At 34.0% G+C, this 72,089-nt stretch overlaps 3 protein-coding genes across 3 annotated transcripts; 2 read left to right on the top strand and 1 right to left on the bottom strand.

The window, feature by feature from the left end:
- Window positions 1-28,541: 28,541 nt before the first annotated feature.
- Window positions 28,542-31,488, top strand: LOC122595817 (scarecrow-like protein 13). Its single transcript, XM_043768266.1, has 2 exons — window positions 28,542-28,711; window positions 29,583-31,488. The coding sequence occupies exon 2, from the start codon at window positions 29,712-29,714 to the stop codon at window positions 31,353-31,355; it is 1,644 nt and encodes a 547-aa protein (XP_043624201.1). The 5' UTR covers window positions 28,542-28,711; window positions 29,583-29,711; the 3' UTR covers window positions 31,356-31,488.
- Window positions 31,489-60,227: 28,739 nt separating this feature from the next.
- LOC122596976 (F-box/LRR-repeat protein 25-like) lies at window positions 60,228-61,362 on the top strand. The gene is made up of 2 exons (XM_043769618.1): window positions 60,228-61,148; window positions 61,231-61,362. Exons 1-2 carry the CDS (start codon window positions 60,228-60,230, stop codon window positions 61,360-61,362), a joined length of 1,053 nt encoding a protein of 350 aa, XP_043625553.1.
- Window positions 61,363-62,973: 1,611 nt separating this feature from the next.
- On the bottom strand, window positions 62,974-65,695 carry LOC122596975 (protein FAR1-RELATED SEQUENCE 5-like). The gene is made up of 6 exons (XM_043769617.1): window positions 65,272-65,695; window positions 65,024-65,189; window positions 64,368-64,626; window positions 64,223-64,278; window positions 63,679-64,099; window positions 62,974-63,597 (listed from the first exon to the last, which is right to left on the bottom strand). Exons 1-6 carry the CDS (start codon window positions 65,693-65,695, stop codon window positions 62,974-62,976), a joined length of 1,950 nt encoding a protein of 649 aa, XP_043625552.1.
- Between the last annotated feature and the right edge of the window lie 6,394 nt (window positions 65,696-72,089).

Here is a 72,089-nt window from a genome sequence, read left to right as displayed (position 1 = left end):
ACCTAGTGTTGTTTGGTAATCGAAAGACTCGACTCCTAAGCCTATTTGACTGAGGAGACAGCAGAGTCTAAAGGAGTTTTCTCTCAACCTACCAAGGAAGAGAAATTGAAAGGTGTCGTCCTAGATTCGTCCACTTCTTATGGTCAGAAAGACAGTATTACTCACTCTACACTTCGTAGAGTAGTAGGGTCTACACTGAGTTAGAATTTCCGTTATCATCTATTGACCCTAAGAGGATTGATAAAGTCTGGGATGTTTGCTATTAAGGATATGAAGCGATAAGTCAGTTGCGTCAAACTCCTTTACCTAAGCAGTCTAGGGATAACCAATCTGAAGATGAATTAGTTGTTATGTCGAAGTAACTAAGGTTTTGAAGCATATCTTGATGCCTGCACGTAAGAAATCCCCAAGTAAGTCTAGGATATCACCGACCAAACGAGACCATGAGAATTCTAGACCAACAAGTAAGTCGTGGACAATAGTGCATCTGTAAGTACCAATAATAAGGTAGATACAAGAAAAAGACTAAGGTCCTCTCTTGTTTTGCTTGTCATGAAAAAGGTCATGTTTACAGTGTATGTCTTAATCGACCTCGAGAGATCGTTCTCCTTCAAAGGTTTCCACCTCGGAAGGAAAAGGGGTTGGGTAGTGATAAACGTTTTATGAGACTAAATTCAATCTTCTACAAAACCGTTTACTATACCTCAACGACGTGAATCTCTACCAAAGGTTCATCCCCTAAGGACAAAGATTCACTACCCCCAGTGGGAGTTTGAGTCGGTCACAAAACACCTCCAGTCGTAATTCATTTTATGACCGAATTCACTCAAGTGTTAGACCTTCTTTTGGCCCTCATTCCCAAGACCTTCTCCGACGAAAGGTCAGAAGTCTTCTCCAGTGAGAAGACAAGTTGAGAATCAAGTCACACCCACAGCTTCTAGCAATGGATATTGGACTGAACTGATTCTCAAGGATGAGAAGGGATGACCCAACCTATGAAGGTTTGGGTCCCCAATTAAAACTAATATTTCTCATTTTATGTGCAGGAGTTCCTAGGAAACCAATTCATTGTGGTACCTTGAAAGTGGATGCTCCCGCACATGACAGGGGACAGAAGCTCTTGTGCAATTATACTGGTATAAATGGGTCGTATGTTAGTTTTGCAGGATCCAAGGGCGGTAACATCACCGGTCAAGGAGATGTCGTCAATGGACAACTAACTCTAGAAAGAGTTACTATGTGGAACAACTTACTCACAATCTAATGAGTGTCTCACAGATCTATGATAAGGCAACAATGTTCATTTCACAGAAAAGGAGGCATACATCTTGAAGCCGGTTTTTGTTATTCCAGAAGAATGGATTATGCTCAAAGCTCCTAGGAGAGAGACATCTATGGCTTACTTTTAGGTGTTGATAATCCAAAGGAGCCCTTTGTTTGTTGAGCAAGGCAAATGAGTCTGAATCTCTCCTATGGCATCGTAGAATGGGATATATCAACTTTCGGAAGATGAATGAACTTATTAGTCTTGGGTTAGTTGACGGTGTGCCAGTTAAGAAGTTTGGGATGGAAGATAAGTGTGTACCATGTTTGAAAGGAAAGCAACATAAGCATTCGCATAAATCCAAAGTACTCAACTCTATTTCCAAACCATTCGAATTACTTCATATGGATCTTTTGGTCCTGTGAACAAAGAAGCATTGGAGGTGTCTTACTATTTGGTGATCACTGATGATTACTCGAGGTACTCATGGGTATTCTTTCTGAAGACCAAGGATGAGACCGCCGAACGATTTATGGATTTTATCAAGCAAGTTGAAAATGTCCATGGAGTCAAAGTTAAGAGAATCAGGAGTGACAATGGTACTGAGTTCAAGAATAATACTATTACTGTATTTTGCTTGACCAAAGGAATTCAACATCAGTACAGTGCACCATATGAGCCACAACAGAATGGCGTGGCTGACGGAAGAACAGGACATTGATTGAGACAGCCAGACGATGCTTGCTGATTCAGGCTTCCTATCACTTTCTGGGAGAGGCAGTGAATACAGCTGTCACATTCTGAATCGGGTTTTGACAGTTCAACGGTTTAAGAAAACTAGTTATGAACTGTTGCACAACAAAAAGCCCAATTTGCAGAATGTTGAGCCTTTCGGTGTTCCTTGCACTTTTCTTAAAACTCTTCCTCAAGGGAAATTTGAACCTAAATCTGAGGAGGGTTTTTTCTGGGTTATGTTCCAAGTACACCATTAGGCATGTGTACAATCAGAAGACTGGCAAAGTAGATCTTGGTACAAATGTCATAATTGTCATCAGAAACCTGTTGTACACATTGGTTCTGCTAATAATTTTGATTATGATGTGTCTTCACTTCTATTCGTGGTCCTGTTTCTTTTGCAGGTGTTCCAACTGTGGAGGATGTCGTTACTCTCCATGATCCTCTGGATGGTGGACCGTTTCTAGTTCTTCTTCTGTTTCCTCACCAATAGTTGAGCCTACTTCTGAATCTGGAGATCTAGTGGGACAAAAGTAGTAGATTCTACCTTAGAGTCTGCTCCTATAGTTCCTACTGATCCTTTGCATGTACCTCTACCTGATTCTCCTTTCTATGATACTGATGACACGGAAGGTGAAAATCAGGAGGAGCCTCAACTCCAGATTATAAACTCCAGAGCAACATTGTAGACGAATTTGGGAGATGATCTTTCAGTCGATAAGGTCCCTCAAACTAGGGTCAACAAGGATAATCCAGTCGAGCAAATCATTGGTGATGTTTCTGCCTCTGTTCACACGAGGAATCAATCTAAGAAACCGTCGTGTATGTTTGCTGAAGTTAAGGATACTAGGGCAATTACTGGTACTTGTATTATTGCTTTATCTCTCAGGTTGAGCCTAAAAATGTTGGTATGGCTCTTAAGGACCGTCATGGTTGAGGTGATGCAAGAAGAATTGACTCAGTTTCGAAGCTTGAGGTATGGAAGTTAGTTGACTTACCTCCGGGTGAATCTCCTTTAACAACGCGTTGGGTTTTCGTTGTAAACGAGATAACAGAGGTGTAGTCACTCGAAATAAGGCTCGATTGGTGGTTAGAGGATTTGAGCAACAAGAAGGCTTTGATTACGATGAGACATTTGCACCTGTAGCTAGACTTGAAGCTATTCGATTATTTCTGGCATATGCTAGTTATAAAGTATTAAGGTGTATCAGCTTGATGAAAGAGTGCCTTCTTGTATGGAGACATTAAAGAAGAAGTGTATGTAGAACAACCTGTCGGGTTTGAGGATCCAGACTTTCCTAATAGAGTATATCGTCTCGATAAGCTTTATATGGTTTACATCAGGCTCCTCGATCGTGGTATGAAAATTGTCAACTCATTTGAAGGAAAGTGGTTTTACCAGAGGTTCTATAGACAGCACGTTGTTTATTAAATGGAAAGGGAAGGACTACTTGCTTGTCCAGGTTTTGTCCATGACATCATTTTTGTTCATCTGATGACAAATGTGCAAGGATTTGAACAGAGAATGAAGGCTAGTTTGAGATGAGTGCTATGGGGGAATTAACCTTCTTCCTTGGACTACAGGTGGATCAACTAAGGATGGCTTCTTTATACATCAGACCAAGTATGTCAAAGATCTTCTTACTAGGTTTTGAATGTCTGATGCTAAGGATGCTGTTACTCCCATTAAGACTAATCATGGGTTGTGTCCTGATAAGCCTAATGATCCATCTGTCGATGCCACTCAATATCGAGCTATCATTGGATCCTTGATGTACCTGATAGCCTCACGTCCAGATATTACCTTTGCTGTTTCTATGTGTGCTAGATATCAGGCTAATCCGAAAGAGTCTCATTTGAAAGCTGCAAAAAGAATCCTTCGTTATGTGAAAGCCAAGCCTCGTCTAGGTCTTTGGTATCCCATGTATGGTTCTTTTGACTTCGTAGCTTATACTGATTCGGATTATGGTGGTGACAACTAGGATAGGAATCAACGTCAGGTGGATGTCAGCTTTTAGGGAGAAATTATATCGTGGCAGTGCAAAAGCAGACATCTGTTGCACAGTCATCCTGTGAAGCAGAGTACATTGCTGCTGGATATTGCTATTCTCAGGTGCTTTGGATACCGCAACAACTGCACGATTATGGTATGAATATCTCCAATACTCCTATCTGTATTGATAATAAGTCTGCCATAGATATTACCAAGAATCCGAAAACTTTAAAGTCACCAAGCACATAGATATAAAGTATCATATCATACGTGACTGTTTTGAGAAAAAGCTTATTCATTTAGAAAAGGTTATTACTGATGATAATCTTGCTGATCTATACACTAAAGCTTTGATGGACCTCGTCTTGAGTTGTTATTTCACTCAATGGTATGAAGAATGCCGAGTAGTTTTTCTCAAAGAACTTAAAGTTATTTTTCGTGTCTTTGTAGTGTATTCGTACATAGAGAGTCATAAAATACAAAAGAGTTGTCTTAGTATAAGTTTGTATATATCTAGTGTCAGAAAATACAAAACATTGAAAAATCAAAAATCCAAAAATATGAATAAAGTAAGGTTACTGCGCTAAATGATGAGAAGTGACGATACTTTAACTTTAAGCCTGCTTAATCGTAATATAATAATTAGTTCAGTGATTACAATTTGGGATATATCGGTAGACACAAAGTACCAAGGTTTCCTTCAATCTGAACATAAACTATACAATGTTCTTGTGGGAAACATATTCAGATATATGGCTGAGATTGCTTGCTTTTCAGTAATGAATTGATCTAGTCCTTAATTTTGTGAAAGATCTAGCATTACTATAAGATTTGTTCAATGAATAGGCAAGAACCTCTACCAATCATGAGCATAAAAGTAAATGTGATATTGTTATGCAAATCAATTGAATGCAAATTAAGGGGCTAATGGTCTTTGAGATTCGGACAAGTATGTCCTCGGGTGTCCTTGTAAATCCGGTTGGGATAGGTTGTCGGAAAGTTTGCTACATGGATCTCATAGAAAATCACGGGTTCCTTATAAATCATGAAATGCAGAAGCAAATATGTGAAATCACAAAGTAATTCAATTTAGTTATCCATAAAGAGTCTCATGATTGGTTAAGGATGTTCTTGAATATATTGAATATTTTTTATCTTAGTGCTTGTATCGATTACGAAAGTATATCTGAATGTGGGTTACATAAGTTCGCAAACTATCCAATGGCATATTAGGCTACTCGGGTTACATGGTGACTGTCCTTGGCTAGGGTATGTCGAAGGTGTCATAACTCAAAGGAAACTGGACGTACCGAGTGTTTAAGAGGACAAACATACCGGTAATCGCTGTTGGGTCATGGTTCAAACTTATAATAAGAGAATTATTTCTCACCCGCAGGCTTATGTAACATGCTAACCTGATCTAATCAGCAGTAATCATGCTTAATGTGAAAATGTATAAAGTCAAGTTAACTAGAATTTAGATTAGTTTATTATTCTGCAATTTTATTCTGAGTTATTTTTCTTTTATTGAGTCAAAATAGTATTTTATAAGTTCTTATTGCACGAGAGACCCTATTCAAATTCTGAGTATATGTTTTGCTGAATTCCTTCATGTGAATTTTAATGAGGTTGTGTGGTTTGTTTACAAAGAAGATTTTCTAATATGGACATTAATTTGTTTAAAGTTTAGAAAATGCTCTTTTCAAGTGTTATGTGAAATGTCAAAGTTATTTGAAATCTCACAATTTTCACTTGTCACCAAGTTATTAATCGGGTTTGTTTAAATTTGTTTAGTGACATTTTAGGGTTGACAAGAAATGACCTCCCTTGATCTTTTGTTAGATTTTTAGTTATTTCATATTTGTTAACCCTGATTGAGTGTGATTGTAACTTGAATTTTCTGCATTATACTGTTTTGTTCTCAATGTGTTGATGAGTTCTGTGGTAAGTGTGCAGTGTTCAGGTTAAGAAGATAAAGTTGGAGTGCTGATTTCTGTTTATACATTGTTATTCACACGGATATATCATGACGATAAGATCCTTAGTGTGTAGTGATAATATTTGTGATGCAGATTTGAGCATGTGAAGGATGAATACATGATTTGTTTTTGGAATAGTTATTTATTTATGATTCATGTATTTAATGAAAATAATCAATTTGATATTAGTTTCTTTTGAATTTCATACTGTAATTTATGACATCCTTTTGGAAACTTTACTAAGTTCTTCAGTGAATTTTTGTTGGATTGTTCATTGTTTGTTAGTTTTGTAGACGGCATCTAGTATGGGACTTAAGTGTTTCAAGATGGTTTGCCGTCATGCATATCTATGATCAAAGGAAGTTCTCGGTGTCATAATCGTTATTGGTAATGAGGTTCATATTTAAATTGATTATTTTCAGTTTGTTTATGAATAGTGTTTAAACCATGGGTTTTCATTCAAGATTATAATGTTCGGTTATCTACTTATATTATGATTATGAATTTGGGTGATAAGCACGTTTTTAGTACAAGGCATGAACGGGTTGCATTCTAACGAGTTTTTGCCATGTACAGATTGTGATGAAGGGTTGTGTTTTAGAAGATTGCTTGGATGAAAATCTGAAAATTTTTCAGAAACTTGCTGAAATCTGGAATATTTTCTGATTTGTTCTTACAAAGATAACTGTTATATTCGTTCGAAACCATTTTCTTCAAACGAAGGATATCTTCGTTTGGCTAACTTCGTTTGTGAAGTTTAGCCCGACCATAGTTGGCCTATTGTTATTTCCATATATAAGGGGTTTTTCTTCGTTACTTCTTCATCAAACGAAAATTACTCTCATTTTCGAGCAAACCCTAAAACCCAAACTCTTTTCTTTTCTCTCAATCTAATTCGTTTTCTTGATTCGTTGTGCAAACTGTGATCTAAGTAAGTGTTTGATGTTATTTTCATTCACGAAATTGATCTAGGTTTTCTATGTATCTTCGATTTGATTTATTTTGATTCTATATATCTATATTTGAAATCATTCACTGGTTTATTCAAACGAAATTCGACTTGTACAAACGAACTTAGACTTTAGTTCAAAACGAATTTAGATTTGTGAACATGGACTTAGAGTTTGAATTGAACGAATTTAACTTTGGTAGAAACGAATTTAGCCCTTAGTTGATAAGGAACGAACTTAGCAAAGTTTAACACCCTTCGTTTATCCAAACGAACTTAGACTTCGTTTATAAGTTACGAACTTAGAAGATAAGTTATAACTTACGAACTTGCATGTACAGTTTAGACCTTACGAACTTAAACTTCATTAGGTGAAAATTTAAGTTTACTTCTTACGAACTTAAGATCTATTTTCGTTTAGTTATTGCTTACGAATTTAGATTCTATCTTCGTTTCTGTATACTTAACGAATTTATTGTTTATTTTCGTTCAGTTTTACTTTGCAAAATTCTTGATTAGGGTTTTTCAATTCTGCAATCCATTTATCGTGATTATTTATAATTGTTTCGATATTATTATAATTGTTTCGATATTGTGATTGGTTTTGCAGAAATGGCTCTTGCTCCTCGTCAGTTTGTGAAGAAGCATAATCTTGCACTGAATCTTGATCCCGATCAGCATAATTGCGAACATTTTCATGAAATGTTCAACTACATTGCTCGCTTGTTAGAAATTCAAAATAGTGCTTAGTTGTATTTCATTATCTTTGTAAATGTGTATATGTAATATAAGGTTGAGGGGGAGCTTATGTATTTACTTAGAGTATAAATACCCCTCAAACCTTAACATTTTGTAACCTTTTGATCATACTTGCAAAATATAATTCCAAGCTTTCCACACACACTTCTCTGTCTCTCTCAATACACACACTAAAACACACACATCCACCATTGTTAATCACCTTACTTCCGCACCCGAACACGAACGAATTCTGTAATATTACATGTGGTATCAGAGCAAAACAACAATCTGTTGACGATCCATAACAGATTCAATACATATTCATTGAATTCTGTTCAAATTCTGCTTCTACGTGTTCAAAGAACTTTTACCGCCATTTCTGTTCTTCAACAATTTCATTCAATTTATGTTCAATTTTCTAGTTTTTGTTCACTAATACTTTCCAAATCATATTTCAAAACATTCTGTTAAGTTTCAGAATCAAATTCAAAGTTTGAGCATAAATCAAAATTTTCGAAAATTTGATCAAATTTTGATTTTCACAAATAAGTTGATTTGAGATATGGAATTGTTTCTACGATTGTGCGCTATCATTTTCTGAGCATTTTGATGTTTGGATCACATCCTAATTCTCAAAACTGAGTGAGAATTGATCAAGTTTGTATCAAAAACCATTTGTTTTATCTGTTATGTTTATATGTGCAGGTATTACAAAACGATCTTTCTTGGAGGAACTAAAACGATCTCTTTTAGATCGTTCTAGTTTTGGACCATTTGAAGTTAAAACGATCTAATTTAGATCGTTCTAACTTGTATAATTCTGTGTGAATTGTGTGGTGTGTGGATCGTGATTCTGAAGTTGTAGTGATTGGGAATCACACACTTCCTTGGGTAACTGATCTCCTTGAGATTGGTTTTGCTCAAAAACTTCCAAATCATTGTGTTACACTGCCCAAATTTTCAAAGTTTTCATACTTAGAAAATTTTTCACCCAAATTGTTAAAACGATCTAAATTTAGATCGTTCTAACTTTTCATTACAATTCCTTAAAATGATCACTTTTAAAACACTTCATTTTTTTCCTTTCTTTCTTATTTGTCTTTATTCTTCATTACTTAGAAAATTTCTTTTCTAAAACGATCTAATTTAGATCGTTCTGTTTCTGTTTTCATACTTAGAATTTTTTTCAAAAATCTAAAAAGATCTAAATTTCTAACTTCATTTTCTAAATCAACTTTTTTGTAATTCAATCATTTTAAATGACAACAATCAACATCAATTCAGACATTTCATCAAGAGAGGTACAAGCTTTTACTCAAACTGATTACTTGTCTCTTCAAACAACTGCTGATACTTTGACAATGCAAAATCATACTTTGAAGACAAATTTGACTATAGCTAAACAAGAGTTTGATAAACTTAATGAAGTTTTTTCTCAACTCTCAATAGCTCATGATGCTCTCAAAGTTAACTATGACTCTTTGAAAGAAATGCATTTGTCAAGTAACAGTTCTCAAGTTGTTTCACCCAATGCACATTTAACCAATAAATGTCAAGACCTTGAAAAAACTGTCCATTCACTCAAGCAAACAATTGAGACCTTACAGCTTGAGAAAATCTATGAATGGATAAGAGCAAATGCAAGACAAGCAGATGTTGAGTTTCTCACAAACAAAATGAAAGATATGAGACCAAATTGTGAAAAACATGAAAGACAGATTTCTGACTTAAACAGTTCTTGTTTTCTCAAAGGAGTTGAAATTGAAACTCTTCAAAATCCAGTTGAAGATTTGAAAGCAAACATTTTGTTCTATCAAGAGAAAATTTACAAAATAGAACAAAATCCTTTCTTAGATTTCACTGCTTATTACAACAAATCAAAGATTGATAAATCAGAATTTCTTTTTGGTTTAGGTTGTCAGAATCCAGCACATTTAGAGAAAATTCAAAAAGAAGATCTTGGTGCTTTGTATGATGAAAAATTTCTTCGCCTTGGCATGATACAAGAATTCATCAAACCATCTGAGGATGATTTTGAGTCAGATGATGTTGAAAGACCAAAACCAACTCAAATAAACATTGATTATGTTGCTCTTAATGATTCTCACAAGAAAACTCATAACAGATCAATTTATGAGTTAGAAGAAATAGATAACATTTCAGTGAAACAAAATGAGTCTCAACAACAATCTTCCAAATCAATTTCTCACAGAGCTTATATTCCAACTACCATATTGGAAAAAGAAATTGAAAACCTAAAACAAAAAGTTGAGTCTCAACAAAAGGTCATTGAACATCTGAAAACTCAAGATTATTCCCCAAAGGTAAGTGAAACCACCCCTACCCATATGATGATTAATCATAATTCTGATGATTACTCCACTCCATCCAATGGGAGTGAGAATTCTACAAAAGTATTACAGGATGATTGCATCTTTCTAAACAAATTCAAGATATGACCACAACAATGCTATCATCATTTTCAAGATTGAAGAAAAAATTCAAGCTTTGAAGACTAAACGTCTTGCTTCTGTCAAAAAGGTACTTTCTTTTGAAACCTCTGTGATAACACCAAATGACAAAAGTAAAGTGATTTTAGAGCATAAAATTGAGATTCCTGAAAATTTTAAGGCTAAAGCAAAAGCATTGGTTGAAAAGATGACTACCAAAACTGGTTCTAAATCAGAAAGTCAATCAAAAATTGAAAAAGGAGTTAAAAAACTTTCTTTCAAAAAGCCTAAAGTTGAATCAAAGAAGGAATTTAAATCTAAGATTGCTCCAACTTCGTTTTACTCACCCAAAAGTCAGATTGCACCAACTGTCAAAGGAAAGGACACCATTAAGGTTCATGCTTCCTCTGTTTCTAGAACCTCTGCTTTTAAAACTATCTCCAAAAATAGTTCAATATCCAAGATGTCAAAAACTAGTCAAGTTTTCCTCACAAAAGACACATCTAAGGGTATAACTATTTATAGGGATCAGTATGGATAGTTCACTGTCAAAACTCCAAAGAAACAGAATCCCAAATCTTCAAACAATACCATGATCAATTTTTCTAACCCAACAGGACCCATACACAGTGGGTACCAAAAACAACTTAATTTTTCTTGTAGGTAATAAAGGTCTGTGCTACGTTCTTCCACTTTAGAAGACATTCAACACATGATCCCGGAATGAGTTTCTGAGCAAAGAAACTATCTCAAATAAGTGCTAATTACTAATTCACTAACTTTCCTCTGCATGTTGTGTAAAAATCCTCCATCTCTCTAATTTCATTCATTATCTGTCAAACAATGATGCTATGCTTACGTGCAATATGTTTTATATCATGCAATGTTTGAGGGGGAGAGAAAGGATAATTCATGAAGCGAGGGGGTGTTTGTATATTTGCACTATTTGATTAGAAACTCATTGTTATTTTAGAAAAACAAAAAATATATATAATAATAATAATAATAATAGAAAATTTGAAAATTCACAAAAATATTTTGTTTGTTTGTTTTTTTAGTATTTTTCAAAATTCTGTTATTAGAAAAAGCCCAAAACAAGTCAAGCCCAATACCAATCAAACCATACCTGACCCAGATAGCCAAACCCGATCCAATCAACCATACCCGACCCACTTTCTTTTCTTTCTCTTTAAGGAGGGAAAGATAATTTTTTTATTTCTTATCTATTCACATTTACCAGTAAATTCTAACTATCTCACCGAAAATCATCATAAAATTTTTTGTTTCTGATCATCAAAAGAAGTTAAGGGTCTTGTTCCAAATTATTCTGTGATCATTTCTTTCTATAACATCATCATCTTTCAATCACATCCACAGGTACTATCTCGGTTTGAATGAAGATTTTAGTTTTTCAGTTTTTCTTGAATTTCTCGATTCTGTGTTAACTATGTGAATTAGAAGCATGTTCAGGATAGGTGTAAATGATTACTACATGTTTAAATGCTTTGTTTGATGTTTTTGAAAATTCAAAAAAACCGTCCCACCCTGTTCTTGAAAACAAAGTTGATCAGAGTGTGTTTAAATGGTGTGATGCGTTTCTGTTCAGATAAGTTGTGTAATGATATTGATAGTTTGGCTAGGGATGAATGTTATGCCATGCTCAAGTTGCAGTTTGATCCATTGAATATGAATATTGATGCATGTTTGGCTAACTGAAAAGTGTTTGGCAAAATATTCTACTTTATAGTTGTTTTGATTCTAAAACGATCTAAATTTAGATCGTTTTGATTTCTAAACGACTTGAAGTAAAATAAGTTTACCATTTAACTTTTATGTTCTGTTCATGTTATTTCTTTGATAAAACCCTTGAGACTGAGACCAAAACGATCTAATTTGGATCGTTCTTGGGTCTGAACGCTGTGTGGTTTGAAAATGAAGTTTGGAATTCGATTGATGGGTAACTGAATTCTTATGAGTTCGGTTCGCTCAAATCTGATACTTTTAAGTGTAAGGAGAAATCATGAATTTGATTTCACTTTATATCTTTTAAGTGTTAGAAAACCTTTCAAATAGAAGTGAAATTTTTCTCAAAATTTTCCAAAACGATCTAAATTTAGATCGTTTCATTTTTCTTCACTTCAAAAGTTTTCAACAAAACTTAAAACGATCTCTTTTAGATCGTTTTACTTTTCTTTCCCATACTTAACATTTTTATCTCTCAAATGAGAAACTTAAAACGATCTCTTTTAGATCGTTTTACTTCCTTTTTCCCTTAAATCTTTTTCTCAAATAAAGGTTTAACACGATCTCTTTTAGATCGTTTCATCTTCAGTTTTCCATACTTCTTTATTTTTCTTTAAATCTTTCAAAACGATCTAAATTTAGACCGTTTCATTTCTTCAACTGAGTCTAACCTAGAACGATCTAATTTAGATCGTTCTGGTTTTCTATACTTAGTATTTTTTTTTCCTCTTCTTTTCAAAATTTTTAATTTTTATTTATTGTGTGGTGTGACAAACTGTTTTATATAATCATATAATTGTCATATATATTCTGGAATACTAGGAATCGAACGCCTTTGTGTACTTCCTTATTATTCTCAAATATGTAATACTTATATGATTATATATTATTTTCAAAGTTCTATACATATCAAAGTATATAAGAGTACAAAGAATTGATCGCCTTTGTGAACTTCTTTGTAAACTTATATATGGAAAATAAATTGTCTGTGTGAACCTTGTTATTTGCTATTCAAATATATATTTTCTGTGTGTGTTAAAAGTTTTATGTCTTAAAACAGAAAATTATAAATATAATGGATCATCAAGAGGAGGTTAGACATGATGAAGAGATTGCCATTAACGAATCAATAGAAGAAATTCTTACAGCCGGAAATTCCATAAATATGAGAAATAATCAATATCTGAATGATCCTTTCAATGCTCCTGGCTTTCCAATAATCTCAGCAATCTTCCACAATCATCCTTTTACTCATGCTCTATCAAAAGTCAAATCTCCAGAACTTCGTAGACAAGGCTACTTTCAATTCGAACTTCATTCTGGAGAGAATACTTATGACTTCGAGTTCAATCTAGATGATTTCAGAAGATATTTAAGGCTACCAGAAGCAAACTCAAATGGGAAAGATGATTATGATAAATTTGAATCAAATGATGTGATGTTTGCTGCCTTGATATCACTTGGTTATGATGGTCCTCTGACAAAAACAACTGATTTTAAGCTAAAGAAGTTACCAAGAATTTGGTACTATGTGTTTTCTGTGCTTAGCAACTGTTTACATCCATATACAAGAGGAATGGATAACTTAACCCAGACAATGTTGTACATATTCTATGGGTTTGTTTTCAATCAGCACTACGACATTGCTCAACTTCTTTGGGATCAGCTGATAGTAGTAGTAAATGGAAAGTTATCTGCACCCAAGAAGTATATTCCTTTCATAAGATTTCTCTCAGCAATTGTCAAAGTATAATCAGGAACAAGAAGCACATTCCAAGACTTCTTGAGTCAGGAAGAGTTGTTACTCATCCATTCAAGTTCGTTGGAGACTCTGGTATCCCCAACTACTCTTATTTGATACCATCATTTTTACTTGATATGGTTTCTGATGCTGATGATGCCAAGAAGGCATATCTGGACTGGATTAGAACAACAATGGGACCGGAAAGCCTCCCGGTTCCTACCCAAGTTGTACATAGGTCACCAAGTGAGGGGTCTAAGAGGAAAAGAAAAGAGAGTGAGGGTGAATCCAGTTCAGGTAGGCCAAAGAGTAAGAACAAAGAGGAGAAATGTTTGTGATAAAGTTGAGTAAGAAAGTACATCAACAAAAGAAGAAGGGAAGTTCAAAGAAAAAGAAGCTGAAAAGAAAAACACCGGTTGAACCTTCTTCTCCAACATCTTCTGAGGATACAATCTCTGAGTCTGGGACTCCAAGACCAATTCGATCACCACCTCCGAAAACCTCAAATATCAGAAGATCACCATCACCAAGAACACCTTCACCACAAAGACACTCTTCACCAATACAAACATCTCCACTTCCAAAAATTCTAACACCAGAACCCCCAACTATGCCTCAAACACAAATTCCTTCATCAACAATTTCTACACCTGTTTTCCTATCTCCTCCACCGACATACTTTCAAGGCCGCAGGAAGTCCATTCCTGTTAATATCAAAAAGAAAACATTCAAAAGATCTCGCTTTGAGTATGATCGTTTCTCCCGAGCTGAACAAGAAGATGTGGCTGATTCTGATATTGATTCATCTGAAAATGAAGCCAATCAATTTGCTGATGATGTAATGGACATCCCGGAGGAACAAGGTGGAAATGAGGGTGGAGTTGAAAATGTTAGAGAGGATGAGAGATCCGGGCTAGGTATAAGGCATAAAGAAAACGTTGGCCTTCCATTAGTTCAAACAACATATACTCGCCGGGTTCGACCTAGGATAGAAGACAAGAGCACCCAACTCTTGCACGGTTAAACCTCCACTAGCCATTCGGAAGTCTCTCTACAGACTGACGTCTCATTTCTGCATGGGCAAAATCCACGTACACCATCCCAGTCTCCTTCAGAGTCTGTGGATGTTGAAGATAAAGAGACATCTGCCCCTCTCTTGACTTTCGATTCTGCACGTCTGTCTAGTACCCCTAGGACACTTACACCGATTGTTATACCATCTGCACATCTAGGTGATGCTGCCGGAACAAACATAGAGAGCTCGACTTTAGTGCCCTCTCAAGGATTGTTTGGAAGTCCTTCCATCGTTAACATTATGCCAGCTTTGAACGAAGGCACCCGTGTAGCTGAATTGGCTCAGCGACAGTTTGAACTCTCTCGAGCTCGAGCATTTGCTGCAGCTATTCGTGCTTTGGGTTTAACGGTTGATCTAAGTGACACCGGTGTTATGTTTGTCCACTTTCCACAAGATTCTGGTTGTGAAGCCGAATCATCAACTATTGCTCAAACTCTTGAACCAACAGGAAATCATGTGACAGTCATGATGTCGTCAGGTTACTCAGTAGAACCACTTGGAACTACTGATGTGTCATCTTCCATTGCTCCTGTTACTTCAATTTCTGAATCTCCAGCATTATCTCCAATCGTTCGAACTCTTGTGACTCATCTGGTTGAAGGGATTGAACAAGAACAAGAAAGTGTCTTACGTGCATCTCGATATACCATCACTGGTAAACTTCCAATGACTCAAACCAGTTCTTCACCACGCAGATTGCTTACTGGTGGTGCACTTAGAATTGGCTCATCTGTTAATACTCCAATCTCTACATCATCTACTCATATTTCAACTGTTCCAACTGTTACTCCTTTGTCATCTCAACCAATCATATCAACACCGCCGATTACTCAATCATCTCCAATTTCATCACCAACACCCCAAGAAATTCCAACTTCATCAACTCAACAATCATTTCCTGATCCTGATTCTCCTGATTCTTCTTCAAATTCTTCATCTTCATCAGACTCTGATCTCAGTGATACCTATTTGAATGATTTTACTGCTAACAGGCTTCATGAAAGTGGTATATCCACTGATACTCTCATAATGGCAGTACTTCGTAGATTAAGATCTGAGTCCAATCTGAATCCACCAAAGCAAGCCATCTGTCAATCAATTATTTCTTATCAACATTTCCTGAATACTGATACTGCTCATAAAGCTGAAATTGAAGCAATTCGAAAGAGATTAAGTGAGCTTGAACAACAATGTCGACCGACCACTATTTTAAGGAGTCGGGATGATCAAAACCCGGATGATCAACCCGAGGGGGAGAATAATGTTCAAGATAGTGGAGAAGGTCATAATACAACACAAGAAGTAAATGTTCAAGATACAACAAAAGGAAATCAAGATCAAGTTCAAAGTGTGGATATTCCTTCATCATCTCAAGCTCATCAAGTTCATAATTCTGATTCAGATGATCTGCCTCCACTTGTTAAATATATCTCTCACTACTACTCAACCACATCAAGTTCTGATCCATCTAGTGATCTTGATCCGTTTCAACCAGGGAAGAGGACTGATGATGACAGTGATTCTAATTCGGATGATTCTAATGATGCTCCACCAAGACCTCCTATGTCTCAAGAACAATTTGAAAAAGATATCTTTGAAGAAATTGTCTATGTAAGAGATACAAACAATCTTGACACACCAAGAGAGCTTAGCAAGGGCATTAGACATCCAAGAATCACTCGAGACAAAATCTGGCAAATTAATGAAGGATATTTTCATGAGAATTATGCACAAATGCTGAATCTGAATGTCAGACCTGAAGAATTAGTATGCAAGGCTAGATACATTGAAGAAAGAGCCTTCCCGATTTACTGCTCATCTGAGGAAAGACTCAACATGACCTTGAATAGGTTGAGAGCATTCTTTCTTTTCAGACATCAAAATCAAAGGGATGCATATTTGGAAATGATGAATGCTGAAAGCACAGTAAGAAGTGAAGAGTGGTATAATCAGTTCCAGAGTCCAATCACAAGAGTGTTGACATTAATTGCTCCTATCAAGTATCAGAACCAAAGACTTGTCCGATTTAGAGTGCAAAGAGCTGATGGTCACATCTATGTTATTCATGAAGAATCTTTTCAATACTTACCAATCTCTGACATCCTCTTTCTCTACAACCAGTATGCTCATTTGATCACAAAGACTCCAGATCAACTCCTTGCTTATGAAGCTCTGGAGAGTCACATTCAGGCTTTAATCAGATATTATGAGTTCAATGATTTCTAGATTGGTTTAGAAAGGAGAACAAGAAGAATCAATCTCACAAGACCAATTCAAAGAGCAGGAGGTTATGAGTTGGATTCTTATCAGATTGGAGATCCAATAGAAGAATTGGATGGATTTGTCCGTGCATCTGATTTTCCCAAGTCTTCAGATGGCACTCTAAAATATTGCTTATTCTTCCTCAGAGCAATTCATGATAATCCTGATCCCAGTGAAAATGAAAACATCCAAATTCAAAGAGAAAGACACATAAGAAGGATCCAAGAGAAAATTGACATGCGACAAAGAGTTAGAGATCTTATTGCTGTCAGAACTATTAGACCAAGAGAAGGAATCATTCATACTGAGACAGGTTCATGGGTTCTTTGGAATCCAAGTCATAAACGAGGTCCTCATAATATTCCTCCAGTTAACTTTCAAGATAATATCAGATTGCCTGATGAACGTCCAGAAGGTGCTAACTGGCATTTCATTCCTAAGAGGTATTGGAATGACTCTTGGAATAGTTACAAGAAAAGAGCTTTTTGGAATTCCATGAAAAATAAACCATCTACATCAAAAGCAGCTCAAGATTACAAGAAAAGAAAGAATAAGAAAAGACGAGCTGAGAAAAGGAGGAGGAACAGGAGGAATTGATTGTAGACAACCAAGCACTAAGGGGGAGAATGTTAAAAATTCAAAATAGTGCTTAGTTGTATTTCATTATCTTTGTAAATGTGTATATGTAATATAAGGTTGAGGGGGAGCTTATGTATTTACTTAGAGTATAAATACCCCTCAAACCTTAACATTTTGTAACCTTTTGATCATACTTGCAAAATATAATTCCAAGCTTTCCACACACACTTCTCTGTCTCTCTCAATACACACACTAAAACACACACATCCACCATTGTTAATCACCTTACTTCCGCACCCGAACACGAACGATTTCTGTAATATTACATCGCTCGCGATTATCTTTTGCTTTTTGTGATTCGCCGAGACTGGTTAGGCAGTATATTGATTCTTTCTGGTCCACTGCTCATGAAGTCATGGTTGTAGGACAGAGTTTTGTACGTGCTACTGTTGAAGGCACAACATTTGATTTCAATGTTGAATCGCTCCGTACTATTTTGCATCTAGGAGCAGAACCAGACGTAGAAGAAGAGGAAGACGTCGAGATGACTTACGAGTTCGAACTTCTTCTTCGCTGCTTTCAGAGAATGGGATTTGTTGGCCAGGTCAAACTTCCTTTTGACAAAAGTGGTTTTCAGGGAAGATGGAGGTATCTGGCGTATGCATTGCTCGTCTGTTTGAGCAATCGCAAGGCTGGCTTTGATCAACTATCTGCACAGATTGCGTCGCAGATGGTTGCATTGGTATATAATCGCCTTTATCCTTTCTCCTGATAATTTTATCAGGAGTTTTTGATCAGATTAATGCTAGGGGGAGAAAGCGATTTCTTTTGTATCCACGCTTTGTGATGGCTATAGTTAGACATTTTTGTCCTGACTTCGTATATGACCAAGGTCCTCGCTACGTTCTTCATGCTTGGCCTTCGCATCTTTTTGCTGATCTTGAAGCCAATACAAGTAATGTGGCTGGTCTTCATGATCCACCACTTTTTGGTCATCTGATTAATCCAAACTATCGATCTCGTCTTGAGAATGATATGTTTGTGGATGATGTTGATGAAGATTCTGATTCTGGTGATTCTAAAAGTTCGGTTGATGGTTCTGATGATGATTCGAGGGATGAGTATGATGGTTCGGATGATGGAAATGATGGAGATGATGTTGATAGTTCTGATGGTTCTACTGCTACACATGAAACAGACACAGATGATTCTGCTGCTGCTGAACGTCGAACTAAGATGATTCACGATATCTCGGTTGTTTCTGAACGCGATCATTCACATCAGTCGTTTGATCAAGAGGGTGTTGTGTTTCATAGAGAGCGTAGAAGCAAGGCTTGTCATGCTGTTCCCGTTCTTTCCGATTCAGCTAACTCCATTCCTGTTGCTGAGATTGATCCTGATGTTGCAGCTCAGCATGATTCTGAATTGCGTGAGATCTTTGAAGATATGGAAGATCCGGTGAACAGAGCAAGTTCGGTTAGTCCGGTGAAGAGGCAAGGGAGTGTTGAACTTCAATATACCAGAATTAAGCGTCGACGTGTTGTTGAAGCTTCTTTTGTAGCAATGCCTGATCCTTCAAAACCAACTGCTGCTGTTGCTCCTATTGTTTCACAAGCACCAGTTTTACGTCCTTTGGTGGCTCCTTCCTTATCTTACCGACTTCCTTCCGATTCGTCGCTTGGTCGTCGTGTTGATCTTTTGGAGACTAGAGTTCGCACTTTGGAGTCTGATCTCACTGATTCTCGCGCCGCCTTAACTTTTTTGATCAACTGGGTCAAGAATCAAGGGGGAGAAGTTCCTGAAGAGATCTGCAGATTGTCAGCGGTTCAACCAAGACGTCAAAGTGACGATGATGATGCTGACAATGCTGACAATGCTGGTGATAGGAATGTTTCTCGCCCAGTTGAAGATAAAGGAAAGGGTGCAGAGATCGAGGGGGAGACAGGAGGTGATATTTCTGCTGTTGGTGCTTCTGGTACAGATGCTGGTCCTTCTGGTGCTCCTCGTGATTCAGGTTTCTAATTTTGTCTATGATAAAGATTTTTAGATAGAATGTATAATTGATTGTGTGTAATAAGTTATGACATTTTGTGTAATGAAAATGTAATATATCTTATTTCAATACAAGTACATTTCATCTTTATTATAATTGTCATGATTATTCTTTCTATTCTGGTGTTCATTTTGTGTAAATTTAAATAGATGATCCAGATTATACAGATTTATTCTTTGATGGTGATGAGCTCGAGGAAGGCGAATTTGTTCCTGAGCCAAATCTAGACATATTCAAGAAACCTTATGGGTTTGATGAAGTATGGGACTCAATTCCTGAAGATCCATCGATTAAAGAGAGTAGAGTGTTGGATCAGAAGAGATTAGATGTTCGGGAAAGAATGCTTCAAGTTCCATTCAGCAGCCAAACTCAAGTTCTACATTTTATTGTGTATGCTAAGAATGGTGACGTATTGATTCCATCTGATTATGAGATTAATGTGACAAGACCATTCAATCCAAATGATTTTCCAGTTCCTCTCAGAGATGATGATTCATTACATATGGTTGATCGACATGTTCTTGAGAAATGAGTTAATGAATGGATAGTACATAGGGAAACATGGAAACCAAATCTGTATTGGACTCATATCTCAGACAAAGATGCTGCAAAGTACAAGACAATCATCTGGAGTTGGTTTTATGATGATGAACTGAAGTTATTTGTTCTTAAAAGACCAGAAGGTTGTCAGTACTTAGCGTGGTGTGAGAGACATTTCAGGAGTTTGTGTGAAGAAGATTTACATGAGCTTGGAAATAACTGGATTATCAATCCAAGCGATGATGGCTTAGCTGATGTTGTTGGTAAGAATCTCAGAAATGATTCTGGTTGAGGAAGAACATGAAAGATTCTGATAAACCACAGTTTAAGATTGAGCCAAGATCGAAGAAAAGAGTGGTCAAGCCAGATAAAACAGTTGAGTATGTTCAACATGATATTAAGTGTATGATCCAGGTCCCTGCCAAGAAATGGGCACAAGATGTCTTGGACAAGATGGATAATTGGGAAATTGATCGAAATTCTAGTGAAGCTAAGATGTATGCAGACTCAAAGAAGAAGATTTTGTTGAGAAGAGTTTATGATCCGATGCAGCTGGTTAACTTCTCAAGAAATGATCTGAGAAAGTTATACGATACAGAGTGCTCATTCTTGCCATTTTGGAAGCATGAAGAAAGTAGATATCGTAAGATACTTCAATTCTGCTTACATGAAGATATTCATGCAAATAGCAAAAGATTGTTGTTTGATGAATGATCAAATTTTAAAGACTAAAGAAATCGAAGGTGCTGCTGTCAAGGGGGGGTTTGTTGATGCACGTTGATGTGACAACAGCAACTTAGATTTGATATGTCGTTCAGATTAAGACATTATGTTATTTTATGTCGTATCTATATATGTAATTGATAGATTATGGACTTTATGTTTTGGTAATGATCGATTACATGTTTTGGTGTTATATATATATGTTATGTATGATGTTTGTTATGTGTTATGCAAGCACAAACATAATATGTGTTAGGATTCCTTGTTGATGAAACACTAAGGAATATAACTAAGTCTTATATCTAACGAAGATAAGGTATATCTTCGTTAGAGGCAAACGAAGATAAACTTCGTTTGGTACAAACGAAGATTAACTTCGTTACATGGACTGGGCAGCTAAGTTCGTAAGAACAAAGCCCAGCAAGCCCAGTTCGATCTGAAACATATATATACGAATAAATACCCTAAAATGAGGTATCATATTTGACATACACGTACTCCAGATCACTAAGTTCATTCTATAGCTTATAGAAACGAATATAGCATCATACGGCTGATTATCTACTTGATAATTAAGCGATATACACGTTAACTAATCAAACTAGTTATCTCGTGAGGATTCCGCACTCACGAAATAATAATAGACGATCTCGAGAGCGATCTGTAGCTATCGAGGGACTCACAATAGGTAAATGATTACTCAGGTTGAGGGGCTAATTGTGATAATTAACATAACTGTATAGTTAGCCTATAAATAACCCCCTCCTATCTAAGTAATCATAACTTTAGAACCATTTTGTAACCTTCACCAATTCACATTAATCCCAACTTTCCAATTTCACACACTTTCTCTCTCAAAACACACACAAACACCAATAACACATACTTACCAAAACCGCCATTGTTGACCTGAATTCAGTGCTAGAAATCGTGTTATGACATCTACCAGTCTACGATCCTCATCTGACCAGTGGTCTTCTGGCTTTTCTCTAGAGCCTCTTCTTCTAGTTGGATCAAGAAGAAGACTTACCCCGAGAGACATGGGTCTATATGGTCCATTCATAAGGATTTTTAACATATACCTCTCTATCCCACCAAAATGCAGCAGCATTCTGGCCTTCCATATCCCAAACGTTTCACCATTCCCATCAAATTTGGGAACATGAGTATTTGTGTAATGGACATGGACGTGGTTGGGGGCATTAGGAAGAGGTGGAGAAGGAAGATTGGTATTCACAATTTGATTAACACTTTGATGAGGTACAGTATTGTTAATATTAATGTTTTCATCATGACCAGAACCGTTCTCACCTTCACTAGTAGACATCCTAGCAGATCTAGGCAATTATAATAGTCTTCTGCTCTGATATCACTTGTAAGTCCCAACTTAAGAGATGGTACTAGCTGAAGACACCTCTATGTCAATGGTGAGAATTCTTTGCATTATAAACACTGAACTGGAGACGACCAGTTACAGTGAATGTATACCAAGTTCTTGGTTAGATTACTTAAATGGTGACAATAAGTAAATGACAATGCAATAAGTAAGTACAATAAAGTAAATATGGTGAGACCAAGTTGTATTTTTCAAATGTATTTTATTTATTGATGTTAAATAAAATACAAGGTTGTTGCGGAACCAAGATAATACATAAATGTAAATATCGTAATAACCTATGAAATACAATTGATCTATACAACACTTAAAGTTGTGAAGTGTTCCTTTTTACGATTGAGAGAATATTGCACAAGTTCACCAAGAATATTGCAAAAGTCTAAAAATGCAAAAGTTATATTCTTGTTGTGCAAAGACCTCTATTTATAGATAAAGTTGGTATTGTGATTCCAACTTTCTCATATAGATATGGTTCACAGCATTTAAGGAAACTAGTTGAATTCCTTTGAAATGCTTGATAAGGTAAATCAAGATGTTACTTTATCCAACCTGCTTTATGTACTTTTGTACTTTAATCATAGACAAATGATATTGTCTACATAAAACTACATAAAGGAAAAAGGTCTTCCTCGTAATTAGTGTAAAGCATTGTAAAGGCTTTAAACTGATGCTCTCCAGTTTCTATCTTAATAGAATGTCAACTGGGCTTCGCTGCCATCGTTATTTTCTATCTTCCATTTGTTGTCTTCGACTTCAATTGGAACGTCTTCAAGTTTGATCAGATCTCAACTGGAGGAAGTCTTCAGTTGCATTAACTGTACATCGCAACTGGACTTTAATATATTTCTGGACAAATCTTCTGGTCTCCAGATGCAACTAGAGACTGGCCAGTTTTAGTCGAAACTGGACTTAACAAAATGGCAAAGAAACTTGAGGTAGGAAGTGTATAGACCAATTATGTTTCCTAGCAACTTAAAATGCCCTTTTTTGCTTCTTACAAGACTTCAATTTTGACAATGAGACTTCTGTCTATGCCAATCAATTGAGGTGTCAATGTTGAGTCATTTACTTATGAAGAGTCGATTCAGCTTAGGTTGTATCTATAGCCGGTCAAAAGTCGCCCGAAGTTTATATCTAATGCATGTAACTTCCTAAGATGCCTCATTCTGATTATTAGATTAGTTATTGAGATAATATATAGTTATTTTTGTGATCATATTAAAAACAGTAACCATTTACAAAGTTTTTGAGATGAAGTTTTTCAAGTCAACCAAACCCAGGCTAACCCATTTTGACATATACCCATTACCCATTTTGTTTCCCATGCCTATCAACATTTCCATATTGCTCCTCCACTAACCGGAAATATTATTTTTTCAGTGGTATTTGAAATCTACTGATGTAGATGAAGTCATTCCGGTGAGTGCCAAATATGGTCATGGTGTTGATGATGTGAAGGACTGGAAACTATCAAAACTTCCTCTTTGACCAGCATATTATCCTAGATCCTAAAGAAAACATGCTCGTGATGCTGACCTCTCAACATTCAAACCAATTTCTGAAGATGCTGCTCAGATCCAGAACAAGCGTGAAAAGGATCAATATAAGCACTACATGAAGCATAGATCCAATCCAGCCAAAATAATAGATATTGATGTGATAAAGGAGGATGGATTGAAATTGTTTGACTTGGTTATTAAAAGAGAAGAGAGAGCAGCTGAATAGCACAATCAGGTTTTAGTGCACAAATTTGGGAGTTCTGAGCATAGATAGAAGTCTTAAATGAATGCACTATTTCAGAACAAATAGGGGAATTTGTTGGGTCGAAATTCAACCAAGTATGATTTGTTCAGAAATAGCTGAAGTTCAGTGAAGGTACTTGTACAAAATTCTGAAGCAGTTTAGAATTAGTTCACTGAAGCTTCACTTCAGATCAAGATTAGCCCAAGCTAAAGACATTCATTCTAAAGTCGAAGACTGAAGAAAGAGAATCATCTCAGAAACAGAGCTTAGAGAAGATTCTATCAGATCGAAGACTGAAGCATCTCAGTGTTAAGTACTTACACTGATTACGAGGAAGTCTTTTTACTTTATCTCTCTTTACCCAGTTATTTCCACAACACTTGAAAAAGTGATAAATTGAGTAAAATGTTGGGAATAAAGTGTGAATCATCGCATCAAATGACTTTCACACTTAACCTTAACACACACATTTAAGGAATCAGTTTGAATTCCTTAAAATGTATCCCAACCACGTATTGTACGAACAAGTCCACATCAGCTTCGACTTTGTCTTATAAATACAAAGCTTCTCACAATTTGCCAGTTGTTGGAACTTTTGACATTGCAACTTGTGATATATACTCTAAGTAATTCTTACGAGTATTTCCAAGTTATTAGATCACTCGTATTTTAAGGTTGTTCAGATATCTTCACACTTGTGATTTTCTATGTTCCGCAAAAACCTTTGTATTTGTTTATATTAATAAATCAAATACATTGAAAAGTACATCGTGTCTCAATGTTACATACTTTATTATATATTATTTAATATCTACATCTGGATCGCATTCTTAACTGGTCATATTCCAGGTTAGAATTGCTTGCCAGTCAGGTTTACTTGTCATTTATCTTAATTTGGGACTCACAAATATATAGATAGATAATAAATATATAAGTTAACCGGTAATAGGTTAATGTTTTTGAAAAAAAAAACGGTTATAGGTTAACTGGTTAATAACCGAATTTTGTTTTGAAACTAAGGATCAGTTCCTAACTGATGGTTAATGGTAACCAATAACCGGTTTGTACGATACCGGTTACTAACCGGTTAGGTTAACGGGTTACTTATCGTGTCGGGAAATTAACCGGGTATTTTGTACCCTCTTAATTATCACAGAGATTCAAAACAGGGTATATACATTTAACTCATAAAGATAAATTTGGAGATGGGGTGAGATAAAAGACGGTTTCTTTTGTCTTTTCCTATAATACCTTTCAATCTCCCAACAACTATAAAAAAACTCCCTAAATTCATTTCTAAAAAATCCATAACCCTTGGATGACAATTAAAATTAAATTTTAAACCTTAGATTGTTGGCTTACATCACCTACTTTTTTAAAATTTATTCCTTAAACTTACTAATTACTAAATACTAAATTACATACCTTATAACTTTTTTAAGATTGAGTTGATATGAAATTATTATTTTTTATATATGAATGTGGTATATTATCTATATATTAATTAGATAATAACTAAAGAAAACTTAGATAAATATTTATCTATTGTATTTTTCTGTGTGGTTAAACGTGATTATTCTTATTGATATATTTTAAGAAAATAAATAATTATATTATCTAGATAATGATAGTAAGTAAGTAAGTAACTGCTTAGTGCCGCCTTCTGCGGGTTTTGAGCCCCAATACCTCGACGGTGTATGGGGGAGGTTAAGATGTAGGCAGACCTTACCTCTACCTAAGTAGAGAGACTGCTTCCAGTTTCTACCTAAATGGTAGAAAAGGCTCTCCAACCTTTGCATGGGATGAGGATCGAACCCATGACCTCTGTCTCCAGATGATCATTATCTAGATAATGATGCATAATTTTTATGTTCATATATTACCTAAACCTATATTTATCTTAATGAAAGTTTGAGTATGTTTTAGAATATTTTTTAAAAATCAAATTGAATACCTTTCTTTGTTGGGAAAATTTCATTAAAAGGTAACCTATTTACACAAAATTCCTATTATCGAAATTAGGTCGGTCAAAGTCAAGTGCCACGTCATCAAAGACGTGACATCGATGACGTGGCACTTAACGAGCTCCGTTTGTCAAAATTAATTATATACCCTTTATTAGAAATTTTTTGAAAATAGGATTCTTTCAATAGATGAAAACAAAATAGATTACCTTTAATAGGAATTTCGTGTAAATAAGTTAAATTTTTATGGAATAAACCCTTATTTATTTATTTATTTTTAGATAGTTAGCTTATGACTTTTTAATTCTTTGTCTCATATTAGATTTTTACATACATATGAATGAACCCAACATATTATTCTCATACAAGTAAATGTTAAATTTTTGATGTGTTCATAAATTATGATTTAATTGTATCATTATGATTATTTTAGTTATTGTTTACATTTTAGACTTTTAGCGTGATTAGGAGTGTGCACATGCAATATACGTGAAAGGAATGTGTTTAAAATTCTAGCAATTAAGGACATGTGACTAAAATGTCAGAGTGATGATAATCTGAAATCTATGATAATTGTGTTAGATAGGAAGTTCTAATTATACTATGTTATAGAGTTGGTTTTTCATCTGAATTAGTTTTACATATGTTGTTATGTTAAGTCTTTAATTTGAAATAGTATATTCAATTTTGGTTTAAATTACTTTTAATTTGTTTTGACTAATTGACTTTGCACTAAATGGTATTAAAATAGTAAACACATGTATTTATAAATTTAAATTTTAAATAACTATTTAAGACATAAATAATGTTAGATTTAGATTAGTTAGCTTTTTTGACGGTTTGATAGATACTTTTATTCATATTTTTAAGGAAAAGATACATAAAAAGGTAACTTATTTACCTAAAATTCCTAAAAAGGAACATATTTTGTTTTCGTTTATTTAAAGGATATAGTTTTGATTAATTTCCTAATAAGGGGAAGATCGTTAGTTTTAGACGCCAGTCAGCCGTTAACATCGTTAGTTTGTTTATGTGGCATTACTAAAGCAACTATTCATCTTCTTCTCCCCATTTCTACTCTATCCGCTGCCCCCCCCTCTGTATCACCACCGCCGTCTGGCCCCTCTCCCTCGCCGGAAAACAGATCTGGCAGCCACGTACCGCCCTACCATCACCACCCCATGACAGTCCAGGAAGAAGAAGGAACGTTCAAGCTTCTAAACAGGTCGTTACAGATCTGTCGATGCTTAGTTTTCATGTCGCAAACCCTAAAAATGGTTCTCACTTGTTCCTTACCCTCCTTGACGATTATGGAGTCGAGTGGTGGCGGCTGGAAGTCAAACAGAAGCAACAACGACAGAGTAGCAGCGGCGGCGGCGAACCAGTGGTGGTGGTGGAGTATCTGGAGTCTAGAGTTGAAGAAAACCCTAAAGGGTTGTTTGTGGTGGCTGCCGGATTTATTTCCCGGCGAGGGAGAGGTGGCAGGCGGTGGTGCTGCAGGGGGTGGTTGCCGGCGGATGAAGTGGAAGGGGGGAGAAGAAGATGAATAGTTGTTTTAGTAATGCCACATAAGCAAACTAACGTTGTTAACGGTTGACTGGTCTCTAAAACTAACGATCTCCCCCTTATTAGGAAATTTATGAAAACTGTATCCTTTAAATAAACGAAAACAAAATAGGTTTTCCTTTTTAGGAATTTTAGGTAAATAGGTTACTTTTTATGTATTTTTTCCTATTTTTAAATTATATATTTTTCTAGTTACATGACCGATTCAATTAATTAATATTTAATGGTTTCATGTTTATATTATCATTGTGGTTATTTTTTCTTCTTTTATTTTCATTGTTATGTATATATATATACACGATCGAACTCTAAATATATATTTTCGTTTGATACCCGGGTTTGTAAAAATGTATGGATATGCAACTTATTTGTTGCGCTGATATTATATGTTCATTGAAATTTGAAAGTACTCGCGAAATTAGTTTTTATTTCAATTAGTTGATATAGTCCATTATCGTTTTCAATGCCAGAATGAAGTAATGATTCACATGTATTTTTTACATTATTTTCAATTAACTTAATACCCTTAAACTTTTAGTATGATATGTAAAAATTTATTAGTTCATAGATAATTATATAAATATATTGGATATGTTTTATAAATAGTTATGGATGTATATAGCATTATAAAATATTAAAATATTATTAATTAGATATGTTCATCCAGCGTAATAATCCAGATAATAATCTAGTTTAATTATTAAATTAATAATCCTTTATTTAATTACAATAATACTATAGTCATTTTAAACCATTAATCAAATAATTTAATAGTTAAGATTAAATGTAAAGAATTCCTAAAAATTCCTAGCTTTTAAGGGTCTAATATAACTTTCTTACTAAAATGTCCTCTTATCCATGGCTCCAAATCTCCAAGTATCTCCACCCAAATTAACCAATCATATGCACCCAAATGAAATACAAAGTCAGAGAGTTCAAGGCAACCCCGTGGTTGGTACCTGGTAAGGAGAATGATATTATAATATAGTAACAAGGGTATTTTAGTACACAGAAACAAGGTTTTTTTTTTTTCTCTCTCATTACTTTTACACCATATTTATGTACCAATTGTCATAACCATCTAGAACTACACAATCATTCAACAAAAGTCACTTACAAAATCACAATTTTTCTCATCATCTGATATCAGAATACATAGAAAATAATCAAACCCCTTTGAAATTAAGACGGAACCATCAACATAACCCGCATAGGTATGTTTACTTTTACTTTGACAACATTTAATTTTACATTTATTTAGACAATTCCAATGATTTTTTCCCTAAATAATAATAATATTTAGAATCTTTTTGTGTTTGATTGTTTAATTTGTTTAGCTGGTTTTAGGATATATATCTATACTATATATATATATATATGGCTATGTTATTAGAGGTGGAATTTTTTAATTTATTTTCTAAAGAGAATCTTGTAGTCAACGTTTCATCTTATAATCTTAGTTAAGGGAATTTTGTCAAATTGAAACAAGTTAAATGATTTGTGGTGTTAATTCCTAATGGATTATATCGTTTGGTTGTTTTTTGATTCAAGTTAATTTAATTCATAGAGAACAAAGGGTATCCGACCCATTTTGCCAGAGACCCGTTTTACCGTGAACCTCTGTTGACACAAGGGTACATATTTTTCTTCTAAGATTGGAACTTCAGACACCAAACTCAAGCTTTTACCACTAGGCCTCCACCCGTGTGGTTAAGTTATTTTCTTCTTTTCAATAGATGTCTCCTTTTTTAAATTAAGCTTATTTAGATACCTGGTGCTGACATCATATTTCTGCCAAACGTTTGAAGACAATTGTTATAAATGATAATTGTTTTCTTAGAATTTCATGTTAACTTTGTATTTAGATTATTAAATTGGATAGTTTGTGCTATCATCAAGCTTGTGGATCTATCCCACTGGAATTAAAATGTCTTTTTGAGTCTGTTTATTCTATATTGTTGTTGTATGTATACAGCTGAATGCTGATTTGATGTTTATGAGCCTATACTAGTTAATGAATGTGTTTCTATATCTGTCTGTTGCTGATCATATGTTCTGATATGATGAATATTTTGATAACTTTAGGGAAACTCAAGCATTGGTGCAGCAAATCCTTATCATGAGTGTGATTCTTAGTGAATTTCCCCAATAGAGATTCTTGTGGGTTAATTTAATAGCTAACCGTCTTGTGGGACACATTGAGTATTTTTTTAGATGCAAACATCCCAGAATAATCGAAGATCGGGAGCAGCCATACATGGTTTGTACCAACAACCAGACCACATTGAACCTTTTTACTTAACAGGTTCCCATTTCCAAGTATTGAACAACAGTAGCTATCCCGTCGACACAATTACCAGTCGACAGCAAGAAACCTCTGTTGTATCATCTCAGACCATCAATGAACAATTCTTTACCTTGGAATCATCACCAGCTGTAGAATATTCTGTTTATAACTCCCCATATGGTGGTAGTGTGTCAGCAAATAGCCAAAGCCCCTTTTCTCCTCAAGGGTCTTCTCAATCATGTTTGTCAAATCTACAAAACTCCCCCGAGAACACTTATGGGTCTCCCATTAGCAGTGGTGTCGAGCAGGCTCTTAAAGAAATGGAAATTGAGCTATTAGGTCCTGGATCTGATTTTGAAGATGGATCCATTACTAGCTCTTTTGATACTGTTACCAAGTACCATAGGATCCTGCAGATGGATATTTCAAGTTTAGATGTGAAGCAATCCCTAATTGCCATTGCTCATGCAATGGATGATGGTGCCAAAGAAGAAGCACAAGCACTCATGGAAGCTTTACAAAGTAAGGTATCTGTGACTGGAGCACCTATTGAACGTTTGGGTGCATATATGTTAGAAGGCCTACGAGCTAGACAGTTATCTTCAGGAAGCCTAATCTACAAAAAGCTAAGGTGTTATGAGACGAATCCAAAAGAGCTCATGACCTATATGTCAATCCTATATGAAATCTGTCCTTACTACAAATTCGCCTACACAACAGCAAATGTAGTCATTAAAGAAGCCATGCAGTACGAGAGCCAAGTCCATGTCGTTGACTTTCTCATAGCACAAGGAAGCCAATGGGTTGATCTCATCAAAGATCTAGCCACGCGGCCCGGTGGTCCCCCAAAACTTCGTGTCACAGGTGTTGATGATGGTGACTCATCTTATGCCCGGGGAGGTGGCCAACAAATTGTTGGTCAAAGGCTAGCTAAGGTTGCTGAAGAGTACGGGGTGCCTTTTGAGTTCCATGCAGCCGCTATTTCAGGAAGTGAGGTTAATTGGGGGAACCTAAAGGTGCAGCCGGGTGAAGCATTGGCAGTTAACTTCCCTTACATGTTACACCACATGCCTGATGAGAGTGTGAGCACGACTAACCATCGCGACCGGTTAATCCGTCTGGTTAAAAGTCTTGCTCCAAAAGTTGTGACCCTCCTTGAGCAAGAATCAAACACCAACACCTCCTCGTTTTCTAAACGATTTGCAGAGGCTCTTGATTACTACACAGCTATGTTCGAGTCCGTTGATGCTAAACTTCCAAAGAACATAGATATGCCACGGGACGACAGACGGAGGATCAGTGCAGAGGAGAATTGTGTGGCTAGAGATATGGTTAACATAGTGGCATGTGAGGACACGGATAGGGTGGAACGACATGAGCCATTAGATAAATGGAAGTTTAGGCTACAAGCTGCGGGGTTCACGGCTTTGCCATTGAGTTGTTCAGTGATGGCAGCAGCTAAAGAGGTGCTGAAGGATTACAGTGAGTTTTATCGGCTTGGGGAGAAGGATGGTGCGCTAGTTCTTGGCTGGAAGAACAGGCCCATGGTAACTTGCTCAGCTTGGAGGTAAAATTAGGCATTCAGATTTATAGGATTAATTAACGTGTTATAATATATATATATATATATATATAGTAACAGCATGTACTCAACTGCTGTTGTGCAAAAAAACTATATTGATGTAATGTGTTCTTAAGCTTCAACTTGTGGTTGTGTTTGGCAGGCTTAGCTAAAATTTCTGTAGCTATTAAAATCCAAGGATTAATTTTAAGTGAAATGGTAGATGTTTTTAAAAGATGTATCTAATCGTAATTATCAAATGTTTAGGAAAAAAAGTACATCCTCCAGAGTTGTTTTCTAATTTTTCTTATAGTAAACGGATGAGGTTTTTTCGCTTTTGGTTATGGGGATGATAGGATATTTTAGATCTAGATACCTGGAGTCTAACTGGATGTATTATCTGACTATTTATCTGACTAACCTGAAGACAGGTTTTGGATCTTGGAAATCTTTTTAAGAAGGATGACATCTAACAACTAGGTTACGTTGGTTTGCAATTTGACTCTCAAAGTTCATATTTTATTTTAGGACGGTACTTAGTATTATATCTTTTTTGGGTAAAAGGGAATTGAAACACGCTTAGCTTTTATAAATCATCTAAAAGCAGTTATTACAAGTAGTATGGCAGAATACAATAGATATTCATATATTCGACAAATGCGTATGTATGTTGCACAAGCTAAACAGCAAACTATGTAAACAATACATATCAGAAGTTTTCGAAAAAAAATCAACAAATCAGATTATAATATGTAGACAAGTAGCTCAACATCGAGCTACACAGCAGCATGCTACGTCTTTAATATCTTCCAGAATATCCTGTTGTTAATTCTTCCAGCATGCTACGGTACTAGTATTATCATCCGCTTGTTGTCGTGAACCTGGCGGCAAGTGAGCATAAAATCTAGTCTACAAAAGCTACATGTTTGCATTATCTATATCTATATTATATTATCAAATAGATCACTTTTTTTACCTTTTTGGGGTGCATTATAGCAGAGTCCGTGACTACGTTTTTCCGTTGGTTGAACTTAAATTTCAATATTGATTTTAATTTTCAACAATTCATAAAAACGGCACTATTTAGAAACCTATGTTACTCGCCACGGTCGTCACCACTACCGCTGCTGCCATCACAACCAACTGTTAGAATATGATCACGTAAAATGAACGTATGTCCGGAAAATATTTAAGTCTACGGGGTCACACCTCAACGTGAATGTAACTATAATTAATTAATATATTAAATGTAATTTATTAATTAATTTGATCACGAAAAACTAACGATGGTCCGTTAAAAGAGTTAAAAGTTAACGGTATTTAATTAACGGACTTAACGAAGGAGAGTTGGAATTAGGAAACAATTAGGAGGCCCTCTAGAATGTTCCTAGAGGGGCCGGTCGATCAAGGGGTTCCAAAACCCTAAACTTGGTCATCAAGTTTCCTAAACACTATAAATAGAGACCTAAGTTTAATTGTTTTCTACATACAGTTCATTTGGCTTTTTAAAACCCTAAAAATCTCTTCTTCTCTCTCTCTCTTGGTTCGATCGGTTTCAACAAAACAAAGGGTTTCGGGGTTTTTGTTTGGTTCGAATTAAGGAGGTAGTAACAAAAGGTTGTTCGGTTCGTGATCAAGTACTAGCATACATACATTCCAGCGTTGTGTGTGCGATCGTAGAGAGGTTTAATTTAAACCTTATTATAAAGGTTTCTTGCTTTATTATAAAGGTTTCTTGTCGACAAACTAGTAGCCCTTCAGTTTTTGTACGATCAAGATAAAGCAGCTAAAAAAAAGTAACACAATGAAAAGTTTCAGGGTCAAAAAACACAAATACAATATGGATAACAAAATAAACTTACAGTTAAGAAGGTAGATGGACCAGCATATGGATTTGTTACAGGACTCTCTCTGTTCCAATTATTTTTACTCTTTTGTAATTCATTCAGCAAAAAACCAATCCAATCTATGTCAGAAATAACTGTTTTACTTGATATATGTTCCAAAACGTCATACTTAACGAGACCACTGGTTTCGCATCCTATCATTGTATTGGCAAAGAGCATTAAGAAATTCATCTTAAAAAATTCATCAGTTGCGCCATTTGAATTAGTGATTGCCGATTCAATTTCAGACATTGTAATATCTCTCACATTACCAAATTGATTACACCACTCTTTAACAAAAGAATCACTCACTTTGTCTAAAGACTTAATGTCAACTTTTCCACCAACAATTCCAAATACATCAAATACAGCATCACGGTCACATTTGATCTCACCTTTTGATGTCCTTATCAGCATTTCGTCCTTATCGAATGAGTCAACAACATAGAACAAAAGATCCAATGGTAGATCAATTATATCAAAACCTATCAATGAACCAAAACCTAAATCACATACAGCTTTCTTCTGTATTTGATTAAGAGCTGTCATTACAGCAGCTAATGGTTTCGGCTTAGTTGTGAATTTCATGTCTTTTCGAACCTTTAGTTGTATTATTTTTAGGTGAGAATCGCTTTACAGAAGATAACAAAGGTTTTGTAAAAAGTTGACTATCATCTATCTTAGGAGATTTTTTAGAAACCCTAGTCCTCTTATTTGATTTCGGAGGAGACGGATATAACGAGTCATGTGTAACTTCTGCGAAAAAAAGTTACACAATAATTAAATCAAATATAATTCACAAAAACTTTATATCCGTATTTCTATCAAAGTATCATCACTAATTACACATCTATATAATAAATAAAATTCGAATCAAACATCAAAAAATCATAAAGAAATATAATATTAACCTAAAAAAAAAAAAACCTAGAAAAATCTTCATTATATAATACACTAACAAGTAACATGTAATAAATTAGAAAAAACAAACAGAATATAGAACATTGAATTTACCTGAATCTGCAGTACAGTTTATAGGTATGAAATCTTCAGATTTTTCAATGTTGTTTTTGCGTTTAGAGTAAGGTGATAGAACCTTTGACATAATAAAATATTTAATAATTCTCTTGAAATGATAAGGAAAAGCAGTTTTCGTATTTTGAAGAACATGAAACTGAGATTCAGTTTTTAAGTATTTCCAGAAATGAGAAAAGAAAATAAAATCTTTCTATCAGACGAAAATCAATTATGTTGTATACTAAATTACATAAATACCACTTACTAGAGTATTATTTTAGGGGTAATTATGTAATTTCACTAATTTCACGATTAAAACCTAAGCGTGTAAAAAATCATAATTGATTTTGTATTATTTTAGTAATATAGAATCCAAATTCATGCGTAAAATCATATATGATTTTGTATAGTTTTAGAAACTTTATGTGAAAAATCAAATTTAGTTTTACATAATTTTCATGATATGTTTTTTTGATAAATTAAATATGACTTCGTATAGTAGTTTTTTAACACTGCATGCCAAAATTAAATAAGATTTTATAACGTTTTTTGACATTGTTTGTTGAATAAAATAAAAATCATATATGATTATGTATAAGTATGAATAAAATCAAACATAATTATGTATAAGTATGAATAAAATCAAATATGATTTCGTATGGATAATTCAGACTATGTTTAAAATCATAAATGAGTTTCTAAAGTTTTCCTCTACTTTATGTGTAAAATCATTTTTGATTTCGTATTGTTTTTTTATTATTAAGATGGAAGTTAACAAAAATGTAGTACACAAAATCATATATGATTTGAGATACTTGGTTGACTAATTACCACTAAAATCATATATGATTTTGAATAGGATTAATGTTATCGAAATCATTTTTTTTTGTCTATATTTATAAATAAAATCATATATGATTTTGTATATGTTTTCGCCCATGCATACGTAAAATCATTCTTATGGATAATTCAAAAATGATTTTGTATAATTATGATCAAAATCAAAAATGATTTTGTATGGAGAATTCACACTATGTTTAAAATCATATATGATTTCAAACGGTTATATTATTATGCAACTTATTTTTGGTTTTGAATCGATGTAATATACAAAATGATTTTGTATAATTATGATCAAAATCAAAAATGATTTTGTATGGAGAATTCACAATATGTTTAAAATCATATATGATTTCAAACGGTTATATTATTATGCAACTCATTTTTTTTGTCTATATTTTTAAATAAAATCATATATGATTTTGTATATGTTTTCCCCCATGCATACCTAAAATCATTTTTGATTTTGAATATCACACTTCATACTTTAAATCATTTTTGATTTTATATTAGTTTCTTTGTATGTAACTTATTTTATACAGAAACCTATAAAACGAAATAATTTGAGATACTTGGATCTCAAACCAATATATAGTTTTTTCAAAGTTTCCATTAATTCAAACCACTTTATAAACATGTTCATGAAAACTTTATAAACAATACATAGTTTTTTTAAAGTTTCCATTACTTCAAACCAGTTTCTACACAAATCACAAACTTCACCTCTTTCCTTTCAGATACTTGGATCTCAAACCAAGATATAGTTCTCTTATGTGTCTTTTGCTATGTTCAGCTCCATACGATACTGCCTCTTCTTCCATTAATGTTTTCAAATTGTTAGCTCTATGTCGCAGTATCGTTTCAATGTACCTAAATCTCAAATTGAACAGCACATTTTCTTGTCCTTCAGATTCTTTTGGAATTGAACAGTCCCAATTCTTTAGAATTTGTGAATGGTAACATTCCATGTGACGCATTAGAAATATGCCAGAATCAATCGAATTCTTCTTTGTATTCCATTTTAATCTGAGCTGCTTTGCTTTAAGTAACTTAATCTTTTCAGCATTGGGATGCTCAACAAGAACCAAATATCTGCAGAAAAGGTTATGCTGTGCAAATACAACAAAAATAATCAGGAAAAATTTATATAAAATGAAAAAAAAACATGAGTACTTAACAATACTTACCACAATCTCTATAGTCTTTCTGTATTTTTCTTCAAATTTTTTCCCTGGAATGTTGTTGTCTATAACAAGAAATGCTGGTTTCCGTCTTATGTCATAAACAAACAAATAAAAATCTTCTGAAAAACAAATTGGGAAGAACACCTGACAACATATGAAAGTAGAAAGTAAATTCAAGAAACTGAAATTAATAAATATAAAATTAAAATAAGTGAAACATACCAAATCAATTCTTTTCAATGACTTTAAATGTTCAACATTGTAAAAGAAGAACGACCAACTACTACTGAAAAGCATAAAACGTTCTTTGTCGTCCATAGAATTATCTTCTAAAAAGAACTCATCTGACTGCATTTTAAAAAGTACGTAATTACAATAAAATATAGATAATGAATAACAAATTATATTATGCAAAAAAAGTACAAAAAACTTACAAAAATATGAGTTGGGAAAAACAATCTCTTTATTCCTTCTTTTTTCATCGATTGTTCTTGGAAATTCAATACTGATGCCCAACAATCTACAATCTCTCTTTGAATATGTTTTCCAGGTTCAAAACATTGAAACATGTGACGCCTGGCGATTGTCGTTTCAAAAAACTTGTCGCTTTTGAAAACTACATCCCTATTATTAAATAAAAAAAGAAAGTTAAAACAAGTGTTAAGGGATTAAAATCATTTTTGGTTATTAAATATAAAATTATACTTAAATTAATAAAAAGATGAAACTTACATTCGTGTGCCCTTGTACAAAGAAAACATAAGCATTGCATAAAAAACTTCCATTTCATCCAACTCATCTCTTGCTCGTATTATAGTGAAAAAAGAATCTTTCTGAAAAATTGGCTCCATAATAGAAGTTTGATCAGATTTTGATACTTCATCATTCAATACTTTTTCAACTTCATCATCAACTTCTTGGTTATCTTTAGGATCAACTTCTTTTTCAACTTCTTTTTCTTGTTCAGGCTGAACCTCTTGCCCAACTTCTCTATCAATTTCATGCTCACCTTCTCGATCAAATTGTTGTTCATCTTCAAGCTCTACTTCAGCATTCAATTCTTCATCCACATCATAACCAGCATTGTAAGCAACTAAGTTCATTTCTACATCCTCCTTTTCATAATCAACATCATCATTCACACCATGTAAATGGTAAAAAACTAAACTCAATTCTCTGTCCATATTATCAGAACCTTCAACCTCATTATCATCATCTCTTGAAACAAATACCGAATCTCTCATCTTGTCCTCATTCACCTCTTTCTTTTTAAGCATATCATCAAGAAACTTTTTGTCCAAAGAAAAAATTTCGGACAACTTCTCGCGTTTATCAAAGAAAGTATCATCGTCGCCAAACTTTTTTGATATCTCAGTGAATATTTCAATCACAGATGACTTCATATCATTCACTGTTCTAAAACTATCCTCAATCATATGCAGGTAGCCCTATTCAAAATTAAATGCTTGATCAAAATCAAAAATGATTTTAAGCATGTTTTCTGAAAAACCTATAAAATATCATATATGATTTTGTATAGGACATTAACCCAAAACTAAATTATTTCCATCCAAAGAAACCTATTTATAAAAATTTTTATTTTACTCGTAGTTTGTAACATTCTTACACAAAAACATATATGACTTTACTCATACATGTAGACATAAAAAAGTTAGTTCACTATCATTAAACCTAGTCAAAATCATATATGAATCTAGTGTTCATTTTCGAGAAAATATAAAAATCATATATGATTTTGAATGGCATTTTATACAAAATCAATATAATCAAACTTAACAGTTATAACAAAATCATATTTGATTAAATTAATAATAATATTACCTTTTTCTTATTTAGCGTTAAGTCCTTCTCGCCACCATCCTCCTTACATTTTTGTTTTTCACTTTTGTCCACAGAAGGCATCACAATATCAAATGTAACGAAAGATTTATTTCTCATTTCCTCAACAGCTCGAGCTTGTATGCCAGCATCAGTCCAATTCTTATGAATTGGATATTGACGGGTTGAGTCTTGGGAGTCAGATGTGGTACGATCAAGATACAACAACTAAAAATTAAATAAAACAAAAAAAAAAGTGTAAATCATACAAACATTAATATATAGGTGCAATTAGGTCAATGTTGAAAGAAAAATTTACTTACATATAAAAAAGTGTAAGGACCAGCATATGCGCTTTGTAATGGATTTTCTGGATTCCATCTGTTTTTACTAACTTTCAAAGCTTTTAACAACTCACCACACCAGTCAATTTCTTCAACTTTGGTGTCATCTTTTATATATTTCAACACTTCCCTACAAATATGACCACCACTTTCACAAGCTATCATCGTGTTGTAAAACACCATAAGAAAGTTCATCTTGAACATGTAATCTGCCACATCGTAACTCATCACATTGGCAATGTCTTTTGCTGTTATCAGTCTAGGATTTTTGAATTGTTTTTCCCAAACTTTTTCAAACTCATGTGTCTTTTCTAAGGAACTCAACGGAAGACCAACTGATTTTGAAATCCCAAAAACTTGAGATACAGCATCACGGTTACAGTAAATTTTGCCTTTCAAAGTCTTAATATAAGAGCCGTTAAAAGAACTCACTATCTAATGCCCAAGTTTAGGGTTGAGTTCGCTTATTGAGAATCCAAGTAAGGATCCTAATCCCATTTGACAAACCATCTTCTTCTGAGATATACTAAGTGAGGACATCATTTTAGCGAAAGGAGATGGCGCAGTCCTGATGACAATTGACTTAAACTGAAAACCAAGAAGGTTGTATTTCCTTTTAACTTTTTGAGGAGATGAAACATCATTATCATTATCATCACTATCATCGTTCTGATTTTTATCATCAGCAGATACAACCTTCTTCTTTTTTGAAACTCTTCTACTTTTAACAGCCAGTTCACAATTTCCTTTCTTCATCGTTTCTAATTTCGACAAATTGACATTTTCGTCATCTACATAATATGTTTAATGTATCCAAACTAAATAAATTATATTTGGATAACACAAATAACTAACAACATAATATAACATTTGATTCTACAAATAAACTTAAAAAATAGCAAATTCAAACATGATATTACACATAAAGTTACAAAAACAGAACCTCTAAAATTTTTATACATGATCAAATATTGGATTGTATAAACTCTAAACCTATAATCAAACATGATACTACACATACAGTTACAAAACTTAAAAATATATATACCAAATCATATATGTTTTTACACATACGGTTACAAAAACCTATATCTCTAAAATTTATATACACAATCAAATAGGATTCTAGGCATAAGGACGCAGCTAACAACAGCATCAATACAAAATGATAATTGATTGTAGAATCAAAGATAAAAAACTAAAATCTATATACAAAATCATATATGATTTTACACATAGATTTTGTAACACCCCGACAGCGGCGGAAAACTCGGGATGTAAGATAAAGCACACGCGCACATGGATGTTACATAGGAATACTAAATGAGTGCTTAGAATAAACATAAATAGTCAATTTCATAACCAAACAAGCATAGTAGTAGTTATTACACACAAGTTCAACAAAGATGATCAAATCAAGTACGAAAAGTCCCACGCAGGGGATACGATTGGGCATATTGCCACCAACCACAAAGTACAAGCATGCAAACTCCAACCCTAAATCCTGATGTCTGCTAATAGTCCCATGCTACCACTCCTAGCCACGATTAGTCTGATTACCTGAAAGGAATACTTAAAAGAGCCAACACAAAGGTTGGTGAGTTCGTAGGTTTGAGTATAAACAAGTAGTATAAAAGCATTTTTATGCCGTCAATAGATCTCAAGGGTAAAGTAGTATGTAGTGGCTAGTGACCAACTTGCACATAAGTAAGCGAGCACACACAATCCTCGATAGGACCGGCTAATAGTACCAATAGAGCACACACAATCCTCAATAGGACCGGCCAATAGTATCAATAGAGCACACACAATCCTCAATAGGACCGGCTAGTAGTATCAATAGAGCACACACAATCCTCAATAGGACCGGCTAATAGTATCAATAGAGCACACACAATCCTCAATAGGACCGGCTAATAGTATCAAGTAGTCAAATAGCCGAAGAGTAGTAAAAGTAGTTACGGCATGTATAAAAGCATGAGTAGTATTCCTTTCACCCCGAAATAAGTAAAGAAAAAGGGGCTACGAAGACTCACAGTGATCTGCTACAACGTAGTTCTGCGAGCACAGAGTATAAGCACAGATATAGTAAAATATATCTACTCGAATCCAAGTATGTCTTGATGTCAACCTAATCACAAACCATTGAGCATAGATGGATACATGTATTAGTTCTCGTGATTATTTATTCATTAAGTGTCCTTGATGTACTGATGATTTGGTTCACTAAAGATCTTTAAACGTTTGACTCAACAGTGTTTTTCATACACTAGACTCGTAATGAACGTCTTTAAACTCGCACTTTGATAAACAAGATCGAATATGTCTTGATTATACCTTAATTAGGGTTTCCTTGTACATGATAAACTTGGATTACAACTAAGTATAAAATCTGATTTCTACAACTAACGAAAATAGACTTTAAATTCGTAAGGTGTATCTGAACGAAGATAGACTTTAAATTCGTAAGGTGTATCTGAACGAAGATAGACTTTAAATTCGTAAGGTGTATCTGAACGAAGATAGACCTTAAATTCGTAAGGTGTATCTGAATGAAGATAGACCTTAAATTCGTAAGGTGTATCTGAACGAAAATAGACCTTAAATTCGTAAGGTGTATCTGAACGAAGATAGACCTTAAATTCGTTTGAGGACTTATGTTTGTTTGGAGCTTAAGTTCGTTTGCTAAGTTCGTTTTGAAGCTTAACTTCGTTTTGGAGCTTAACTTCGTTTTGGAAGACTTAAATTCGTTTCTAGGATACTAAATTCGTTTTAAGTGTTTTTAGGACGAATTTGGGACTGTTCAAACAAAAACGAGGGTTTTGAAGATTAAGACATGTTTACAACCCAAATTTGATCACGAAAAGGTTACTAACCACTTTTAGACACAAACCCCACTAACTTTTAACACGATTTTTACACCAAAAATGTACCAAATCATCAAGAACATACACTTGAAAAGTAAACTTTTATTTTGATGAAAATCTCAAAATTTGTTGTGGTTACCTGAAAATCGATGCTAGAAATATGTTTTGATTATCACAAGGAAGCTAAAAATGCAAGAAATCTTGGTTTAACAACTCAAAATCAAATGATGAATTTTTTTTTTGTGGGTGAAGATGGTGAATGTATGTGTGTGTTTTTAGAGAGAGAGAGAGGTGAGATGGGGAGAAAATGGTGAAGAAGTGGAAAAATGGGGTTTTCTAACCCTTTTATAGTTTTCCCTTAATTAATGATTCTAATAAATGTAGGGTCTAAATGAAACATTTTCGGACTAGAATTTCTTGGATACAATCGCTTACGTCTTGAAACCCAATATTCTCATCACAATAGACCATAGACTCGTCTTATAATTTAAGATTTAAGATTGAATAGACCTTCATGTGAGCACATATTCGAAACTAGAACATATCATGGATTTATTTAAATTATTTCTAAGGCGGTTGTTACATTCTCCCCCAATTAAAGGAATTGCGTCTCGAAATTCGAATTTACACATCATGTTTCATGCTTCGCTTGCACACCAAGTTTACAAGTATTAGATTGCATATTTAGTGCTAAGTGTATTTGCATCAAGAGTAACAAGTAGCATGCTTCACATTGTGTTTTTTTTTTTTCAAATATCATATTGCATAATAAGCATCAAGTATCAAGTTAGGAACTAAGTCCTTAAGTTTACTTGCTAGACTAGGATAATACGTTAAGCGAATAGATGCGGATACTTAAGCTTCATCTGATCTTCTCGTTCCCAAGTGAATTCTGGACCTTTACGGGAGTTCCAACGAACCTTCACCATAGTATACTTATGTCTCTTGAGCTTTTTGACTATTCGTTCTAGAATTTCCACGGGTTCTTCCTTGAAGGTTAGGTTACTGTCTACTCGTATCTCGTTCAAAGGAACATATGTTGTTTCATCGGCTAGGCACTTCTTGAGGTTCGATACGTGGAAGACATCGTGTACGTTACTTAGTTCTTGGGGAAGTTTCAAACGGTAGGCTACTGCACCAATGCGCTCTACGATCTCAAACGGTCCAACATATCTTGGGGCTAGTTTCCCTCTCTTTATGAATCTGACCACGCCCTTCCATGGCGAAACTTTAAGCATTACTCGATCACCCACCTGAAACTCTAGGGGTTTTCTTCGGTTGTCTGCATATTTCTTTTGTCTTTCTCTTGCTTTCAGTAGATTCTCCTTAATTTGAGCGACTCTTTCAGTAGTTTCGAGGATGATCTCTGGACCTATTAGTTGCATGTCTCCAACTTTGTGCCATGCAAGTGGAGATCGACATTTCCTTCCGTACAAAACCTCATAAGGTGGACACCCGATACTTGCGTGATAACTGTTGTTATACGAGAATTCGACTAATGGAAGATGAGTGTCCCAACTTCCTCCAAAGTCTATGACACAGGCTCTTAGCATGTCTTCGAGTGTTTGAATCGTTCTCTCACTCTGTCCGTCTGACTGCGGATGGTAGGCTGTGCTCATATCGATTCGCGTTCCCAAAGCTCGTTGTAATGATCTCCAAAATCCTGAGGTAAATCGACTATCCCTATCACTAATGATTGATACAGGGACACCGTGTTTAGCTACAATCTCTTTAAGATACAGACGTGCATACTGCTCCATAGAATAATCTTCACGTATAGGTATGAAATGCGCTGACTTGGTCAGTTGATCTACCACCACCCATATAGCATCTTTACCACTACTCGTTCTTGGTAACTTCGTGACAAAATCCATAGTGATCTTCTCCCACTTCCAGCTGGGAAGCTCTGGTTGTGTTAGTAGTCCTCCTGGCTTCTTATGTTTTGCTTTAACTCTCAAACACGTTAGACACTTGCTCACGTAAACTGCCACATCGCTCTTCATCCCTGGCCACCAAAATAAATCTCGCAAGTCTTGATACATCTTATCTATCCCCGGGTGTATAGAGTATCCTGCCTTGTGCGCTTCATCCATTATCAGTTTCCTTAGTCCTCCGTACAGTGGTATCCACATCCGATCACAAAAGTACAGTCCTCCATCATTCCCTTGAGTAAACCGTTCTATCATACCTCCAAGCCCTTCTTTATCAATGTTCTCTTTGCTTCTACTTGTGCCCTAATAACCCTATCCTTCAGACTGTTATGTACGGTAATGCTCATGGCTCTAATTCGTCTTGGTCTAACTCTCTCCTTCCTACTCAAGGCGTCTGCTACTACATTTGCCTTTCCGGGATGATATCGAATCTCACAATTGTAGTCGCTAAACAACTCTAGCCATCATCTCTGGCGCATATTAAGGTCTTTCTGAGTGAAGATATGCTAGAGGCTCTTATGGTCAGTGTAGATCACACTCTTTGTCCCGTATAGATAATGTCTCCAACACTTGAGTGCAAAAACGATAGCTCCCAACTCCAAATCGTGTGTCGTATAATTCTTTTCGTGAACCTTCAGTTGACGTGAGGCATATGCAATGACCTTGCCTCGCTGCATCAGCACACATCCTAAGCCTTGACCCGACGCGTCGCAATAAACAATAAAATCATCGGTCCCTTCAGGAAGACTTAAGACTGGTGCATTACATAACTTCTCTTTCAAGATTCTGAAAGCTTCTTCTTGTTTCTCTCCCCATTCGAAACTCCTATCTTTATGCGTCAACAGTGTAAGAGGTTGTGCGATCTTTGAGAAGTTTTCGATAAATCGTCGGTAGTAGCCTGCCAAACCGAGAAACTGTCTGATCTCTGTCGGTGTCTCTGGCCTTCTCCAATTCTCTACTGCTTCTATTTTACTGGGGTCGACCTTGATTCCATCTTTGTCAACTACATGGCCCAAAAACTTTACTTCCTCCAACCAAAATTCACATTTTGAAAACTTCCCGTACAACTTTTCAGCTCTCAGAAGTTCTAATGCTTTCCTCAAGTGCACTTCATGCTCCTGTTTCGTCTTGGAATAAATGAGGATGTCGTCGATGAATACGATGATGAATTTATCAAGGTAGGGTCTACATACACGGTTCATGAGATCCATGAAAACAGCGGGCGCGTTCGTCAGACCGAAGGGCATCACTAAGAACTCAAAGTGCCCATATCTCGTGCTAAACGCCGTTTTCGGTACGTCTTCTTCACGAACTCTTAACTGATGATAGCCCGATCGAAGATCGATTTTTGAGAAGTACTTTGCGCCTTGCAATTGATCAAACAAATCATCGATGCGCGGTAAAGGATATCGATTCTTAATGGTTAACTTGTTGAGCTCACGATAATCAATGCACATGCGAAAAGATCTGTCCTTCTTCTGTACAAATAGTATCGGTGCGCCCCATGGCGATGAACTTGGTCGACTGAATCCCTTATCTTGTAACTCTTGCAACTGTGACTCGAGTTCTTGCATTTCAGAAGGTGCTAAACGATAGGGTGTCTTTGCTACCGGCATAGCGTCAGGAATGAGATCGATTCGGAATTCGACTTGGCGAGACGGGGGTAATCCCTGGATGTCATCAGGAAAGACATCGGGAAATTCACGAACTATTTGTATATCAGCTAGTTTGGCTACTTCAGTTGTTGTGCTCATTAGGATCTGTTTGTGTGACCCGGGTCTCTCGCCTAGAATTTCTAATACCTCTCCCCCACTTAAGGGGATTCTAAGAATTTTTGCACGACATACAATGGTTGCATCTACCCGGGATAACCAATCCATCCCCACTATTACATCGAAGCTACCTATTTCAAACGGGATTAGATCTATATAGTATGAATGAGTATCTAGTGTTAACACACATTTAGGCACAAATTTGTCAAGTTTAGAGGTTTCACCACTAGCTACCTCTATTTCATAGCAAGCATGGGTACGGATGGGTTTCACGTTAATAATACACACGAAGTTAGTGGAGATAAAACTATAGTCGGCACCCGAATCAAATAACACAGTAGCTAGATGATTATTTAAGAGAAATGTACCCGTGACAACGTTAGGATCGTTAGCAGCTTCTACTGCATTCAAGGCAAAGACTCGGCCCCTGGCCTGCTGGGCTTGGTTAACTCTGGGAGGATTTGGTGTTGCAATCTGCAATGGATTCTGATTAGCTGTGGCTGGAATGGGTCGTCTAGCAACTCTTGGGCAAACATTCCGGTAGTGATCAGTGCTACCGCACTCGTAGCATCCTCCGCGATTGACTGGTGGGTTTCTAGCGTTCAACGGTGTTACATGAGGTGGTGTTGCTGGAGCTCTGGCAATCCTGCAATCTCTAACCAAATGTCCAAACTTCTGACAATTCTGACAAAATCGGCATGGCACTGCTGTTGAATGATGATAAGTACAAGTAGCACACTGTGGAAATTGGCCAACATACGCCTTCTGCCCCAGCTCAACTGCTGCAAACACCTTTCCAACTCTGACCCTCTTGTCAGCTCTGAAGTCCCTTCTTTTACTGGGTTCACCAAAGTCTCTCTTCTTCTCTGCAAACCTTGTCAGTGTCCCAGCCCTAACCAAGTCATCAGTCATGGCACTGGTTCTTCGAATTGCTTCTTCAATCGAGTAAGGAGGAATGCCAGTCAGGGTGTTACGGATCTGAGGAATGAGGCCATAGATGTATCTCTCAATCAACTTTGACTCAGAAGTCACCAAATGTGGTACCAATCTAGCCAACTCTTGAAACTTGCTAGTATACTCTGCATGGCCCGATCCCACCATGGTGTGGTGCCAGAACTCTTGCTCAATCTTCTGCATCTCATTTAGTGGACAAAATCGGTTCTTCATCATCTCTTTAAACTGATCCCATGGTGTCTCGAAAGTAGTAGTTCTTCCACGGGCCCTTAACAAAGTATTCCACCATGACAGTGCATCATCGGTGAATGAACCTCCCATGAATCTTACCCTCTGATGAGATGGACATTCACTTATATCCATGACTGCCTCCAGTTTCTCCAACCACTTCATAAACACACCAGCTCCTCCTCTTCCATTGTAATCTGGGGGACCACACTTCTTAAAATCGGTGTAACTGCAACCTCTTCTCCCCATAGCATACTCATCATTCCTAGGAAATCTTCTGGGTCCAGGGCCTACATACACACCATCATCAACAAACTCCACTTCGGGGTCAAAGTTCTTTGGTTCTTGATTCACTTGTTGCGGTGCAACTCTTACAGGTTCAACTTCAACTTCAGGTGCTCTTCGGTTCTGGTTCGGGACAGCACCCATTGCAGCAGTCACTTGTTCGATGATAGTAGGCATTGAAGCTGCCAACTGCTCTGCAATGATAGTAGCTAAATCAGGGTTCTCGCCATAACCCATGCCATCACCACGGCCACCACGACCTCTACCACGGCCTCTTCCTTGCTGCCCTCCACGACCTCCTCTCGGGTTGCCACGACCACCTCCAGGGTTACCACGACCAACACCATTATCTTGTGCCTCGACATTCGGGTTTGCCCTTGTTCGCACCATTTTTCCTATATTAGGAAAAGACGGGTTCGGCGTTAGAATGAAGGAATAGTCGTTCGTGACGTCAATTACGCACTCTCAACACACTCGTGTTAGTTTTCTAGAATCCTAAACATTTTACTTTCAATATCACATATAATTCAAGAGATTGAGCATTATGTCTGAAAAGTGAACATTATCATCAATATCAATCATGCAGCACAGAGTAATATTACAATAGAATCTTCGTTTCATGAAAGATAGTTTGCAAGATGAATACTACAACCATTTCAACTTAAATGAAAATTTTTAATTCCGATTACTTTTCGACAGCCAAAGTGTGGTCCGGATCTAACACCTACATCCGTTGCGCTAGCGGTGTATGTATACAGGGTGTACCAGCGGCTAACCCTCCACACCTCTAGTACATCTAATGCAAGGTCGGCTCACGGTACTGACATGCTCCCTAGATATTGGCAAAGGTATGTATACAGGGTGTACCAGCAGCTAACCCTCCACCCGACCAATACCTATTGAACATGCCAGAGTTTCTACCACACTCTAACCATCTAAGGCACGATCCATGTTGCCATCAAGGCCATAGAAAATATACCACACGCGAAAAGTTGATCAGGCTTTTCTGTGATGATATATTGCCATACTTCCTTGCTAATAACACTTCATATCGCTAACTTATTATTATTATTTAAATTTAACACATCTCATAGATCGAATACCAATAGCATGAGTACATGTGGCAAGGTAGCATGGTTCTAGGATCTGCGCATGAATGGGTATAATAGCATGAATATCGCAGATATAGATAAAATCCATAGAGTTTGAATGCACACATAATTCCTATCATGCATGCTACGTGCGGTTCCTAAGTTATAGTCTAGGCAAACCACCTAATTCACTATAACCACGTCTCTGATACCAATCTGTAACACCCCGACAGCGGCGGAAAACTCGGGATGTAAGATAAAGCACACGCGCACATGGATGTTACATAGGAATACTAAATGAGTGCTTAGAATAAACATAAATAGTCAATTTCGTAACCAAACAAGCATAGTAGTAGTTATTACACACAAGTTCAACAAAGATGATCAAATCAAGTACGAAAAGTCCCACGCAGGGGATACGATTGGGCATATTGCCACCAAACACAAAGTACAAGCATGCAAACTCCAACCCTAAATCCTGATGTCTGCTAATAGTCCCATGCTACCACTCCTAGCCACGATTAGCCTGATTACCTGAAAGGAATACTTAAAAGAGTCAACACAAAGGTTGGTGAGTTCGTAGGTTTGAGTATAAACAAGTAGTATAAAAGCATTTTTATGCCGTCAATAGATCTCAAGTGTAAAGTAGTATGTAGTGGCTAATGACCAACTTGCACATAAGTAAGCGAGCACACACAATCCTCGATAGGACCGGCTAATAGTACCAATAGAGCACACACAATCCTCAATAGGACCGGCCAATAGTATCAATAGAGCACACACAATCCTCAATAGGACCGGCTAGTAGTATCAATAGAGCACACACAATCCTCAATAGGACCGGCTAATAGTATCAATAGAGCACACACAATCCTCAATAGGACCGGCTAATAGTATCAAGTAGTCAAATAGCCGAAGAGTAGTAAAAGTAGTTACGGCATGTATAAAAGCATGAGTAGTATTCCTTTCACCCCGAAATAAGTAAAGAAAAAGGGGCTACGAAGACTCACAGTGATCTGCTACAACGTAGTTCTGCGATCACAGAGTATAAGCACAGATATAGTAAAATATATCTACTCGAATCCAAATATGTCTTGATGTCAACCTAATCACAAACCATTGAGCATAGATGGATACATGTATTAGTTCTCGTGATTATTTATTCACTAAGTGTCCTTGATGTACTGATGATTTGGTTCACTAAAGATCTTTAAACGTTTGACTCAACAGTGTTTTTCATACACTAGACTCGTAATGAACGTCTTTGAACTCGCACTTTGATAAACAAGATCGAATATGTCTTGATTATACCTTAATTAGGGTTTCCTTGTACATGATAGACTTGGATTACAACTAAGTATAAAATCTGATTTCTACAACTAACGAAAATAGACTTTAAATTCGTAAGGTGTATCTGAACGAAGATAGACTTTAAATTCGTAAGGTGTATCTGAACGAAGATAGACTTTAAATTCGTAAGGTGTATCTGAACGAAGATAGACCTTAAATTCGTAAGGTGTATCTGAACAAAGAAAGACCTTAAATTCGTAAGGTGTATCTGAACGAAGATAGACCTTAAATTCATAAGGTGTATCTGAACGAAGATAGACCTTAAATTCGTAAGGTGTATCTGAACGAAAATAGACCTTAAATTCGTTTGAGGACTTAAGTTTGTTTGGAGCTTAAGTTCGTTTGCTAAGTTCGTTTTGAAGCTTAACTTCGTTTTGGAAGACTTAAATTCGTTTCTAGGATACTAAATTCGTTTTAAGTGTTTTTAGGACGAATTTGGGACTGTTCAAACAAAAACGAGGGTTTTGAAGATTAAGACATGTTTACGACCCAAATTTGATCAAGAAAAGTTTACTAACCACTTTTAGACACAAACCCCACTAACTTTTAACACGATTTTTACACCAAAAATATACCAAATCATCAAGAACATACACTTGAAAAGTAAACTTTTATTTTGATGAAAATCTCAAAATTTGTTGTGGTTACCTGAAAATCGAGGCTAGAAATATGTTTTGATTATCACAAGGAAGCTAAAAAATGCAAGAAATCTTGGTTTAACAACTCAAAATCAAATGATGAATTTTTTTGTGGGTGAAGATGGTGAATGTATGTGTGTGTTTTTAGAGAGAGAGAGAGGTGAGATGGGGAGAAAATGGTGAAGAAGTGGAAAAATGGGGTTTTCTAACCCTTTTATAGTTTTCCCTTAATTAATTATTCTAATAAATGTAGGGTCTAAATGAAACATTTTCGGACTAGAATTTCTTGGATACAATCGCTTACGTCTTGAAACCTAATATTCTCATCACAATAGACCATAGACTCGTCTTATAATTCAAGATTTAAGATTGAATAGACCTTCATGTGAGCACATATTCGAAGCTAGAACATATCATGGATTTATTTAAATTATTTCTAAGGCGGTTTTTACAGATTTAAAAAAACATATACCATTAAAACCTCTATACATAATCAAATATGATTCAGTGGAAATAGTTAACTACATAATCAGTGGATTGCAAGCATAGAATTAAAAATTAAAAAAAAAAACCTAAAAAAATAAATTAAAACCCTAAAAAAATCATATAAAATAAAAAAAATATAAAAAAATGAATAAATAAAGATTAAATGTACCTGAATTTGAAATTGACTTTTCAGAATCATCAATAACATTTTTCCTTTTCATATTTAACGATTTAGACTGCTCAGCCATGATTTTTTAAGATGATAAATATAATATTTTACGGAAGTGCGGAGATAGTGGAGGAATTGTACAAGGGACGAAAATAATTGTACGACGGTAGGATATAATAGATTTGTATCGGCGGTACGACGGTAAGAAATAATATAATGGAAGTATAATGAAGAGAAACAGAGATCAAAATCAATCGCCGATTTTAGTGTGTGTTTGTATGCGTTTGTGTGTACGTGTGTGAAGATGAAGAATTTTGGGGGGAAAAGAAGTATATAATGAATTATGTGAAAAATACAATACTACCCCTACGTTTTATATATTTTCTTGAGAACATATGTATAAAATCATATATGATTCACAACATTTTTATGAATTAAATCATATATGATACCACTTATGGGTTTTTAAACATTTCGTTTAAAATCATTTTTGATTTTAAATAGGTTTATTTGTATGAAACTCATATTTCCTCCTACATGATTCACATATTAATATGTATGACTTTCTATAGATTTTCTCTAAATTTATTATTTGATATAAATAGTGGATTTTTTGATAACATTTTCATATATGATTTTCTATAGATTTTCCCAAATTTTGTGTAAAATTTTTTTTGAATTTGAATAGGTTTTAAGATTATATGAGTAAAATCATATATAATTTTTTATAGTTTTTCCTTTATTTATAAATCATTTTTGATTTTGAATAGCACAATTTACTCATAAAAGTTTGCTTAACTAAATGATGCATAAAATCATTTTTGATTTCGTATTGTCTTTTTATGAATGAGATGGAACTTACCTAAATGTCCTACACAAAATCATATATGATTTTGTATACTTGCTTGACTAATTACGACTAAAATCATATATGATTTTGAATAGGATTAACGATATCAAACTCATTGTTTTTTGTCTATATTTATAAATAAAATCATATATGATTTTGTATAGTTTTTCCCCCATGCAAACGTAAAATCATTCTTATGGATAATTCAAAATGATTTTGTATAAGTATGAATAAAATCAAAAATGATTTTGTATGAATAATTCACACTATGTTTAAAATTATATATGATTTCAAACGGTTATATTATTATGCGATTTATTTTTGGTTTTGACTCGATGTAATATACAAAATCATAAATGAGTTTCTAAAATTTTCTCCTAATGTATCTGTAAAATCATTTTTGATTTTGCATAGGTTTTCTAAATGATGCATAGAATCATTTTTGATTTCGTATTGTTTTTTTATGAATGAGATGGAAGTTACCTAAATGTCCTACACAAAATCATATATGATTTTGAATAGGATTAACGATATCGAACTCATTTTTTTTGTCTATATTTATAAATAAAATGATATATGATTTTGTATATATATAAACTTCATGCTTTAAATTATTTTTGATTTTATATGATTTTCTTTCTATGTAACTCTTTTTAAATGATATACAAAACAAACGTTGTACATATCAGAAACCTATAAAAAATTATATATGATCTTGTATGGATAATTCACCCTATTTTTAAAATCATATATGATTTCAAATGGTTATATTTTTATGCAACTTATCAGAAACCCTATGTTTGTATGCGTTTGTGTGTACGTGTGTGAAGATGAACGAATATGCGGGGAAAAGAAATATATAATGGACTCTGTGAAAAATACAATACTACCCCTACGTTTTATATATTTTCTTGAGAAGATATGTGTAAAATCATATATGATTCACAACAGTTTTATGAATTAAAGAATATGATACCACTTATTGGTTTTTAAACATTTCGTTTAAAATCATTTTTTTCTAATTACGACTAAAATCATATATGATTTTGAATGGGATTAATGATATCGAACTCCTTTTTTTTCTATATATATAAATAAAATCATATATGATTTTGTATATGTTTTTCCCAATGTATACGTAAAATCATTTTTGATTTTGAATATCAAACTTCATGCTTTAAATCATTTTTGATTTTTATATGATTTTCTTTGTATGTAACTCATTTTAAATGATATACAAAACAAACATTGTACATATCATTTTAAATGATATACGAAACCTATAAAAAATCATTTTTATTTTTAATCATATATGATTCTTAGCATGTTTAAAGATAACGAACTCATTTTTTTTTTGTCTATAAGTAACAATAGGAAATCAAAAATGATTTTGTATGGATAATTCACACTCTTTTTAAAATCATATATGATTCCCAACGGTTATATTTTTTATGTAACTTATTTTGGTTTTCACTCGATGTAATATACAAAATCATAAATGAGTTTCTAAAGTTTTCCTCTAATGTATGTATGTCATTTAAAATCATTGTTTAAATCATTTAAACTTTTACGTTCTTCAATATGCTTTTTTTCTAAAGAAAAATATTTAAAATCATATATGACTTTTTATATGCTTTCTATACAGAATCATAACTTATACAAGATCAACTATTGAAAATAAAAAATGATTTTACTTATACATGCGTAATAGTTATAGAAAATCATATATAATTCTGTATAGCACAATTTGACAAAATAAAATGAGTTTCTTACATTGAAACTTATTCATAATCATAAATGATTTTAAGCATACATTGTGAAATACCGATACAAAATCATATTTGATTTTATTACAAAGAAAAATATTTAAAATCATTGTTTAGAATCATATATGATTTTTTATATGCTTTCCATACAGAATCATAACTTATACAAGATCAACTATTGAAAATCAAAAATGATTTTACTTATACATGCGTAATAGTTATAGAAAATCATATATGATTCTGTATAGCACAATGTGACAAAATAAAATGAGTTTCTTACATTGAAACTTATTCATAATCATAAATGATTTTAAGCATACATTGTAAGATACCTATACAAAATCATTTTTGATTTTTGATAGGTTTCCTAAATGATACATAAAATCATTTTTGATTTATCTGAATTTTGAACACAAAATCATTTATGATTTTCAAACTCTATAAGTAATATTAATCATAATTTTCAATAGCTTACAAACTGTTTACAAGACATGCACCATTCAAAGTTTCTACAAGTCTATCAACACTGAAACTTCCAAGTCTGAATTTCTATTTAGAAACATTTTGTTTTTGCATTGCAACAAAAACCTTTCCCATCTTTTTCCAATCTCTTTTTTTTCCATATTCTTCAACCCTTTGAATATTACTTGAAGCAAGATTGTTGGCTTGATGTACCTGAATCATTTTGTTATACCTTATCCTGAGATTGAAAATTTCTTCAGATTGACCTTCAGACTCTTTTGGAATTGAACAATCCCAATTCTGTGGCTTTTGACCATCAAAACATTCCATGTGACGCATCAAAAAGATGCCACAATCAACAAAATTTTTCTTTGTATTCCATTTTAGTTTTATTTGCTTTAACTTGAGATAAATAATCTTGTCGGCCATTGAATGTTTCTTGTGATTCAAATACCTACAAAACTGGTTATGCTACGCATAACAGAATTTTTAAAATAAGAAAAATCTTGTCAAGCACATGAAAAATATATAAATAAAAAAATACATGAAAAATAATTAATACTTACAACATTTATGACATTGCTATATTTTGCTTCAAAATTGTCGCCAGCATGGATGTTGTCAAGCACAATTACTTCTGGTTTCTTCCTCAGGTCGTATACGAAACAGTAAAAGTGCTGTGAACGACACATGGGGAAGAAAACCTGTTTACAAGTGAAGATAAAAAGCAAAACAAATATCAAGAACCATACAAAGTCAAATGCAGTTCATATCAATAACCTATACAAAATCAAATATGATTTTGTATATATATCACAAAAACCTATACAAAATCATATATGATTTTATGCATAAATTTGTAAAAACCAAATTATTTAGATATCAAGAAACCTATACAGAATAAAAATTGATTTTGTACACACCAAATCAAACTGTTGAAAATTACTCAAATCTTCATTCTTTCCAAAGAACGTACGCATATTGATGTCAAACAACTCATAAAGTTGTTCCTCTGTTTTCGTCTTTTTTTCACTAAAAAATTCTTCAAACTGGTTGTTTAAAGAATATGTTAATACTATTGATAAAAACTGAATGAACAAGCAAATAGAAATTTTAGAAAACTATGAAAAAAACTTACAAGTATTGAAGTGTTGAGAAATATTTTTCTAACATCCACTTTTCCTCTCGATTGTTCTTGGAAGTTCAAGAGAGCTGACCAACAATCAATTACAGAAACATCCACATATGATCCTGGTTTTAAAGTTTGCATATTCAGACGAAGGGCATTCAACTCTCCAAAGTACTTGTCTGACGTGAAAATCATTTCCCTAATATCAAAAAAGATAAATTGAAAATCAACAATTAAGGACTGCAAAATATTTATTGTAATATATAAAACTATAAGTGAAATAACAAAAGATGAAACTTACACTTCATCTGCTTCATCATTACAAAACATTTCAACTGCATAGACAACCTCTGATCTCTTTAGCTTATCTCTAGCAGGTGTGAGAGTAAACACAAATGGAGAAAGCAAAGCAGTAGATGGTTTTGAAGTACGTTTTTCAAAAACTGCCTGCATAACAGCTGGGCTTGAAATTGCAGTTTCATTCTCAGTATCAACCACCAATTCAGCATTCTCAGTTTGGATGTCCACTAAAGTGTTGGAGGTTTTCAATGCCAGTAACAACTCAGCATCCACATTTTCAACATCTTCTGACTCTTGTAAATTTAAGTTTTCATCAACAATAAGATTCATTTCCACAGTCTCTTTTAAACTTACATTTTCCACATCAACCAACTCAACTGTATCATTAACATCAACCTTTGTCAATTCTGATGCATTATCTTTCATTCCTTCTTCCACAAAATCTCCAGGAGTCTTTGACACTTCTAATTCGAGGTTTTCAACAACCATTTCTTCATTATTACCTCCATCTCTCAAAACTAACTCGTCTTCAACCTCATTGTTATCATTACTATTAAGAAGGTCACGCCAATTACCATCTTCTTCATCTGTACCCTCTTCAGCACTTTCATAATCGTTATTTGGAAGATTTATCAAATCTACCACAGAAACAATCAAATTAGTTGCATCCACCTCTTTTTTTTTTAACAAAGCATCAACAACCCTTTCATCCAGTGAAAAAAGTTCGGCCATCTTCTTTCGGCTCTCTAAGAAAAAATCATCATGGCCGAACTCTTTTGATATATCGTTAAAAGTCACCAATAAAAAATACTTCATCTCACTTTGAACACTAAAATTGTTATCAATCAACTCCACATAACCCTAAATCATCACATATCACATGTTAGATAAATTATTGTGCTTCACACAAAATCAAATATGATTTTACATAGGAAAACATAGATTCAAAATTTTATAGATAATCCAAAATCATATATGATTTAACAAAGAATAATAAACTACCTTCTTCTCATTCATTTCTAACAAGTTCTCATCTCCTTCTTTGTTGCTTTTTGTAATTTGCACAACTGGAAACGTCCCAAACGATCCTTTCTTCATTTCTTCAATTTCTCTTGCTTCAATGAGAGCATTTGTCCAATTCTTGAAAATTGGTTTTTTTGCACTAATCGGTTGAGAATCCGCTTTCGTAGAATCAAGATACAACAACTACAAAAGAAATACAAAAAGGAATTTCTTATAAATCACATAAACATTAATACACAAAACTTATTAAAAATCAAATTTGATTTTAAGCTTACAGTGTGAAAAACATATAGAAAATCAAAAATGATTTTCTATATTAAATTTATAAAAAACAAATGATTTCTTTACAAAGAAACATATTCAAAATCAAAAATGATTTTTACACATACATTTTGAAAACAATTTTGAAAAATCAAGTATTATTTTTTATGGCACATTTAAACAATCAACTTTAGTAAGTATGAATAAAAATGCACTCACATATATAAAAGTGTAGGGTCCATCGTATGGTTTTGTGTACGGATTTTGTTCATTCCAATGGATTTTACTACAGCCCAAACTTTTCAACAGCTCACCACACCAATCAATTTTTTCTACCTTTGTTTTCCTGTTTATATAACGCAGAACACTTCGATCAAGACGACCACTGCTGTCACATTTTATCATTGTGTTGTAAAACACAATCAGGAAGTTCATTTTGAACATGTGGTCAGCTTCTTGATAATTCATGTAATCTGCAATGGTAGAAGCTCTAACTTCTTTTTCTTTTACACCTTCATCTGAAAATTGCTTAAACCATTCTTTTTCAAATTCTTGTGAATACTCATTTGAATCCAACATAGTACCTTCAGAAGTGGAAAGCCCAAGGACGTGATATACGGCATCTCTGTCACATATAATATCTCCTTTAGCTGTCCATATCACCATCTCAATTTCTTTGAAAGATTTGACAATGTAATAACCGAGTTTTGGATTGAATTTAGTTATTGAGAAGCCAAACAAACCTCCAAATCCCATCTCGGAAACCATTTTCTTCTGAGATAAACTCAGTGATGACATCATTTTTGCAAGAGGTTTTGGTGATGTCCTCATTCTAATCGACAGTAGATTAGAACCAACACGATTTGAAATTGGATTTGCTATTGTCAATTGTTTTTTATTATCATTTTTCTTCTTCTTTACTTTAGTTACAATTTGCTTCTTTCAAGTATTTTGATTATCACTTTTATTCTTCTTCTCTTTACTAACTCTTTGCTTCTTTGCAACTTTAATTGGCAACAGAACAATCTCCCTTGAATTTCCTTTTTTACTTGATTTAAGTTCCGCCAATGTGAGATTTAGATCATGTACAGTATATAAAAATCCGTATAAGATATTTTAGATTATAAATTGTCAAATGTGAGTGACATATACATAACTATACAAAACAGATACCTCTAACATCTAAATACATAATCAAATATGAATCTATGCATAATGACACAGGTAACTAGAAAATAAAAACAAAATTATATATGATTTTAAAAAATAAAGTTAAAAACTCAAATCTATATACAAAATCATATATGATTTTAAACAAAGAGTTACAAAAACAGACACCTCTAAATTCTATATACATAATTGAATATAATACTAAGCATAAGGACACAGGTAACTAAAACCTCAATAGAAAAGCATATTGGATTGTATAAACAAAGTTACAAAACTCAAATCTATATACCATATCATATATGTTTTTAAACATACAGTTACAAAAACCTATATCTTTAAATTCTATATACACAATCAAATATGATTCTATTCATAAGGAAACAGCTAACTACAGCCTCATTACAAATTGATATTTGATTGTAGACTCAAAGTTAAAAAACTCAAATCTATATACAAAATCATATATGATTTTACACATAGATTTAAAAAAACATATATCATTAAAAACTCTATACATAATCAAATATGATTCGGTACACATAGTTAACTACATAATCAGTGGACTGTAAGCATAGAATTAAAAATTAAAAAAAAAAAAAACTAAAAAAATAAACTAAAACCCTAAAAAAATCAAATAAAATTAAAAAAATATAAAAAAAATTGAATTAATAAAGATAAAATATACCTGAATCTGAAATTGAGTTTTCAGAATCTTCAATTACATTTTTTCCTTTTCATATTTATCGATTTAGACTTCTCAGCCATGATTTTTTAAGATGATAAATTTAAAATTTTAAGTGACGGAGATAGTGGAGGAAGTGTACGACGGACGAAAATAATGGAGGAAGCGTACGACAGTAGAATACAGATATCAAAATGTAATGGATTTGTATTGACGGTACGACTGTAAGAAACAATGGCGGAGAGAAACAGATATCAAAATCAATCGCCGGTTTTAGTGTGTGTTTGTATGTGTTTGTGAGTACGTCTGTGAAGATGAAGGATTTTGGGGGGAAAAGAAGTATATAATAGATTCAGTGAAAAAGACAATACTACCCCTACGTTTTTTTTAATTTCCTGAGAACGTATGTGTAAAATCATATATGATTCACAACAGCTTTATAAACTAAATCATATATGATACCTTATGCGTTTTTAAACATTACGTTTAAAATCATTTTTGATTTTAAATAAGTTTATTTGTATGAAATTCATTTTTCCTCCAACATGATTCACATATTAATATATTACTTTCTATAGATTTTCTCCAAATTTTGTGTAAAATAATTTTTGATATAAATAGTGGATTTTGATTTTTTGATATAAATAGAGTTTCTATAGTTTTCCTCTAATGTATGTGTAAAATTATTTTTGATTTTCCTTAGGTTTCCTAAATGATGTATAAAATCATTTTTGATTTCGTATTGTCCTTTTATGAATTAGATGGAAGTTACTTAAATCTCCTACACAAAATGATATATGATTTTGTATACTTCGTTGACTAATTACGACTAAAATCATATATGATTTTGAATAGGATTAATGTTATCGAACTCATTTATTTTTATATTTTTTTCTTCATTTATAAATAAAATCATATATGATTTTGTATATCTTATCCCCCATCCATAAGTAAAATAATTCTTATGGATAATTCAAAAATAATTTTATATAAGTATGAATAAAATCAAATATGATTTTGTATGGATAATTTACACTATGTTTAAAATCATATATGACTTCAAACGGTTAAATTTTTAAGCAACTTATTTTAGTTTTGATTCGATGTAATATACAAAATCATAAATGAGTTTCTATAGTTTTCCTCTAATGTATCTGTAAAATCATTTTTGATTATGCATTGGTTTCCTAAATGATGCATAAAATCATTTTTGATTTCCTATTGTCTTTTTAAGAATGAGATGGAAGTTACCTAAATGTCCTACACAAAATCATATATGAGTTTGTATACTTGGTTGACTAGTTACGACTAAAATCATATTTGATTTTGAATACGATTAATGATATCGAACTCATTTTTTTTTTGTCTTCATTTATAAATAAAATCATATATGATTTTGTATATCTTATCCCCCATCCATAAGTAAAATAATTCGTATGGATAATTCAAAAATGATTTTATATAAGTATGAATAAAATCAAATATGATTTTGTATGGATAATTCACACTATGTTTAAAATCATATATGATTTCAAACGGTTAAATTTTTAGAATGTAACTTTCTCCTCGAGTTTTACTTTGTAGCTTAGGGTTTAGGGTTTGAAGTCGTTAGGCTAACCCTACGACTTCAAACCCTAAACCCTAAGCGTACCGTATGCACCCGTCCCCTCTTGTAGGCTTTAGCATTTTAGGGTTGAGCATTTAGGGTTTTAGAATGTAACTTTCCCTTCGGGTTTTACTTTGCTAACCCTACGACTTCAAATCCTAAACCGTAAGCGTACCGTATGCACCCGTCCTCCTCTTGTAGGCTTTAGCATTTTAGGGTTGAGCATTTAGGGTTTTAGAATGTAACTTCCCCCTCGGGTTTTACTTTGTAGCTTAGGGTTTAGGGTTTGAAGTCGTAGGGTTAGCCGTTAGGCTAATCCTACGACTTCAAAACCTAAACCCTAAGCGTACCGTATGCACCCATCCCCCTCTTGTAGGCTTTAGCATTTTAGGGTTGAGCATTTAGGGTTTTAGAATGTAACTTTCCCCTCGGGTTTTACTTTGTAGCTTAGGGTTTAAGGTTTGAAGTTGTAGGGTTAGCCGTTAGGCTAACCCTACGACTTCAAACCATAAACCCTAAGCGTACCGTATGCACCCGTCGCCTACTAGTTTAAATCATTTTTTATTTACATTACTTATATTTTTTATAGTTAAAGATTATTTTAGTATTTTTGATATATTTTATTTTTTAGGAAAACTACAAAAATGATAGAATCCAAAAAGATAAAGAAAATGTAAAAAAGGAAATTACACACACACACACACATATACGCACAGATCTAAATTTATTTTAACAAATTTGATTTTTTTGAAATGTTAGATCGGTTAAGTTGCTTACCTGATTCTTTAATTACTGATCAAATTCTATCTCGTTTGGATAAAACTAAATTCTCAATTCGAACAGGTACTCTTTCTAAAAGATGGGAACACCTTTGGAAATCTGTTCCTTGTCTTTTTCTTGATGATTTTGCATTTTATACTTCTCCTATTCATGGTTTTGATGTTTTTGAAGTTTGTGATAAACCGTTTTTAAGTTTTTATGTTGCTATTGATAAAACCCTAAATCAATATGAGTTGGGAATTATAAATAAGTTTGAATTAGATGCTAATTTTGATAATCGATTTGTCTCTTATATCAATAGTTGGATAGAGTTTGTTGTTAGTAAAAATGTCAAAGAATTCAAAATGTATCTGAGATATGTGGAAGATGAAGATCAGTTCTCAATCGCTGTTCAATCATTTTATTTGAATTCACATTTCACAAATATTGAATTAGGTTTCTGTCTTCTTCATCCGACTGTTTCTATAAGATGGAGCAACCTTAGGCATTTAACTATTGAAAATTCAGAATTAGATGAAAATTTGATTGTTAATATTATGTTTGGAAGCCCTTTGTTAAACAGTTTGACGTTACGTTCTTGTATTGGTGAATTGCTTGATATTAGCTGCACTAGTGTTGAGAAATTGGTTTTAGATGGCTATATTGTTGAAGACGATCGATCTTATCTTACCATCAATGCTCCTTTTATATCATCATTAAAAATAATTGGTAGTTTGTGGATCTCAAAGATATTGTTACAAGATGTATCTTGTATACTCGAAGTGGAATTAGGTTATGTTTTGCCACGTTTTTTTCCGATGGCTCGTAAACATGATGAAGAAGAGTTGCTTAAAATGCTTCTAATAAAACTACAACATGTGAAACATGTCAGAATAGGTGTTTCTTGTTATGCGGTACGTGTTTGTATCTGTTTTCTTTGTTATATGTATTTTTAGAAATCAAATTTGATTTGTTTAAAATGACCAAAATCTGCAGGCTCTGTCTCGTTTGGAAGTCAAAGAATTTGTTTTACCATCAAATTTGATTGGTGTAGATGTTTCTTCACCTAATTACATTGATAATGAATTATCTGATAACGAGTTAGTTGAACATATAGATTTTCACTGAATCAGGAGGAAGACCTTTATGAATATTTTTTATAATTGTTGTTTTATTTAAAGATAAATTTTTGCTCATGTTAATATTTTTTCTTATGTAGAATCTTTCAATGAAGCATGTGTTGTTAACAATGAATATCATATTTGATTTTAAACATATTGTGTTAGAAATGTATACAAAATCATATTTGATTTTAATCGTAAGGTATAGAAAATCATATATGATTTTAAGCATACTGTGTGAAAAATATACACAGAATCATATTTGATTTTCAAAATAAATTATTTAATGAAATATACAAGTGGGGTCCATTGTAGAAACCTATACAAAATTATATTTGATTTTTAGAATAAAGTATTTAATGAAATATACAAGTGGAGTCAATAAGTAGAAACATATAGAAAATCATATTTGATTTTATGCGTACTGTGTGAAAAAGATATAAAAATCATATTTGATTTTGAGAATAAACTATTCAATGAAATATACAAGCGAAGTCCATATGTTGAAACATATACAAAATCATATTTGATTTTATGCGTCTTTTGTGGAAAGGTATAAAAATCATATTGATTTTACGCATACTGTGTGAAAAAGGTATAAAAAACATGTTTGATTTTGAGAATAATATTAGAAAAAAAAAACATTTAAAAGATAGATTTTCTAAATCTATTTAAAGATAGATTGTTACTCATCTTAATACTTTGTCTTATATAGAATCTTTCAATGAAGCATGTGTAAGAAAGGTATACAAAATCATATTTGATTTTAAGCGTATTGTGTGAGTAAGGTATAGAAAATCATATATGATTTTAAGCATACTGTGTGAAAAACATATAATTGGATTTTACTCATACTGTGTGAAAAACGCATACAAAATCATATTTGATGTTGAGAATAATATTAGAAAAAAAGGAACATTTAAAAGAATTCGATATGAAAAACATTTTATATATCATATTTGAATTTATCAAAAAAGAGAAAAAGATTAATCATAATTGGATTTTATTTAAAGATAGATTGTTACTCATCTTAATATTTTGTCTTATGTAGAATCTTTCAATGAAGCATGTGTGAGTAAGGTATACAAAATCATATTTGATTTTAAGCGTATTGTGTGAGTAAGGTATAGAAAATCATATATGATTTTAAGCATACTGTAACAAAAATACACAGAATCATATTGGATTTTACGCATACTGTGTGAAAAAGGCATACAAAATCATATTTGATTTTGAGAATAATATTAGAAAAAAAGAAACATTTAAAAAAAGTCCATATGAAGAAACATTCTCTAAATCATATTTGAATTTATCAAAGAAGAAAACAAAATTAATCATAATTGGATTTTATTTAAAGATAGATTGTTACTCATCTTACTATTTTGTCTTAAGTAGATTCTTTCAATGAAGCATGTGTTGTTAACAATGAATATAATATTTGATTTTAAGCAGTGTAAGAAAGGTATACAAAATCATATTTGAATTTATCAAAGAAGAAATCAAAATTGATCATATTTCAGAACCAAATTTTAATACACAATCTCTAGACAATTGATCAACCAATTAAAACTATAATCCATGAATAGAATATTTGTCATAAAGAAAAAAAAATACTTGTCTAATTGTTTGAAGCTCCTTCAGTATTCACTTTTTCATTGAATTTTTGTTTCTTTTTTCCACATGTCCTGCTGTTGTGATTCGTATCTCCGCATGTAGTACACTTTCTCTTTCTTTTATTGTTTTCTTTTATTCCTTTCTCCTTACCGCCCATTATACGGTTAACAGTTCCACATCCCTTATACACTCCAACTGGAGGGTTTTTTATTTCGTTTGAATCTGGTTTTTCAACACCCATCATTCTTGATATCACTTCATTTTTTTTCTTTGGTGGTTGGTTTGCCATATCAGCCTCAACTTCTGACTTCAACGATTTGACTCTTTCCAGAAACTCTTTAAGTTTTTCATCATCGTTCACAACAAGATGCAAGCAGTCCTCAAAAACTGAACTTGCTTCAGCAACCATCTTTTGAGTACCAACATTTCCATTATCAAATCTGTTTCTGCTTGATCTCAAATCAGGTGGTATGATGCCTTTTGTCCACCGCCTCATAATGTATTGTGCATGTATTTCATCTATATTATTGTTCTTCAAAACACTGAAACAATGTCGGCAAAGGAGACCTAAACGGAGATAGTGTCTACAGGTACACACAACAGAACCATCCTCAAGGTTATGCAATACCTTCATTGACATAAAATTATTTCAGTGTTGAATCAAATTTGATTTAAATATAACATTTATTTAATAAAATAAAAGCTTTACCTTATACTGAATCACATTTTGTCCAGTCTCTTTCACTTTCCTCTTTAACATCTCATTAATGATATAAATTTGACACTCTTCTTCAGCAATCATTTGGGCAACTAAACAATCATATAGACCAGCTTCTATTTCCTTCTGTATCATCTCAAAAATTATTTTTGTGTACAGTTTTGAAGCATGCATTTCTATTTTGAGTTTTGTGTTCAATACTGGAGTCTTCTTTATAGTTTCATCATCTAACTTTTCTTGTTTTGACCTTTGTTTCATCATTGCTGATTCAAATCCACTCATGAAACTCAGCAGATTTGACGCTGATCTTGTGAAATGAGAAAAAAAAGCATTCTCGCTTTCTGACCTTGATGTTGTTCTCATCAGGCCACACATTGGAGTGTCAATGAAGTAAGCTGGTATCCACTTTGATCTGATTTGAAACATATACTTGAACCAATTGTCATTTTGTAATGAAAAATCAATCATCAACTTCTCTCATTTTTCCTCGAAAGTTTTTGGTTCCATGTGAATATTCCAAACTATACTGTCAAACCTGCTCTTGAAGTCTCTCTCAGTTTCATCTTCTATACTTGGAGATGCCTCTCTTATCTGTATAAAATCAAAATTGATTATTCACTGAAAAAATCATAATTGAGAAAAACAGTATACAATCCTTTTTGATTAATAACAAATGCCACCTTTGTTGGCAGTTTTTGTGTTATGTGCCACATGCACAGCCTATGCTTTGCAGTCTTAAATATATTTTTTATTCCAATCTCCATGGCTTTGTCTTGATCTGTTACCACCATTGTTGGCTCTTTCTTGATGTTATCCATGAAACATTTTAGAAGCCATGTGTATGTTTCTTGCTTCTCATCTCTTATCAACCCAGCAGCAAAGGTTACGCATTTGTTATGGTTGTCTATTCCCGTGAAAGGGACAAACATCATGTTGTACCTGTCATCAAAAACCATATTTATGTACAATAAATTTCAATTCGTAATCTGTTATTGTTTAATTTTATGTTCATAATCATATTTGATTATGTATAGAGATTATACAGAATTCTATTTTTGTAACTGTATGTGCAAAATCATATTTGATTTTAAGAACAAATATTTAAAATCATAAATGATTTTACTCATACATTTGGGAAAACCATTTAAAATCATAAATGATTTTACATATATGGTGTAAAAAACCTATACAAAATGATATATCATTTTATATATATAAACAATAAAGTGATTTTAAGCATACACTATGAAAAATTTATATATGATTAATGTATAAATTTGAGACAAGGCAAACGAGTTCTATGCAAATAAAACTATTTAAAAACTAAAAAATATACCTGTTTGTCCGATACGTTGCATCAAAGGACATTATGTCGCTGAATTCTTCATAGTTACACCTTGCTACATTATCGGCCCAAAAAAGTGAGTGCAATTCAGAGTTGTCAACCTTATACTCAAATGCAAAACCAGGGATATGTTCTCTCATTTCCATCATTTTGTTAACTAAAATTTGAGCGTCACTTTCATTGATGTACACATTTAGGTCCCTCTTCCAGTTTCTGAAATCATCAACTGTCCTGTTTACATTTAACGAGCTTCCCTTTCAAGTTACTGTACAGTTGATGAGCTTTTGTTGGTCCAACGTTTGAGATGGAGGCGTTGTAGACAAATAGCTGCTCTGCATATTTTAGTTGTCTATCTGTTTTGCATAGATGTCTATACTCTCGCGGAACCAATTCATGATTATGAATTGCATGGAAATCAGCTATTATGTATGTTTTGTTCAAGTAATCCAAGTCAAATCTCACTCTAGCTCTACATCCAGTGGATTCCATGCTGCTTTTTCTAACTTGTTTTTCATTTCTTTCTAAACTATCTATGTTAACCTTCTTTCTTTCTCCAGCTCTGTGACAAAGATAGTACTTTTGTCTTACTATTCCCGACAAATTAGTTTTCTGGCTCCCTTTTCTGATTTCAAAACCAGAATAATAAGCATACTCGTGGTACATCTTACGACATCTTTCAAGTGATCCATAGTTTCTTCCTATCACTGGTTGTCTTTTGTAATCAACTATTGGGACAAAAAATTGCGATCCGTCCGGCGTTTGGAATGTTCGAGTAACATTTGTTTTAGGTGTTTCTTTCAGCACGGGAACTGTATTAGAATATACAGGTCAGAAATAAGTGCATTCAATGCGAAATCATATTTGATTTTACACTGATAGTCTTAGATAGAAAATTATACCTTAAAACCTAAAACTTGAACAAAATCATATATGATTTTGTGTAAAATCATTTTTGATTTTTAATAGCTTATTTTGTATATGTTTTTCACAATCTACGTGTAAAATCAAATATGATTACAGGAATAACATCACGCGTAACTAAAACGTCAATACAAAATCATATTTGATTGTACTAGTAAAAGTTACAAAACAAAAATCTATAGAAAGTACATACAAGATCATATATGATTTTACAGATACAGATAATTAATCAAATATGATTCTGAACAAAATTTTTTATCTATAACAGATAATTTACGAAATCATATTTGATTCAATACACGAAATCACACAAACATAAACACTTATACTGCACAAAATCAATTTTGATCCTAAACTTAAAACTACTTAAACACATGTGCTTTGAAACATGAATAATCATATTTGATTCTACTACATACTTTTAATTAAAATCTTCATATATAATCCTAATAAATTTAAAAAAAATTCATGATAAAATTTAAAATAAAGAAGAAAATAGATTAAAATTACCGGAAAATATCTTTGAAATATCTGCATAATTTTCTACTTCCGAAATTATTTCTCTTTCATCAACTGAATTGGATGTTGATGTTGACGGAGCTTTGGCCGGAAATCTAGTTGGATTGATTGAATCCACCGAATTTGATGAAGATGATGACGGAGCTTTCGCCGGAGATCAAGTTACAATATTAGGATCGATCGATTCCATTGAATTCGCTAAATATGTTGCCGGTGTTGTTGCCGGAGATTTCGGAGGAAATATTGATTGATTTTTTGTTATTTTGATCGGAGAATTTTGGAAAGAAGGAAGTGTTTTTCATGAAGCAACTGAGTTTTATTTTTTTTTTTGGGAGAAAGAAGAAAATTATAATTTGTCAAATTACCTTTCTACCCCTCCTTGTTGTTTTTTTCTTTTGATAACATCCGTTGATCACTTTTGATCCAAAGGCTGAGATGCAGCCCTTTGGTTTCACCACTTTTTGTAGTTTCACGTGAGTACATCTCTAGGGTTAATTATCCTAGATAATTGGATAATTAATTGTGTGACTGAATTTTTCGTGTAAATTTTCTGGTTTGTGACACTTACTAAACAATTCATATCTTTTAATCCGTAATGAGTTAGAAGTCGTTCTTTGAACTGTAGATGCTCAACACATAGGGCTAAAACTTTGTAGTTCTGGTCGAAGTCTGAATCAGACCAGAAAAAGGTCTAAACAGGTCGTAAAGCTACTGGAATTTCCAGTGAGCAATTATGTGCTTATGTGATAATTGTTTGTTTTATATATGTTTAAGGCTTACGCAATCAAGACAACTTGATGTATGTGGTCCTCTTCTTTGAAGGGGAGCCGATTTAGACATAATTAAACCATAGTGACATGTTTAGGTGACCTACCATAACTCGTTGCATGCATAATAGTTAATAGTTTATGATTTTGCATATTTATTGTGATATAAATTGTGATGTAAAATTGTTCCTTGAGAAAACATAAACTTGACTAAGCAATATCGAAATAGAGATTTTTTAATAAAATTGGAGTCTTACAACCTTGAGATACACCGGCTCACCCATTTGAACAAACTCTAAGAGAGGTATAAGTCAGAGTGCGCTAGCCTTCTAAAAGGGCGGGTTTTTAATTGCGTCTATCGCAAACCTTTGCCCTTGCGCTTCTTTGTGCGTTCAAATGGAGCTACCGAGCTCTCTTGTGTTGCTAAGACTATAAAAATGATTTTATTAAATGTTATGTTTAGAAGATATGCATGAATCTTCGAACATAACTTTTTGATCACATATTAAATTGAATGATCCAATAAACTTATGTCATTTGCCATCCAATTAGTCAAGGACACATGGGGTCATTGTTTTACTCACTGGTACACAGTGGTGAAATGGCGATTGCATGGCGAAACCGATTCACTGGTACACAGTAGTGGTCAATTTTGCACGTTCTTTGTTGGACGACTTAAAGCGAGTTAAGAGGTGAGACCTTGACCCGTGGCAAAAGATGGGACAAAACATGACTACAAAAGATCACTTGATGAATCGAGTGTCTTACGTAGGTCCCATACTTTCTAGGAATTGCACTTGTAATGCAATTACTGATCGTCACTTACCTTTTGAGTGCAATCATTTCTAGCAGATCAACTGATGAAATGGTTGCATGTCAATTGGATCCTAGCCTTAATGAAATTAATTGTTTATTTTATAAACATTGGGTAATTAATTTCTCAAGGATTTATTATCGAAAATACTGATTTTTGAACTTAATCTGTTTTGTAGATGACAATGAATCCCTCCACAAACACCAATGCTTTTCGGCAAATGTTTGAAAGAGAAAAGCTTAATGGATCGAATTTCAATGATTGGTACCGTCAACTACGAATTGTTCTGCGAGTTGAGGAACGCATGGATGTCATTGAAAGACAATGGCCTAATGAACCAGCTGCTACTGCTTCAGCAGCTGAAAAAGCTGACTATAGAATTCAGTACACTAGATTCAATGAAGTTTGTTGTTTGATGCTTGCGAGCATGTCTCCCGAGCTGCAAAAACAATTCGAACTTTACACTCCATATGATATGATCAGAGAGCTAAAATCCTTGTATGAAAAACAAGCTGGAGTGGAACTTTTCGCCCTTGTTGTGGAACTCCATGACATGAAACTTGAATCTGGAAAGTCGGTTAGTTGTCATATGCTCAAGATGAATAGCATTTTTGACAAAATGGAATCAATGGAGTATGCTTATCATAAAGATGTTAAAGTTGGCATGATTCTCAAATCCCTTCCTAAGGAGTTTGAGAGTTTTGTGCAAAACTATAACATGCACTCTATGAAAAATACTGTAAATGAACTCCATGCTATGCTCAATGAATTTGAGAAAACGATTCCAAAGAAGGCCAATGACTGAAATGTTCCTATGATCAAAGGGGGTCGGATCCAGAAAGCTAAAAGATCGCACCAAGCTAAAGGGAAGTTTGATGGTAAAGGCAAGGGTAAGCAAGTTGCGAATCCTACCAAACCAAAGAAGACTCCTCCGGCTAAGAAAGAGCATCCGGCTAAAGATCAGAGCTGCCATCATTGTAATGAAGTCGGGCACTGGAAGAGGAACTGTCCTAAGTATCTTGCCGAGTTGAATGTTAAGAAGAAGCAAGATAGCGGCGCTAGTACTTAAGGTATCTTCACCATTGAATTATTTTCCTTAACTAAGCGTAAATCATGGGTTTATGACACTAGCTGTGGAACTCATATCTGTAATGAATTACAGGGGCTTAAGAAAAGGAGGAAACTGAAGCCTGGAGCTTTGTAGTTGCTCGTGGGCAATGGTCTACCAGCACCTGTTGAAGCAATTGGAGAATTTCATTTAGTTTTTCCTTCTGGTTTAATCATTGTTTTAGACAATTGTCATTTTGCACCTTCTATTACTAGAGGTGTTATTTCAGTTTCTTTGTTGAAAGACAACGGATTCATTAATGTTTTTAATGATATTGGTATTTCAGTTTCTAAAAATAATGTTCATTATTTTGATGCTATTGCTTATGATGGTATTTTAGTTTCTAAAAATAATTTCAGTTTCTACTTATCTTTGGCATTGTCGTCTTGCACACATTGGCAAAAATCACATTGAAAGACTTCAACGTGAAGGGATCTTAAAACTAAATGATGAATCATTTGATAAATGCGAGTCATGTGTTTTCGGCAAGATGACACAAAAACTCTTTAAGCATTCGCCAGAAAGGGCTAAAGATCTTCTTGGACTCATTCATACCGATGTTTGTGGCCCATTTAGACATGTGTCAAGGAAAGGAGCTAGCTACTTCATAACCTTTACGGATGATTTCAGTCGTTATAGTTATGTTTACTTGCTTAAACATAGACATGAAGTCTTTGAAACATTCAAAGAGTTTAAAAATAAAGTAGAAAATCAACTCGGTAAAACCATCAAGATTCTTCGTTCGGATCGAGGTGGTGAATACTTAAGCCAAGAGTTTAAGGATTATCTTAAAACATGTGGAATTGTCCAACAGCTTACTCCTCCATATACTCCTCAGCACAATGGAGTGTCTGAAAGGAGAAATCGAACCTTGCTAGACATGGTAAGATCAATGATGACCCATACAACTCTTCCATTTTCGCTTTGGGATTATGCTCTAGAGACTATTGTACGCATTCTCAATATGGTTCCAACCAAGAAGATTGACAAGACATCGTACAAATTATGGCATGGAGATGTCCGTAATTTGTCTTACTTAAGAGTCTGGGGATGTGAGGCATTTGTGAAGCGTGATACGCCTGACAAACTTGAACCCAGAACTACTAAGTGCATCTTTGTCGGATACCCTAAGGAAACGATGGGTTACGACTTCTATGATCCCGCCAAAAACAATGTTCGTGTTGCTCGATATGTTGAATTCTTTGAGAAGAAATTAGTTCAAGAGAACAGTGGGAGGGTTGTAGAACTTGATGAGACTCAAGAGGAAGATGTGTCACCTTCTGAAACTCCCAGTAATCATCAACTTGGGGGGAAAAAGTTCAAAGTGATGAACCTCAAGTCGATGATAATGAAGCGATTCCACTTCGTAGGTCCGAAAGGACAAGACGTCCTACCGAAAGACTATGTCTTATGGTAGAAGAAGACGTTGTTGGAGATCTCGATTAGCCTCCGAATTTCAAAGCTGCATTATCAGATCCAGAATCTGACAAATGGCTTGAAGCTACGAAGGTGGAAATGAAATCCATGAAAGACAATCAAGTCTGGAGCTTGTTTTATCTTCCACAAAATGCTCAAACTGTTGGGTGTAAGTGGATCTTCAAAAAGAAGACGGACATGGATGGAAATGTACACACCTATAAAGCTCGTCTCGTGGCGAAAGGTTATACTCAACGTTTCGGTGTTGATTATGATGAAACCTTTTCTCCAGTCGCGGACATTAGAGCTATTAGGATTCTCTTAGCTATAGAAACGTACTATGACTTTGAGATATGGCAAATGGATGTTAAGACTGCCTTCTTAAGTGGTTACTTGGATGAAGAAGTCTATATGGATCAACCGGAAGGTTTTATTGATCCAAAACATCCCAACAAAGTATGCAAGCTTCAAAGGTCCATTTATGGACTAAAGCAAGCATCAAGAAGTTGGAATAAACGGTTTGATGAAGAAATCAAAAAGTCTGGTTTTGTTCAAAATCCCGATGAGCCATGTGTATATCGCAAAGCTAGTGGGAGTAATGTTACTTTCCTTGTCTTATATGTCGATGACATATTAATCAAAGGAAAACACATTCCAATATTGCAAGATGTTAAATCCCATCTTGGAAAGTGTTTTGCCATGAAAGATTTAGATGAAGCAAAATTTATTCTTAGAATCAAGATCTACCGAGATAGATCAAGGCGATTAATTGGACTAAATCAAAGTGCTTATATTGTTAAGATCTTGAAGCGATTCAAGATGGAGAATTCTAAGCGTGGGTTTATACCTATGCAAGTAGGACTTAGTTTATCAATCAAACAAGGTGCTACTACGCCTAGTGAGGTGGAGCGTATGAGTAGAATTCCTTATGTTTCGGCTGTAGGATCTATTATGTATGCGGTTAGATGCACTAGACCCAATGTGGCGTTCGCGCAAAACATCATTAGCCCGATATCAACAGAATCCTGGTGAAAGCCATTGGATTGCTGTTAAAAATATTCTAAAGTACCTACGAGCTACTAAAGATATATTTTTGGTGTATGGAGGAAATCCATATTTAGAGCTCAAAGTGACCGGATATTGTGATGCTGGATTTCAAACTAATAAAGATGACACGAAGTCTCAATCAGGATTCGTCTTCGTTCTTAATGGAGGAGCTGTGGACTGGAAAAGCAAGAAGCAAACCACAGTTGCCATGTCTGCAACAGAGTCTGAGTACATTGCCGCCTCAGAAGCCACAATGGAAGCAGTTTGGATAAGGAAGTTCATTAGTGGGCTAAACGTGATCCCCTCAAATGACTTACCCACTGATATGTACTGTGATAATACTGGTGCATTAATCATTGCCAACGAACCCGGAGTTCAGAAAGGCGCCAGACATTATGCTAGATGATATCACTATGTTCGTGAGCAGATCGAACTAGGGGAGATCAATTTACTCAAAGTTCACAC

The sequence above is a fragment of the Erigeron canadensis genome, chromosome 4 (genome assembly GCF_010389155.1).
Source record: "Erigeron canadensis isolate Cc75 chromosome 4, C_canadensis_v1, whole genome shotgun sequence".
NCBI classification, from domain to species: domain Eukaryota; kingdom Viridiplantae; phylum Streptophyta; class Magnoliopsida; order Asterales; family Asteraceae; genus Erigeron; species Erigeron canadensis.
The sequence above is the reverse complement of the archived record's forward strand: the minus strand, read 5'-3'. Positions and strand labels throughout refer to the sequence as shown.

Bases quoted from the DNA above. Each gene is read 5' to 3' on its own strand.
- LOC122596976 (XM_043769618.1), top strand. From the start codon at position 60,228: ATGTTAGATCGGTTAAGTTGCTTACCTGATTCTTTAATTACTGATCAA. The intron at 61,149-61,230 runs GTACGTGTTTGT...CAAAATCTGCAG, and splicing joins TAGGTGTTTCTTGTTATGCG to GCTCTGTCTCGTTTGGAAGT.
- LOC122596975 (XM_043769617.1), bottom strand. From the start codon at position 65,695: ATGTACCACGAGTATGCTTATTATTCTGGTTTTGAAATCAGAAAAGGG. The intron at 65,190-65,271 runs GTAAACAGGACA...CTCAAATTTTAG, and splicing joins GAAAGGGAAGCTCGTTAAAT to TTAACAAAATGATGGAAATG. The intron at 64,279-64,367 runs GTGGCATTTGTT...GATTTTATACAG, and splicing joins CACAAAAACTGCCAACAAAG to ATAAGAGAGGCATCTCCAAG.
- LOC122595817 (XM_043768266.1), top strand. From the start codon at position 29,712: ATGCAAACATCCCAGAATAATCGAAGATCGGGAGCAGCCATACATGGT.